The 72089-nt window shown below is 37.8% G+C and overlaps 2 non-coding genes across 2 annotated transcripts; one reads left to right on the top strand and one right to left on the bottom strand.

The window, feature by feature from the left end:
* The first annotated feature begins 31862 nt into the window (after positions 1–31862).
* On the top strand, positions 31863–31969 carry LOC141694082 (small nucleolar RNA R71). Its single transcript, XR_012563413.1, has one exon. It is a non-coding gene; the product is annotated as a small nucleolar RNA R71 (small nucleolar RNA).
* A 3592-nt stretch (positions 31970–35561) lies between these two features.
* Positions 35562–35668, bottom strand: LOC141694521 (small nucleolar RNA R71). Its single transcript, XR_012563816.1, has one exon. It is a non-coding gene; the product is annotated as a small nucleolar RNA R71 (small nucleolar RNA).
* Between the last annotated feature and the right edge of the window lie 36421 nt (positions 35669–72089).

The raw sequence follows: 72089 nt of genomic DNA, 5'->3' as shown, positions 1-72089 counted from the left end.
TACGTTACCTGTTATTATTTCAGCTGACCTTTCAGGTAGTGAGGAAGACAAGCTCTTAAGGATTTTGAGAGAATTCAAATCGGCTATAGGATGGACCATAGCAGACATCAAGGGGATAAGTCCTTCATATTGTATGCATAAAATTCTGTTAGAGGAAGGTAGTAAGCCAACTGTGGAACAACAGCGAAAACTGAACCCGATCATGAAGGAGGTGGTGAAGAAAGAAATTCTGAAATGGCTAGATGCAGGCATCATTTATCCTATTTCTGACAGCTCGTGGGTGAGCCCCATGCAATGTGTACCTAAGAAAGGAGGTATCACTGTGGTCGTAAATGAAAAGAATGAGCTCATCCCTACTCGAACAGTTACAGGATGGAGAGTATGCATGGATTATAGAAAATTGAACAAAGCCACAAGGAAGGATCACTTCCCTCTCCCATTCATTGATTAAATGCTTGACAGATTGGCGGGACATGAGTATTTTTGTCTTCTGGATGGTTATTCCGGGTATAATCAGATTTGTATTACACCAGAGGATCAGGAAAAGACTACCTTCACTTGTCCATTTGGCACATTTGCTTTTCGTAGAGTTTCGTTTGGGTTATGTGGCGCCCCGGCCACCTTTCAGAGATGTATGATGGCTATATTCTCTGACAGGATTGGAAATAACGTCGAAGTGTTCATGGATGACTTCTCCGTCTTTGGACACTCATATGATGAATGTTTGAATAATCTGCGCGCCGTACTCAAAAGATGCATGGAAACTAATTTGGTGCTTAATTGGGAGAAATGTCATTTTATGGTACGTGAAGGCATTATCCTTGGGCATAAGGTCTCTAGCAAAGGTCTGGAGGTCGACAAGGCCAAGGTGGGAGTCATTGAAAATCTTCCCCCACCTAATTCGGTGAAAGGAATCCGTAGTTTTCTCGGTCATGCGGGTTTTTATCGGCGATTCATCAAGGACTTTTCAAAGATATCTAAGCCGTTGTGCAATTTACTTGAGAAAGATGTGCCTTTCAAATTTGATGATGAATGTTTGGCAGCATTCGAGACTCTCAAGGAGAGTTTGATCACGGCACCAGTTATTACAGCACCAGATTGGACAGAACCGTTTGAGATGATGTGTGATGCGAGTGACTATGCGGTAGGTGCAGTTCTGGGACAGCGCAAGAAAAATCTCTTCCATGTGGTCTACTATACGAGTAAGACTTTAAATGGGGCCCAATTGAACTACACCACTACTGAGAAGGAGCTTTTGGCTATAGTCTTTGGCTTTGAGAAATTTCGATCTTATCTGCTTGGTACGAAAGTAACAGTATTCACTGATCATGCAGCTATTCGCTATCTGGTTTCTAAGAAGGATTCGAAGCCGAGACTCATTCGTTGGGTGCTTTTACTTCAGGAATTTGAGTTAGAGATCAAAGATAGAAAAGGTACCGAGAATCAAGTAGCTGACCATCTCTCTAGGTTGGAGAATCCCGATTCTACTTCACAAGATAGGACGTTAATCAATGAATCTTTTCCGGATGAGCAGTTGTTTGCAATTCAGGAGAAAGAACCATGGTTTGCAGATATTGTAAACTATCTTGTCAGCAATATAATGCCGCTTAATTTGACATCCGCTCAAAAGAAGAAGTTTCTGCATGAGGTGAAGTGGTATATGTGGGATGAACTATATTTGTTTAGACAGGGAGCATATCAGATCATCAGGAGATGTATCCCGTTCTGTGAGATCGAGGGGATATTACGAGACTGCCATTCCACGGTTTATGGTGGACACTATGGAGGTGAGAAGACGGCAGCTCGTATTCTGCAAGCAGGTTTTTTCTGGCCTACTTTGTTCAAGGATGCTCATCAGTTTGTTTTAAGGTGTGATCGTTGCCAAAGATTGGGAAATTTGTCAAGGAAGGATGAGATGCCATTAAATGTGATGCTTGAAGTCGAGGTCTTTGATGTATGGGGAATCGATTTCATGGGGCCTTTTATCTCGTCTTGCAATAATCAGTACATCTTGCTGGCAGTCGATTATGTCTCAAATTGGGTCGAAGTTAAAGCTTTACCGACAAATGATGCAAAGGCAGTGCTAAATTTTCTTCATAAGCAAATTTTCACAAGGTTTGGAACGCCTCGGGTAATCATAAGTGATGAAGGATCACATTTTTGCAACCGTAAGTTCACTTCTATGATGCAGCGTTATAATGTGAATCATCGAGTAGCTACTGCCTATCATCCGCAAACAAATGGTCAAGCGGAAGTGTCTAACAGAGAGATAAAGTGCATTCTAGAGAAGGTTATTTGTCCGTCAAGGAAAGATTGGTCTTTAAAGCTCGATGAAGTTGTTTGGGCTTACAGAACATCATACAAAACTCCACTTGGGATGTCACCGTTTCAGTTGGTGTACGGTAAGGGATGTCATCTACCGGCGGAGCTTGAGCATAAGGCCTACTGGGCATTGAAGAAATTGAACCTGGATTTAGATGCAGCTGGTAAGAAAAGAATGCTTCAGCTTAATGAACTTGATGAATTTCGACTTCAAGCGTACGAGAATAACAAAATGTATAAGGAAAAGGTGAAGAGGTGGCACGATAGGAAGCTACATCCTAAGTTATTTGTGCCAGGGCAACAAGTTCTGTTATTCAACTCTCGGCTCCGACTTTTTCCTGGGAAGTTGAAATCAAGGTGGTCTGGACCTTTTATTGTCAAAACTGTGTTTCCACATGGAGCGGTGGAAATTTTTGAGAATGATTTGGACCAAGCATTCAAGGTTAACGGTCAGCGGTTGAAGCACTACTATGGAGACATGGCAAACCGAGAGGTGGTTAGTGCCATTTTGTTGACTACTTGAGAAAGGTACGGAACGTCAAGCTAATGACGAAAAAGAAAGCGCTGCGTGGGAGGCAACCCATGAATTGTTGTTACAGGAACCCTTAGAAGTTAATAACCTATCCAAAAACACAAAAAAATCAGAAAACAGGTGCTGAAAAAAAAAATTCCAGAGACCCTCTGCGCGCCCGCGCAGCTTGCTGCGCGCCCGCGCAGAAATGCTGAGCGGCCGCGCAGGGGTCGAGTTCCAGAAAATTTTTTGCAGTTCAGAAAAAAAAACAAAAAAAAAACAAAAACATAAAAAAACCCATCACAGAACATAAACCCACGAATTCTTTTCCCATTACCCCATGATTTTATCCCTCAACCCCACTCCTAATCTAATTTAACCTACTCCACACACTATATATACATACACCTATCCTACATATCTCACACAAACTTCCTACACTTAAACCCTCTCATAAACATCAAAAATCAGTTCTTACACACTTTTATTCACAAATCAATGGCACCTAAGAGAGCACGCACTATTGACAGCAGCAGCACAGTTCCTACTGCTGATTCATCAAGGGGTACTGCTGCAAGGCCTCGGTTAACTGACAGAGCTGCGGAGGAGGAGTACACTAGGCTGTTGGGGAAGCCGATTCTGAAGGAGAGGGGGTTTTTACCATCAGGGAGGGATGGTGAGTTGTTGCCCATGATTGCAGAGAAGGGGTGGATAGCTTTTTGTGAGTCACCCGAAGTAGTACCGATGAGTGTTGTTCGCGAGTTCTACGCGAACGCGAAGGCTGAAAAGAATGGGTTTTTTGTAGTTCGTGGGCTGACGGTTGATTATCATCCTGCGGCGATTCGCCATGTGATTGGACAGCGAGAGAGGAAGCCCGAGGAGGAGAACTGGATTGAAAAGACTGCTGAGGATTTTGACTTGGATTTGATTTGTGCGACTCTCTGTCGACCGGGCACAGTTTGGAACCGCAGTCCAGCCAATAATGAGTATCGTCACTTTCCGGCGATCGCCATGAACAGGTATGCCCGTGCATGGAATGCATTTATATGTGCTAATATTTTGCCTTCTTCACATGCACACGAGGTCACAGTTGAGAGAGCACAGTTGTTGTGGGGAATTCTGAATGAGAAATACTATGTGGACCTTGGTGAGTTTATCTACCAAGGAATTCTGAAGTTTTTGAGGGGAGCAAAGCATATGAACATCCCTTATGCATCCACGGTTACGAAGCTATGCCGAGCAGTAGGAGTGAACTGGCCGGCTCATGAGCAGTTGCAGTTGCCAGCAGCTCCGAGAGATTCTGGCACTCTGAATGGGATGCATGAGTGGACCGGTGGTGAGCCTGAGGAGCATGGGCTGGGTTATCGTCTTCCAGGAGGGCGTCCAGCACGAGGTGCTACTATGGCTAGGCCAGGGCGTGGTGAGGCTGGTTCTTCGAGAGCTCAGGAGGGTGCTGGGATGGGTGATGCCCAGTATAGGAGGCTTTCACGGCGGATGGATGCCATGTATGAGACGCAGAGCAGGTTTGCTCAGGAGCTCACTCTTGCATTAGGGACTGCTTTTCGAGGCCTTGGAGCTGATATCCAGTGGCCAGTTTTTGGTGAGGACTCTGCATACCCGCCGCCTGATACTCCACCCACTGAGGGTGATGATGATGATGACTCCGAGTAGGTATACCCTGTGTTCCTTTCTACTACCTTCACTAGGGACAGTGAAGATTTTAAGTTTGGGGGTGGTAGTTAAGGAATATTTTGTGTGTGTCATATAGCTGCATATTCATGATAGTTAGTTCATATAGTTGAATAATTTTTGCCATATAGTTTTTTTATATAGCTTTATTTGTTTGTCATATCATATAGCTCATGCATATACCATGATCCCTTTTGCAATGATTTATCGACTGAATTGTGATATTGATGCGAGTGTAGTGATAGCATTAAAGTAATATTAAGTTGTGTAGGTTGATATGCATGCTAGAAGCACTTGCATTTTCACTAAGTCTTAGAGAATGCTTAAGGGCTAAATTGTTGTTATGATCTGATTATTTTCGAGGATAATCTATTTATTATGCTTAGAATTTGATAATAGGTTCTTAGTGGTAAAGGCATGAAAAAGAAAAAAAATGGAGTAAAAATGGAATTTGTTGCTAGTTGTGGCTAGGCGTCAAATGGCTAGTAGCCGGCTCGCATGTTATGCGAGTAGTCTAGGGTTGAGCAAGATGGAGCGAAACGCACTTGCTCAGAAAAGAAAAAAAAAATTGCATAATTGATCAAGAGTGGGCTCTTTGGTATTCGAGTTATTAAGTTCTTAGGGGACTTTGTGCCTAGTGACCTAAGGCTTTTAGAGTCTGGGATCCGCTAACCTAACGCTCGTTACATGGATACCATTGTATAAGTCTTTTGTGGACCTCACTCATTGCACGGTCAAATAAGCATTTGAGTTGTAAATAAAAAGCACAATTCCGTAGTAAGCTCTAGAGTTCTTGTAGTGTTGTATATCACTTTGTGCCTAGAATTTTTATTTTTTGTATAATCGTAGGATTGCCTTGAAGATAGTCTAGTCATAGTAATTGGTCTAGTTCCGAAGCATATCTGTTAAGCATTTGCACACACCACGTTTCTGGCTGTATGTCCGTTTGCATGAGTTTATTGATCTTTAGTTGTCTAACTGCATTCGTTGAGATGTGACAATTTGGTTGGTTAATTGTAGTAAGGGGGATCGTTGCATTTTCATATAGATTGCATTCATGCATATTTTTATTTATTTTGAGTCTGTGACGCTTGAGGACAAGCATCGATTTAAGTTTGGGGGTGTGATAAGTGGCATTTTATACCACTTAGAACGTCTTAAAATGGCTTAAATTGGTGTCTTGAAATCAAGTATTTTGTGTATTTGATGCGTTTTTCTAGTGTTTATGCATTTCAGGGTATTAGTTGCAATTTGGAGGAGGAATCATCAAGAATAAGCCTTGGCATGTGTTCATCATTGCGAGAGGAAAAGAACGGGCAGATTACGGCGAAGAAACGGAGCAAACCTGGATTTTTTCCAGTAGGGTCCTGCGCGCCCGCGCAGCAATGCTGAGCGGCCGCGCAGCAGCCTTGCGCGCCCGCGCAGAAATGCTGAGCGGCCGCGCAGGGTCGGGGAAAAGGATAAATTATTTTAGACTTCTACTTCTGTTTGGCTTCCAACTTCTATGTAATCTGAGTTTTATGGGACTATTATATAAGTAGATTTGAGACGTTTTCACAGAGAAAAAAAAAGGAGATTATGTTTTAGATTGTGTTTTGCGCAAGAAGCGAAGGAGATAAGGAAGAAGACCGATTTAGCACACCGCAACGAAGAGGAAGCATATATTCTTGTGATTCTTGTTTCGTTGTAACGTTGGATGCTAGTTTTCTTGCTTTGACTTATTTACTCTTGTGACGTACTCTGTTTTAATATAATTAGTTTAGTTATTATTTTCTTGTGTTGTTTATCATGATTTCATATGAACCCATGATGGCGATAAGTTCTATTATGGGCTAATCGTGATCATGGGGTTGCAACGGATTTATTATGAAATTCTTTAGTTAATTGTTTAATACTTTAGTGTGTGATGATTGCATGATATCTAGTATTGGTTGTGCGTATTCGTCTTATGTGCGTCGCGAACATATAAGATAGGGTGTTAATCTCTTGTGAAGCGACGGTGGATCTTGAGATTTAGAACTTGCCATGCTAGCATAGGTCCATGTACGTTGTGCATGATTAGTGGGTAACTCTAACAGTTTTATTTGCCCTATGTAATCAAAAGGAATAACTTGTACTTAAATCGTTATGTTGTCAATTTCTGTAGACATATAGGAACTCAACATAATTGATGACTATTCAACTTCTATCTTAATTGTGGATGTTTGGTAGAATGGTATTAGTACAATTAAAGTTGGCTTTTATCAGTTCCGTGTTATTCGATTAATATCATTACTGTCACATGCTAAAGGTAATAACAATGGCTATAGAAGGAAGTAATAATGAAGTTGTGATCTCATGAGTGTTTTATTATTGATAAATTGAAGTGTTAGTTAAGTGGTTAATTAAGTAGTTAATTATAATTAATATTTAATCAACAATTTTAAGTGTTATCTTAACATTGAGAAGTAATCATACATTGGTGAGTGAGTTTAATTAGACAATAACTTAGTCTGAGTCTCTGAGGGAACGAACTAGAAAGTATTCTATATTACTTGCGAACGCGTATACTTGCGTGAATATTAGTGCATGTTTTCGCCCTAACAATACTCACCTAACTTCCCTTACACAAGTTCTCACCAGAATCAATCACATTTTCTTCAAAATCACATGAAAAGTAGGGTATCATACCCAGTCTCCGTCAATCCGTCGATTCCTCATTATTGTAGGATCAATATACCTATAACGTTATGATATTTGCCTTACACTTCCCTTAACAATCCTGGTTTACCAATTCCATATCGGACCTAATAACCCTAATTCGCACTCAACTCAACTTAACATGAGTATGCATAGGGTCTTTCCTATCTTGTACGGCCTACCACTCCAATCTTACTCTCACCTATTCTTATTTTAGTGACCAATAACCTGTAGCTCTGATGCCAACTTGTAACAGTCCAAATCCGGGGTCAAGATTTGGTGTCACGAAACAATCTTTACATAAAATAAAAGAATATTCAATTAACCCCTTGAATCCGGATCGTTTACAGGTTATGGTATGAAACAAGAATCTAACCTTCTCCAACTCATAATATCTAGAATACAAGTGTAATACCTTTGTACTAATGCTCTTGTCATATTCTTCTAACATCTTCAACCTCTCGCAGCGGAGATTTCTCTAACTTCGACTGTCTATCAAAGCTATTCACTTTTATCCTCATCTGTTTCTGAAAGGAATAAGAATTTACAAAGTAAGAGTGAGCCAAAAATGCCCAGCAAGTATATAATTTGAGTTTCAAAAGTTAAGATCGAAGGAAATCTTCCGGACAAAAACTTTAAACAATTCTTTTTATTTGAGTGAGTTGACCGAGTAAACGTTGGCTTTCACCAGCCTTTGATTATAAATCCAAAAGTGACAAGCGATTCCCATATTCATCTCCTGAATCAGGGTTTTTTCCGGTTTTGGAATTATAAAACCTTTCGAGAGAGAATTCCGTTAATGGTGATAAACAATAAATTAGACTGGACACTAGTTCACACCTATGTCCTGCTGATCAGTCAGGATATAGTATAGATCTATACCTACCTGTATAGATCCAGTCGGGTTCCCAGGCTCTACGGCCCATCTCAAAGCACCGGTCATGTCCCGGTCCTTAGGATTAAGTAAAACTTAATCCCACACATCATCATTATCCAGCCCGTGGAGTATTTTGATGTCAAATCATTTTGAATTCAAAACATCTCAATTCAGGGTTCACAAATAACCCGAAAGAATGGGTATTTGCTCAAGAGAGCAATCAAATTATAGGAACAATAATGAAAAGAACATGCATAATCAGAGTAATTGCAGCGAAATTTAATATATTTAACTATTCTGAACTTAGAATAGGAATGAAGAAATAGTTGCAGTATTTTAAAAGAAAGTTCAGGAATACTTGCCTTGATAAGCTTTAACTACTATTATCGTTTGACTTTTGGATTTCCTTGAACGTTCGGCTTTATCGCCCAACCACTACTCTATCTTGGATATGATTCCAACACTCAGGCCTTTCGATTGGAACTTCGTTGATCTCGACGTCTAGTCACTAGATCGTTCCTAGTCCGATGTCAATACTCGGGTTTTCCGTCTAGGACCTAGAGGGTTAAAATATCCTGATTCAGATAATCGTTTCGCTTAACATAACACCACTATCCTATTCTACCCATACGATTTTATAACCCAACTCATATTTATATGTATTATTAAAATACACATAGCAAATTTGGTTCACATCTTCGGAATTCAGTTCGGTATTTATTTTCGAAAAATATGTATACTCGTCGTTTTGAAAAACAGGGTAATCGATTATTTATAAATTATTTTATCTCAATCGCACTTAAGTTCATATAATATAATTATATATGGTTATTCGACGTCTCCGATAATTGCGGGTTACACTCCCATATTTTCGGAATCAATTACCCGAAAATCGGGCAGCGTCTCTTTTGTTTATCGGCCTACCCGTCGAAATCAAATCGACGTCAAAACACAACAACAATCGCGATACAATCCAGTCCACAATCCAATTCATCAATCCCAACCACCAATACGAATTCAATTTATTAATTGTTATTCGTTTTCGTTTCGTAATTAATATCATGAACTAATTTATTTAATTTATAAACGTAGGACTCAGATTAAAATCATCACCGTATACCGTCGACTCGCCGAAGCTCATCGTCGACGGCAGTCTAATCCACGGGTTCCCGTAATACATAAATTTCACCGATATATCAAAATAATCCCCGTATAAAATATTTTATTTTTCACGAATCGATTCAATTTAATATATTTTTATTTTCTGCAAGGATTAATAAAAGAGAAATTAGTCAAGAAATCAAATAAACAACAGGAGTAACAATACGCGACCCAACTCAGGCCTCCTTGCCGGAAAGTAATCCGGCGGCGGCCGGAAAATAGAAGAAACAGTTGCAATAACCATGGCAACGTAACACACACACACAGACCAACACACACAGGGACACACACGTCAAACACACACATATACACAACACACGCAAACAGCCATAAGCAGCCGGAAGACCGGCTTCAACAACTATCGGAAAAAGGGAGAACGAGCGGTGAACTCACCGGAGAGGAAAAGAAAACAGGGAACGAAACCAGAGATAGAGAATCGTGTGAGGGAGAGATTTCGTGAAAGAGAGACAGGAGAGAGTCAATTGAGAGAGAGAGTTTGAGAGAGAAAAGGTCGAGGAGAGAGATGGAGGAAAAAGGCGGTGGTGATACAGACTGGGGGTATATTTGAGGATGTTTTTTATTTTTTTTATTTTTTCGTTATTATCTCAATTCCTAATGCCATTTCTGATTTCAATAAATTAATTTACGGGTATCACGGCCCAAAAATTTGTTAGAACCAATTTAAAATTCCTGAGATAATTGAAACTAATTATCATAAAAAATTTAAAATTTTAAAAATCATTTTTTGGAATGCGCATTTAGACCCGCATTTTATAATTTAACGAACAAACGTGCGGGTGGATAAAATCCAAAAAATTCCCGGAATAATTTTAAAATACTTGAAATATCCAAAACTTAATAATATAAAATTTTCATGATTTTTGAGGCATTCTGGAATTAAATACTGATTTTACAATTTTATGAAGTCAGAAAATCATTTAAAATTAAATAATTAATAATATATTGATTTCTGAATTTTATAAACTCCTAAAAATAATAATTAAAATTATAAAACAATAAAAGTAATTTTAATTTTTTTTAGCATTTATAAGAATAAATATTCAATAAAAAAATTAAATTCATACAACTTGATAATTAATTGTAAAATTAATCTTCGCATCCAACAAATCATAAACAATTGATAATACAGCAACACATAGCTCACAAAACCATCACAATTTTTATTTACTCAATAATTCAATAATTAAATTTACATATCGGATCCGAAAATAGGTTACTTAGCCACTAAGTAACTATATAACGATACAGTTTTAATACCAAATTTGGATAACTATTAAAACAAAACTTCCTATAAAATACATTATACGAAAATAAGGTAATAATGTCTCGCCTTATGAGAATACAGATTTTTATCGATATATAAAATGATTTGCGTATCGAAAATTTCACGCCGGGACTCGTACGGATCAAACCGTACCGCGGATCGAGAAAGTCAAAACACGGAAAGTGTTTATAATTATCAGATTAGGTTAGAAAGGAGTTTTCGGAAGAGTTTTGGGTTGTAAAAATGCAAAAAAGGTTGAAGTGGGATGATTTATGATTCTAAAAAATAATTTTATAATTATGTAAAAATAATCATTATTAATTACCAGAAAAATACCAAAATTATCTATATTTTATTCTGGATAATTAAAGATTAAAATATCTAAATTTTTATCAGAAATAAACATCCAAATATTAATATCAATTACCAAAGAATTCACCAAAATTCACATAAAAATAACATAATAATTATTTATTGATAAAAATAATTACATAATATTTCTCGGACGTTACAGCCTGGGTACCTGAATGGATCTATACGGTCGGGTATAGATCTACACTATATCCTGAGTATGAGTGTGAACTAGTGTCCATTCTAATTTATTATTGATCGCCATTAACAACATTCTCTCTCGAAATGTTTTATGATTCCAACACCGGGAAAAACCCTGATTCAGAAGATGAATTTGGGAATTGCTCATTACTTTTGGATTTATAATTAAAGGCTGCTGATATCCAATTTTTATTCTCTCAACTCCCTCAACTAAATAGAACTGTTTAAAATTATTTAAAGATTTTGTCCGAAAATTTTCCTTTGATATTGATGTTTGGAACTCAATTATATACTTACCGGGCATTTTTGGCTTACTCTTGCTTTGTAAATTCTTATTTCTTTCAGAAACAGATATGGATAAAGTGACTAGCTTTTGATAGTCATCAGAAGTTAGAGAGATCTCCGTTGCGAGAGGACGAAGACGTTAGGAAAATAAGACAAGGGCATTAGTGTAAAGGTATTTAAACTTGTATTCTAGTTGTCGTGAATTATAGAAGGTTAGATTCTTGTTTTATACCATAACCTGTAAACGATCCGGATTTAAGGGGTTATTTATTTATTACTTTAATTTATGTAAAGATTGTTTAGTGACACCAAATCTTGACCCCGGGCTTGGGTTGTTACACTTGATTACATTGTTAAGCTTGCAACAACTTTATCGCTTCAGACACTGACTATGAATAAACAACTATACTTTCACTGGAATCATTTCTGGTACTTTAGACAACGTCTTCATTACTACTAGAATCTTGAACATATAAATGGACTCCTGTCAGTGAGTATAACTACAAGACTGTAGCTGTCTTCTTTAACCTATGTCTATACCATGTCTTCAATTCTTCAGATTGTTATGCTTCGAACACTGTCTATCTTTAATCAATGCCAATACACCGAAATCTTCTTGTAGCACTTATACACTGAATCTTCATCATTTCTGAAACCCTGAAAGTCTTTAACCTTTATTCTTCACTGAGGCATGAACATATTTCAGTGACCTGTAAACAGACTTCAAGCCTTCTTCTAATCTTCTGATTCTTTGTATTTTCCTTGTCTTCATTTCTTCTGATTTCTTGTGTAGACGTAGTATTATTAACCTGTCTTATTCTAGTGGTGTTCTCGTGTTGAGTTATCACGCAACTATTCAAACATCTACGCAGTCTCACCAACAATCTCCCCCTATTTTATTGTTAAACCTAACAAACAAATTAATTAGAGAGGATAACTCAACTAACAACTTGAAAAAGTAAAGTACCAGGACTTGTAATTAATGCTACTGGTTTTCTGGATCGAATACTGCATTTCCAGATTTCTTGAGTAATTGAAATGAAAGACGCTTGTTCCTCTAACATTGAACTGATCTTCAAGTAGTTTCATCTTCATTTCCTTAGTTCTTCAAATCTTTGCCAGATAACACTTTTCAGTCTTGAAAAAATCATCAGCAGCTTCTTATGTACAACCACATTTCTTGTTGAGAAGCACAAATCTCTCTATTTCTCCCCCTATGAGAGTCAACTACTTAAATAAGATCACCTTTGTTTACCACCTCTCCCATACAGTAGGATCCGCAGATAAAAACCAATAGTACTCCCCTTTTGGAAAACAGCTTCTCCCACTATGAAGAATAGGGATAAACCAAACCACTTCTTCTAATAACTAGGAAATCACCTTATGGTGTACATATGCTTTACCTTTTTCCTCCTGCCTGCTATTTCTCCCCCTTAGTTGAGGAATCCTCCAAACTATTATTTAAGCTTTTATCTCCCCCTTAGAGAAGGAATGTATGCTGTTGTCTGAAGGAGTTCTCATATTTTACTTGGTTGGAAAAGAAATAACAAGTCATAGACTGATCAACTATATCCCATTAAATGCTGTAAGAATGAATTCACTGTTGATCATCATGTTCACCAATCTTCCCAAATCCTTATACCTCCCAAATGTGAGATCACCAACTGTTACCAATTGTTGTTCCCCGAACTTGTTAGGTCCCGAAGTATTCTAATCCAATCTGTAAATGTTAGGTCCCTAAGAGTTAGGTTCCAATCATACACAGATTCGAGACCCAAGTATCAAGAACCATGTTTAGGGATATGGAATGGGATATGGTGTTTCTCTTTCTTCCTCTCATTGAGTGTGTGATTCTGTTTCGTGTACCTCATAAGTGTTTCACTCTTCTCTCCACTCGTGTTTACACTCATTCTCACAAGTGGATCACTCCTCTCAGAGCTCCAAAATCCAGTTGTACCTGCAAGGAAAATCACCTTAGCCATTCTTAAGGAGGTCACGGGTGCTGCAATGGGAGTTCGTAAATCTCCATCCTCGTTAGACTCGTCAGATGAATCCGAGTAATAATCTACAAGTTACTAGTTTCCCTTTGAGGGCTCCAGATTTGAACTCTGGGAAGGTAAACAATGATCAAAAGAATTTAGCATAAAGATCAAAGTTCCCTTCTAATGTTTGTGAAGACATTTCCTTGTGACTCATCAGGTAATATTTAAATCATTGTCAACACGTTTCCGATCTAGACCTATGTTAGATCCACTATCTACAGATGCATCTAGGGGGCTTAAGCCTGAGGAGGTAGACACTGACCACTGACATATGGCTATTGGATTAATATCCTCTCCTAACACCTATAAAGGAAATTGGTCCTTTAAAGAACCTTTAACAATCGAATCTGACCGTAAAATGGTCGAAACTCTTATTTCTGTCAACTCTTCCATTGTGTGTGTAACATATCCTTGTGCATCAAGAATTGTTTATGTTTGAGGTGGTGACACTACATAGGATACCCTCGACGATAGGCGAATTTTAATAGACGCACCTTGTTGAGGGGATGAATCTAGTAACTATTTTTGTGCCTTTTTAGCCATTACATCTTTTTGAGAAGATGTATGAGAGCTAACAGTTGTCTCAGTTTTGATATAACTCAACTTTGTAGGAGTCAGAGCTGCTGGGTTGACTTCAGAACCTTTCTTATGTGGTGCTCTAAGGCACTTTCTCCCTCACGCTCATTCATACTTCATTTTATCGGTAAGAGAGTGTTGGTTGGTTCTGTTTCTATGTTTGTCTTTACAGTCTAGAAAAGAAGTTGTGGGTTTTCAACCTCATGACTATCAAATGAAAGAAGGCCATTGGAGGCTGAACCTGCATCACAGAAGATATGGCAATATAGAGATAAAATTCATTTAAGATCTATAATGAATGAAAATCATGCATTTAATCTTTGAGAGAAATGATGTACAATAGTGATTTTAAAAGATTTTAATGAAATAAGCAATCACCACTGTAAAAAGAAGTTTGATTTTTCTCTTAAAACTGTTTGAGTGCACAAGTCTGTTTTTATGCTTAAAAAGATAAATACTCATGTCTTTTAATGTGAAAAAGACACAGACTCTTGACCTAGCAGTATTAAAAAGATAAAGAAAGATTTTGTCTTTCAATATGAATGAGTTTTTGTAAAAGTATTGATCACTTAGGGTAAATTCTAAGCAATTCTCATTCATGTCAAAAGCTCCATAATCTATCTTTATATAATTATTATCAACAACATTGTTTATTGATAAATAATCTTAATAAGAATGACTATGCTGCTAATTTTAAATTATAGTGAATCTTTCAGATATAAAAACTCATATAAATTTACTAGAACTTAAAATCCCATAATTATCTGCAACAAAATATTAATAATATATCATTGACTGATACTTGTCAAGTACTTTAGATACCAATAATTATGTTGCACCTTATTTTAATATAATTTGAATCATGAAACTGATTTGACATGGAATTGTCTAATATCATAATTCAAACATATTAGAATAAGATATCAATGAATTAAATACCAATTATCTATCAAATAGACATTAGCATTCAATTTCATATATCATACAATTGTTAACTGCTAACAACTGTAATATCTCAAACAATATTGATTCGATAAATAAAGCAACATCAACCAATATTATCTTGTTTTCAATCTTAGAAAAACATTCTAAGTTCCATATACTTTGATCCATTGAGTATTGCAACTATTATCAAAGTGTTTAGGAATTTGCAAATAAGTATAAAAATTATTCTAAGAGGACAACATATGGTTACTTTTACCATGGTTGTACTTAAGAAAGATTTTTACACCTTTTGTAATAGTATAAGTGACTGAGGATAAGCATTGATTACTTAGAGGAGTTCTAGGTAATGTCACAAATACTAATACTTCATAATTTGTTCATAGTTAAACTCTTACCTAAGTATCATTAACTGATATAAGTGAACATACAACTAATCATGTCATAATCATGATTCTGATCTCAGTGAATTCTTGAGATGTAACATAGCTAAATTCACTAAAACCAAAATCTCATAATTAACTTATAATACATAAGTTACAATCAATATACTAGATATCAATTATTGACGGATTTAGTTCTAATCAATCATGCGGCTTATTTATTTTAAGTTAGTTTGAATTATGGAGAAAATAAAATCATTGACTTGCTTAAATTTCCATAGTCCAAACTACCCAAAATAAAAATTAAATAAATAATTACTAAGGGGTTGTTTACTTACAGAAAAAACTTTCAGTTTTCTGTTCTCCAATTTTCTAAAATTTTCTCACTTTTCTATTTCTAAGAAAATTATTGAAAAATGAGAAAACATGTTCCAAATTAACTTAAAAAAAGTAGAAAATATATATAAAACTTCTCAATTTGAAATATATAATTCTTTTATGTAATCAATGAACAATTATAAATAATGTTATTGTCAACAAAATTATATTATGAAAACTTGTTTTTAAATTATTTAATTATATTTATAGAGTTTTCAATATTTGTATTATATATCAACTTTTATGTATTATTATGTTAACAATTTATTTATGATTACTTTATTAATATAAAACTTTTAAATCTTATGTGAGTTTTTTGTCTTTATTTTAAAACAAATGTATTAATATTAATAATATTAATTGTATTACTATTAATAATATTCATATATTTCCATAAAAAAAGCAATATTATAATATATTATGCATATATTAGATAAAAAGGTAGTGAATGTATGTATATTATGGTTAGAACGTGGATATTAGATTAGAACGTGGGTGTTTTCTGTTTTCTTGCATTAGAAAACAATAAAAAGCTGTTTTCCAGAGTTTTCTCATTCCTAGTTATAAATCAGAAAACCGTGTTTTCCATTTTTCTAGTTTTTATTTTAGAAAATATGCAAATTGAACACATATTCCAATTTTTATATTTTCCAAGAAAAGTTTTCTAGAAAACTAATGAAGTAAACAGCCCCTAAATATCTATGAATTAGATACTAGCACTTAAATATTTATAATTTTAGAAATACTTTCTAAGCATATAAAATATTGAGAGTTTTATACACATAACTTAGAAAATACTTCAACTTTCAATATTAGTGATTTTAGATATAGGCATTGATTACTTAGAACAAAAATTTCTAAGTAATATCACTAATACTAAAAGTATCACAATTATTAATAAAATATACAAATAACTATACTGCATATTATTTTAATATAATTTAAATTATGAGACTGATATGGAATGGAATTGTCTATAGTCATAATTTAAATCATTAAGATAAAATTCAAACTTAATGCTATAATACTTAACTACCACAAATGTATATGATATTGTAATCATGATAATCAAGATATTAGTACTAAATACGAGGTACTGGATTACTGATAAATTCACAAGTCCTTTAAATATTGAAGATATAATACTTGTGAACTTATATTAAGAATTCCTTACAGATGGGATTTCCAGCTAATATGCAATAAATGATATCCCACACTTACAAACCAGTCTTGAAAAATTAACTTTAATAAGTGATTTAATAAGTGTTTCTGCAAGTAACTATTTGACTAAAAGACATGCTCTCGAAATAAATGATACCTGGTGTGAAGGTGCCTTGTCATAGAGTGTTCCATAGAGTTGTTGGATATGAAGTTGTTTCTTATCATAACAAGAAATCAATCTTCTTCCATGAAGTTTACAGCTTACCGAGATGCTTCTCATGTCACTTAAGTTGACAGCTTCAGAGATGCTTCTCCTGCCTTTCTTACTACCTGCGTAATTTATATCTATATAGCCAAACATGTTAAGCACAATATCTTTAGGGTACTTTACTCCAAGAGTTGATAATCCCTTAAGATATCTAATAATCTTATTAATAGCTATAAGATTTGATTGTCTAGGATCCACTTGGAACCTTGCACTTTGGAATCTTGAGAACATTATATCACTACACATATATAACACTATGTTTGTTCCTAGTGATAAGTGAGTTATTAATATGACGACTCTACTAGTTCATATTTAACTGTAACTTCAGTTAGAGTGCCATACCATGTCCTTGACGATTTCTTGATTAGTATACTAGTTCATACCAACCTAAGGTAAGCTTGTGAAGAAGAGATAGACAGAGTCCAATAGACCTGCAACTGCAAAGTCCATGAACTATTATGCATTGACTACTTCCTTTGACTCGCCAACCAGGAGTACACTTGTTCACATTTACCAGAGTCCAATTTCAGGTAGAATGTGCAACAGGTGGCTGATATGTTATAATATCTTCAAGTCTCTTCACTGGTGCTTTCTGGTAGATACTACTTCGAGATAATAACCTAGCATCCAGTTTGGTCGTGTCCCTCATAATAATGCCATTATCATCCAGTTTTGACTTCTGGTTATCCTTGCACCAATTACAAGATTGTTATTTGGGTGGATACCAGCTTCCCTATAATCTTTATGCTGACTGATTGAGTTCATCTTGCTTTGTAGTCACCCAATCAATCCGGATCTATCAAAGCTTCTGTAACTTTCTCAGTTTCTTGTTCAGATAGAAAACTAAAAAAATAATCGTTCACATTCAGTAGCCCTTCTAATCGTTATTCCACCATCTGGATCACTTAAGAACTAGACTCTGGGAATAATGTTGACATCAAGCCCTTTGTCTCAGCAGATATGTTCATTAGTGTCCTCTGATTTTTAATTTGGTGTTTTATCTAACTAGTTGATCCTTTTATTTCTCCCCCTAAGCTGTTGCTGGGATTTCCTAAAAATCCTTATCCTTGTTGACTGGCTTCATTGAAGTAATGAGATGTGTATTACACTGTCAGTCCACTGTTTGGATATGAATCATCAATACCATTAATTTCACTTTAACAGCTTGTATCATAGAGTTGTTGAACTATACACTTAGACTGTCTATCACCTTCTGTTGATCAACCATAAATGCCCTGTAGGTTGTATACTCCACTGAGTAGCCATGAAGAATATCCTTATAAGTCTTATCTGCAAATGCCAAGATCTTCAAACAACTAAAAATATTTCATTGTTTGCTTCTGTAGAACATTCTCTCCAAAAACTTTCAGGTTATCCAGTGTTTGCTTCTGTTTGCCATTAAGTCATTAGTTGTCTTCATGTATACGTCCTGATCGAGGCTTGATCTTACTTGTTGCAAACTGTATTGACTTCTCCAGCCCTTTGGTATTTAGAAAGTCTTAATTAATATGATGCAGGTGGTTCTACTTTGTCGGATATTTAGTCTAGTATCCGGTCATCGGTTCAAATCCAATAAGGGGCTTTGAATTTTTCGTTCTTCCTTTATACCACTCCATTATGACACGGAGCTCCCAGTGCTGAATTTGTCTCAAAATGTTCTTGATGTTATAGATATTAATCAGAACTGCTTCTTGAATTCAGTCCCATTATCTGACCACAAGATCATTTCTTTTACAGTTTCTTCCATCTTGATCTTCTGATACGATCAATCACCATCAGTGATGACTTGTATTGAGAATGCACAAACAACAACTTTGTATTAGGAGTAGCCATCACTCATCACTAAGATATATCTTTGCTTTGATGTGATGTTATCTTTGACTTCTCTTCCTGACATGCCTCACACTTACCATCTTCTAAATTCTAGATGAGGCAGTCCTCTCACTAACCCCTTCTTACAAAATAGTTCCTTGAGTTGATGTCAAGGGTGAGAGCTTCTAATGCCATAGCTAAACTTTTGTTAGATGAAGCTTTACAGTAGAAACCATTGACTTCACCTTTATTGAGATTCCAGTCTAGCCATGAGCATTTCCTTTCCTTACTCTAAGAAGAGCAAGCTTCTCAACCTTCCTGTTTCAGATGTGATACTAATCCTTCTTTGAATTGATTTTTTTTCCTTTGATGCGGAACCGTCTGATTAGAGAATTTGTACCTTGATTCTTCAGCAAGAAAGATGCTTCAATTATTATCAGTGAATCCAATGATTAGTTGTTATCAGTGATAGCAATTGTTAAATCCATGATGACATTGCTTCTTCCGTATAGCTTGTCCCGTGATGAAAATCTTTGTTGTCATCTCCAAAGATTATTGACGGAATAGCTTTTGTTGATCACATTTGATTGTGGGGGTCTTTCTTTGATCATATGCCTTGAGTATGAATTACCGAGAATTCATATGAATCAATTAACTTGTTATGTCCAGCACTCATAAATGGATTAACATTTCTTGGTACCCAACTTATCAGTTTGGGTCCAGGTGGATTAGAGATTTTACTATAAATAGAGATAACAACAACTACAACCTTATCATCCTAATTCTTATATTTGACTACCATTTTCTCCATTTTAATTCCTTTGACAAATTTGTCTCTAGGCTAGGCAAAAATGGTTCCAACCTTACATAACGGGGACTAGCAGTCTTTGCCCTATTGTAATTCTAAACATGCTTTTTCTATAATTAATGCAAGTACTAAGAGATGCATTCATGGTATTGAAATAAGCAAGCATTGTATTAAGAATACATGGCATTCATTCAGAAATATTACACATGAGAATTAAGCAAGACATGCATGATATGGAACAAGAAAAATTAATAAATAAATCACTAATTCTAATTATTCCAATCCTGTTGATGAATCTCATCTAGCTATCTCAATGCAATTATAAACTAATACATCTTAACAAACAATTCAGATTAAATGAATAAATCACAATATAATATGATACAGAGAGTAAGCATAAACAAAGATCTTATATGCTGGAGAACATATATCTCACTAAAGAAATTAATCATGTTCAACAAATATTCAAACACATATTTAAGATCATCTAAAGTAACATGCACAAGTTAAACATCAATCCTAGTTAACAGAAAAATAATCCAGTGAACTAGTTCAGCATTATATATGTGTGATGCAATCATGCTTGTGCGAGTGTAAAACATTTAAACACTAAGATCTTATCATGCATTGAACATTAAGAACAAAATATTGCAGTGGTTCAAGAAATTGAAACCTAAGATATGTGAGTTGGACCATCTTTAGAGATTGCTATGAAAGCACGATTTACATGATCTTCCTTCTCAACATCTGATCCATCAAAACTCTTTCCCGATGCACTATAAGTTTTGACTAGCTGTTTCCCTAAGAAAACAGTCCACCTTTGTCACATCTCTTCAACTGAATCCCTACTCATCCTTGTTTGTGAAGCTTCTTGTTCTATTGTAGCAAAACCCCTGATAGTTATTTGACACATTTATCTTTTCAGAACTGTACCTATCAAATTTTCGTTTTTGTCCCAATCTTAGTCTTGTAACCACCTCTTGAACTAAATCTGTAAAAGTCTCTGCTTCAGAATAGATAGGCTTGATCCTTGGATATAGCTTATGTACTCCTTATGAATCTGATGCGACTAGACTTCCCTGACGTGTGAAACACTACCCTGACATCCAGTCCCCAAGTACTTCTACCTGAGCTTCCTCTGATTCAGCTAACAGAAACTCCCACATTCTGTCCCGAGGTTCTAACTTTACTTCATGTAACTAAGATGTTTGTATGTCCCCACTATTCTCTATGACCTTCTCAATTCCTGCCTTTCTGATCTCTGTCATTCCTGGATAAGTGTAGCATTGGTACAAACCACTGTTTGACTATATAATCTCGAATCATAAAGTTATCTTTAAAATCTTCAAGAAAAATTATATCTGTAGAAATTTCATTCCTTTCCTGTGTCTGAAAATCCAGTGGTATTTTCTGGAGTGTGCCTTTGAGGAAGTTCCATAATTTTTGTTTGTAGGTCTTGAAATCAGTTTCATTGGAATAAGAAAACCATTATCTTCACAATCCGTGTTCGGGAATTTTCTGTCTGAATAACACAAGGTCTTCGTTTTCTTCGAAAGATTAAAATCACATTTAAAGCCCAGAGGAATCTCGAGTCTACCAATACTTTCAGTACCCTTAAATTTAATATTTAAGAGAAATTTAAATTTCTAATTTTTTTAATTTTCTTAGAAAATAAATTAATCAAAAATAAGTATTTACGTAAAATCTAATTTTGAAGAATTTCAAATTTTCTTAAAAATTAAATAAAACATAAATTATTATCTAAGAAAAATTTAAATTTAAGAATTTTAAATTTTGTGAAAAAATAAATAAATTAGAAATAAAAATTTGGGGCCTCCTGAAATTGTACAAGGGCTAACGTGCGACTACTGTTTTTCAGAGAAGCCTAACCTACGACTAAGTATTTTCCAATACTAACTGGCGACTAGGAATTGCTAAATTGCGACTCGTTTTCTTAACCTGCGACTAATCCAAAACCTGTGCATGTGCATGCAATTTGCAAATCTATTTGATTTGTCACCAAGTAGAAAGAGCAGCACTCGGTGAACCACAACACTTGACAGGAGAGTGTGAGGCACGCCCACTCATTTCCTTTACATATCAGACACGTGTACTGTGACGGCCTCAACCCAGGGGTCAGGAGTTAACGTCACCAAACACAATTACCAGAAATATAAACAACAAGATTATTATTAATATTAAACTATTACGACCCGGAACCAAGATCTGATCCAGGTTCAAGTATGATCTAAGCTAAACATTATTATAAACCATTTATTCAAAAGTCTGACACACATTAACTTATTCAGCAACTCATCAGACCGTATGTGGTCTGATACTAACTACCTCTGAGGAGCCGGTTCCTGAAGGGCTGAAACACGGTTCTGCCATGGTCTGATTGGTCTTTTAGGCATCTGTGATATATAACATATTGCAAGGGTGAGCATAATCGCTCAGCAGTACCAATATATGAATAACAAGATAAAAACAGTAATGTAAACAATGATAGGAACAGAATTGTAATCATTTGAACAATATTATATAACGAAAAGCTGAGATAACTGGATATCCCCGACTAGCATGCTTCTAATAAAACAAAAGTGGTAGTGTGTTGTGTAAGTACCAGAGTCCAATTTTAGCATGTTATTCACATTTATAAAACCTCTGTATTAATTACTTATACCCTTACGGGAATCATAAAGCCAAATCAGATACGTAACGGATATGTGAAGACAGCTGATCAGGCTATCAACACCAAACGGCTCTAACTTCCATCACATTTACCTATTCCGGAACTATGAGACTAGCTAGGTCACTGACCTGCTGAACTAATTGGTTATATAATGCGCGCAACCGAATTAGCCTCTTACGCCATGTTGAGTGGCATTTATGAGACTTATTTATGCTCTAATAAGCTTTGGATTGATGCATTTGTACTCAAGTTGTTAAGTTTTTTAATGTGTTTTCTAGTGTTTTTGCATTTCAGGCATTATTCAGGTAATCAGGTGAATTAGCATTGTTTTGGTGCTAATTTGGTGTCCAGGAGGTGTTGGAATAAAAGCTCGTGGAAACCCGGCTCGAAGCAGCAAGATTTAAGAAGATATCTGAGTTTTTCCCAAAAGGATGGCTGTTAGGGCGAAATCACGCACTAATATTCACGCAAGTATACGCGTTCGCAAGTAATATAGAATACTTTCTAGTTCGTTCCCTCAGAGACTCAGACTAAGTTATTGTCTAATTAAACTCACTCACCAATGTATGATTACTTCTCAATGTTAAGATAACACTTAAAATTGTTGATTAAATATTAACTATAATTAACTACTTAATTAACCACTTAACTAACACTTCAATTTATCAATAATAAAACACTCATGAGATCACAACTTCATTATTACTTCCTTCTATAGCCATTGTTATTACCTTTAACATGTGACAGTGATGATATTAATCGAATAACACGAAACTGATAAAAGCCAACTTTCATTGTACTAATACCATTCTACCAAACATCCACAATTAAGATAGAAGTTGAATAGTCATCAATTATGTTGAGTTCCTATATATCTACAGAAATTGACAACACAATGATTTAAGCACAAGTTATTCCTTTTTGATTACATAGGGCAAATAAAACTGTTAGAGTTACCCACTAATCATGCACAACGTACATGAACCTATGCTAGCATGGCAAGTTCTAAATCTCAAGATCCACCGCCGCTTCACAAGAGATTAACACCCTATCTTATATGTTCGCGACGCACATAAGACGAATACGCACAACCAATACTAGATATCATGCAATCATCACATACTAAAGTATTAAACAATTAACTAAAGAATTCCATAATAAATCCGTTGCAACCCCATGATCACGATTAGCCCATAATAGAACTTATCGCCATCATGGGTTCATATGAAATCATGATAAACAAACACAAGAAAATAACAACTAAACTGATTATATTAAAACAGAGTACGTCACAAGAGTAAATAAGTCAAAGCAAGAAAACTAGCATCCAACGTTACAACAAAACAAGAATCACAAGAATATATGCTTCCTCTTCGCTGCTGTGTGCTAAATCGGTCTTCTTCCTTATCTCCTTCGCTTCTTGCAAAACACAATCTAAAACATAATCTCTTCTTAATTCTCTATGAAAAACGTCTCAAATCTACTTATATAATAGTCCCATAAAACTCAGATTACATAGAAGTTGGAAGCCAAACAGAAGTAGAAGTCTAAAATAATATATCTTTTTCCCCCGACCCTGCGCGGCCGCTCAGCATTTCTGCGCGGGCGCGCAAGGCTGCTGCGCGGCCGCTCAGCATTGCTGCGCGGGCGCGCAGGACCCTACTAGAAAATTTCCAGGTTTGCTCGGTTTCTTCGCCGTAATCTGCCCGTTCTTTTCCTCTCGCAATGGTGAACACATGCCAAGGCTTATTCTTGATGATTCCTCCTCCGAAATGCAACTAATACCCTGAAATGCATAAACACTAGAAAAACGCATCAAATACACAAAATACTTGATTTCAAGACACCAATTTAAGCCATTTTAAGACGTTCTAAGTGGTATAAAATGCCACTTATCACACCCCCAAACTTAAATCTATGCTTGTCCTCAAGCGTCACAGACTCAAAAATATGCATGAATGCAATCTATATGAAAATGCAACGATCCCCCTTACTACAATTAACCAACCAAATTACCACGTCTCAACGAATGCAGTTAGACACTAAAGATCAATAAACTCATGCAAACGGACATACCGCCAGAAACGTGGTGTGTGCAAATGCTTAACAGATATGCTTTGGAACTAGACCAATTACTATGACTAGACTATCCTCAAGACAATCCTACGATTATACAAAGAATAAAAATTCTAGGCACAAAGTGATATACAACACTATAAGAACTCTGGAGCTTACTACGGAATCGTGCTTTTTATTTACAACTCAAATGCTTATTTGACCGTGCAATGAGTGAGGTCCACAAAAGACTTATACAATGGTATCCATGTAACGAGCGTTAGGTTAGCGGATCCCAGACTCTAAAAGCCTTAGGTCACTAGGCACAAAGTCCCCTAAGAACTTAATAACTCGAATACCAAAGAGCCCACTCTTGATCAATTATGCAAATTTTTTTTTTCTCTCTGAGCAAGTGCGTTTCGCTCCATCTTGCTCAACCCTAGACTACTCGCATAACATGCGAGCCGGCTACTAGCCATTTGACGCCTAGCCACAACTAGCAACAAATTCCATTTTTACTCCACTTTTTTTTCTTTTTCATGCCTTTACCACTAAGAACCTATTATCAAATTCTAAGCATAATAAATAGATTATCCTCGAAAATAATCAGATCATAACAACAATCTAGTCCTTAAGCATTCTCTAAGACTTAGTGACAATACAAGTGCTTCTAGCATGCATATCAACCTACACAACTTAATAACACTTTAATGCTATCACTACACTCGCATCAATATCACAATTCAGTCGATAAATCATTGCAAAAGGGATCATGGTATATGCATGAGCTATATGATATGACAAACAAATAAAGCTATATAAAAAAACTATATGGCAAAAATTATGCAACTATATGAACTAACTATCATGAATATGCAGCTATATGACACACACAAAATATTCCTTAACTACCACCCCCAAACTTAAAATCTTCACTGTCCCCAGTGAAGGTAGTAGAAAGGAACACAGGGTATACCTACTCGGAGTCATCATCATCATCACCCTCAGTGGGTGGAGTATCAGGCGGCGGGTATGCAGAGTCCTCACCAAAAACGGGCCACTGGATATCAGCTCCAAGGCCTCGAAAAGCAGTCCCTAACGCAAGAGTGAGCTCCTGAGCAAACCTGCTCTGCGTCTCATACATGGCATCCATCCGCCGTGAAAGCCTCCTATACTGGGCATCACCCATCCCAGCACCCTCCTGAGCTCTCGAAGAACTAGCCTCACCATGCCTTGGCCTGGCCATAGTAGCACCTCGTGCTGGACGCCCTCCTGGAAGACGATAACCCAGCCCATGCTCCTCAGGCTCACCACCGGTCCACTCCTGCATCCCATTCAGAGTGCCAGAATCTATCGGAGCTGCTGGCAACTGCAACTGCTCATGAGCCGGCCAGTTCACTCCTACTACTCGGCATAGCTTCGTAACCGTGGATGCATAAGGGATGTTCATATGCTTTGCTCCCCTCAAAAACTTCAGAATTCCTTGGTAGATAAACTCACCAAGGTCCACATAGTATTCCTCATTCAGAATTCCCCACAACAACTGTGCTCTCTCAACTGTGACCTCGTGTGCATGTGAAGAAGGCAAAATATTAGCACATATAAATGCATTCCATGCACGGGCATACCTATTCATGGCGATCGCCGGAAAGTGACGATACTCATTATTGGCTGGACTGCGGTTCCAAACTGTGCCCGGTCGACAGAGAGTCGCACAAATCAAATCCAAGTCAAAGTCCTCAGCAATCTTTTCATTCCAGTTCTCCTCCTCGGGCTTCCTCTCTCGCTGTCCAATCACACGGTGAATCGCCGCAGGATGATAATCAACCGTCAGCCCACGAACTACAGAAAACCCAATCTTTTCAGCCTTCGCGTTCGCGTAGAACTCGCGAACAACACTCATCGGTACTGCTTCGGGTGACTCACAAAAAGCTATCCACCCCTTCTCTGCAATCATGGGCAACAACTCACCATCCCTCCCTGATGGTAAAAACCCCCTCTCCTTCAGAATCGGCTTCCCCAACAGCCTAGTGTACTCCTCCTCCGCGGCTCTGTCAGTTAACCGAGGCCTTGCAGCAGTACCCCTTGATGAATCAGCAGTAGGAACTGTGCTGCTGCTGTCAATAGTGCGTGCTCTCTTGGGTGCCATTGATTTGTGAATTAAAGTGTGTAAGAACTGATTTTTTTTTGATGTTTATGAGAGGGTTTAAGTGTAGGAAGTTGTGGGAGATATGTAGGATAGGTGTATGTATATATAGGGTGTGGAGTAGGTTAAATTAGATTAGGAGTGGGGTTGAGGGATAAAATCATGGGATAATGGGAAAAGAATTCGTGGGTTTATGGGCTGTAATGGGTTTTTGTGTTTTTGTTTTTTTTTTTTTGAACTGTAAAAAAAATTTCTGGAACTCGACCCCTGCGCGGCCGCTCAGCATTTCTGCGCGGGCGCGCAGAAAGCTGTGCGGCCGCTCAGCATAGCTGCGCGGGCGCGCAGAGGGTCTCTGGAATTTTTTTTTTTCAGCCCCTGTTTTCTGATTTTTTTGTGTTTTTGGATAGGTTATTAACTTCTAAGGGTTCCTGTAACAACAATTCATGGGTTGCCTCCCACGCAGCGCTTCTTTTTCGTCATTAGCTTGACGTTCCGTACCTTTCTCACGTAGTCAACAACATGGCACTAACCACCTCTCGGTTTGCCATGTCCCCATAGTAGTGCTTCAACCGCTGACCGTTAACCTTGAATGCTTGGTCCGAATCATTCTAAAAAATTTCCACCGCTCCATGTGGAAACACAGTTTTGACAATAAAAGGTCCAGACCACCTTGATTTCAACTTCCCAGGAAAAAGTCGGAGCCGAGAGATGAATAACAGAACTTGTTGCCCTGGCACAAATAACTTAGGATGTAGCTTCCTATCGTGCCACCTCTTCACCTTTTCCTTATACACTTTGTTATTCTCGTACGCTTGAAGTCGAAATTCATCAAGTTCATTAAGCTGAAGCATTCTTTTCTTACCAGCTGCATCTAAATCCAGGTTCAATTTCTTCAGTGCCCAGTAGGCCTTATGCTCAAGCTCCGCCGGTAGATGACATCCTTTACCGTACACCAACTGAAACGGTGACATCCCAAGTGGAGTTTTGTATGCTGTTCTGTAAGCCCAAACAGCTTCATCGAGCTTTAAAGACCAATCCTTCCTTGACGGACAAACAACCTTTTCTAGAATACGCTTTATCTCTCTGTTAGACACTTCCGCTTGACCATTTGTTTGCGGATGATAGGCAGTAGCTACTCGATGATTCACATTATAACGCTGCATCATAGAAGTGAACTTACGGTTGCAAAAATGCGATCCTTCATCACTTATGATTACCCGAGGTGTTCCAAACCTTGTGAAAATTTGCTTATGAAGAAAATTTAGCACTGCCTTTGCATCATTTGTCGGTAAAGCTTTAACTTCGACCCATTTTGAGACATAATCGACTGCCAGCAAGATGTACTGATTATTGCAAGACGAGATAAAAGGGCCCATAAAATCGATTCCCCATACATCAAAGACCTCGACTTCAAGCATCACATTTAATGGCATCTCATCCTTCCTTGACAAATTTCCCACTCTTTGGCAACAATCACACCTTAAAACAAACTGATGAGCATCCTTGAACAAGGTAGGCCAGAAAAAACCTGCTTGCAGAATACGAGCTGCCGTCTTCTCACCTCCATAGTGTCCACCATAAACCGTGGAATGGCAGTCTCGTAATATCCCCTCCGTCTCACAGAACGGGATACATCTCCTGATGATCTGGTCAGCTCCCTGTCTAAACAAATATGGTTCATCCCACATATACCACTTCACCTCATGCAGAAACTTCTTCTTTTGCGCGGATGTCAAATTAGGAGGCATTATATTACTGACAAGATAGTTTACAATATCTGCAAACCATGGTTCTTCCTCCTGAATTGCAAACAACTGCTCATCCGGAAAAGATTCATTGATTAACGTTCTATCTTGTGAAGTAGAATCGGGATTCTCCAACCTAGAGAGATGGTCAGCTACTTGATTCTCAGTACCTTTTCTATCTTTGATCTATAACTCAAATTCTTGAAGTAAAAGCACCCAACGAATGAGTCTCGGCTTCGAATCCTTCTTAGAAACCAGATAGCGAATAGCTGCATGATCAGTGAATACTGTCACTTTCGTACCAAGCAGATAAGATCGAAATTTCTCAAAGCCAAAGACTATAGCCAAAAGCTCCTTCTCAGTAGTGGTGTAGTTCAATTGGGCCCCATTTAAAGTTTTACTCGCATAGTAGACCACATGGAAGAGATTTTTCTTGCGCTGTCCTAGAACTGCACCTACCGCATAATCACTCGCATCACACATCATCTCAAACGGTTCTATCCAATCTGGTGCTGTAATAACTGGTGCCGTGATCAAACTCTCCTTGAGAGTTTCGAATGCTGCCAAACATTCATCATCAAATTTGAAAGGCACATCTTTCTCAAGTAAATTGCACAACGGCTTAGATATCTTTGAAAAGTCCTTGATGAATCGCCGATAAAAACCCGCATGACCGAGAAAACTACGGATTCCTTTCACCGAATTAGGTGGGGGAAGATTTTCAATGACTCCCACCTTGGCCTTGTCCACCTCCAGACCTTTGCTAGAGACCTTATGCCCAAGGATAATGCCTTCACGCACCATAAAATGACATTTCTCCCAATTAAGCACCAAATTAGTTTCCACGCATCTTTTGAGTACGGCGCGCAGATTATTCAAACATTCATCATATGAGTGTCCAAAGACGGAGAAGTCATCCATGAACACTTCGACGTTATTTCCAATCATGTCAGAGAATATAGCCATCATACATCTCTGAAAGGTGGCCGGGGCGCCACATAACCCAAATGAAACTCTTCGAAAAGCAAATGTGCCAAATGGACAAGTGAAGGTAGTCTTTTCCTGATCCTCTGGTGCAATACAAATCTGATTATACCCGGAATAACCATCCAGAAGACAAAAATACTCATGTCCCGCCAATCTGTCAAGCATTTGATCAATGAATGGGAGAGGGAAGTGATCCTTCCTTGTGGCTTTGTTCAATTTTCTATAATCCATGCATACTCTCCATCCTGTAACTGTTCGAGTAGGGATGAGCTCATTCTTTTCATTTGCGACCACAGTGATACCTCCTTTCTTAGGAACACATTGTACAGGGCTCACCCACGAGCTGTCAGAAATAGGATAAATGATGCCTGCATCTAGCCATTTCAGAATTTCTTTCTTCACCACCTCCTTCATGATGGGATTCAGTCTTCGTTGATGTTCCACAGTTGGCTTACTTCCTTCCTCTAGCAGAATTTTATGCATACAATATGAAGGACTTATCCCCTTGATGTCTGCTATGGTCCATCCTATAGCCGATTTGAATTCTCTCAAAATCCTTAAGAGCTTGTCTTCCTCACTACCTGAAAGGTCAGCTGAAATAATAACAGGTAGCGTAGATGAATCACCTAAAAAAGCATACCTCAAGTGTTCAGGTAATGGTTTAAGCTCCAAGGTAGGTGCTTCCTCTAGTGATGGTTTGAGCTTCCCTTCAGCATTCTTAAGGTCAGAAGTACCAAGAGATTCAAATGGTATGTCGAGCTTTCGCTTCCATGGAGAAGCGTTCAGATATTGTAATTGCTCGTTGCTATCTTCATCATCGCTGTCAAAATCCCCCACTAAGGCCTTTTTCAATGCATCAGACATTAGCATGTGATCGAGTTCTGACGTAACCGCAGAATCAATCACATCCACTTTTAAGCACTCCTCATCTTCTGTAGGGAATTTCATTGCCTTGAATAGGTTGAAGGTCACATCCTGATCTTGGACCCGCATAGTAAGTTCCCCTTTTTGCACATCTATCAAGGTACGGCCAGTAGCCAAGAAAGGCCTCCCCAAGATTATGGGAATCTTCTTATCTTCCTCAAAATCCAGAATAACAAAATCAACAGGAAAGAAGAGCTTATCCACCTTGACGAACACATCCTCAACTATGCCCCTTGGGTAAGTAATGGAACGGTCCGCCAATTGTAGCGACATGTATGTGGGTTTTGGATCAGGCAGATCCAGCTTTTTAAAGATCGACAAAGGCATCAGATTAATGCTTGCTCCCAAATCACAAAGGCACTTGTCAAAAGTTAGATTGCCAATGGTGCAAGGAATGGTGAAGCTTCCTGGATCTTTCAGTTTTGGTGGTAACTTTTGTTGCAGAACCGCGCTGCATTCTTCCGTAAGAGCAACGGTTTCAAGGTCATCCAGTTTCACCTTCCTTGAAAGAATAGTCTTCATAAACTTCGCATAACTAGGCATTTGTTCCAGAGCCTCAGCGAAAGGTATATTGATGTGAAGTTTCTTGAACACCTCCAGAAACTTCCCGAACTGTCTATCCAGCTTTTGTTGCTGCAATCTCTTAGGAAAAGGTGGTGGAGGATAGAGCTGTTTCTCCCCTGTATTAGCCTCAGGCAGAGTGTGTTCAACAGTAGTCTTCCTTGGTTCCGCCGCTTTCTCCCTTTGCTTAGATTCTTCATCTCTAACTTCAGCTTCGACTTCTTTTGCCTTTTCAGCATGAGCTACTTTTCCAGACCTTAAGGTAATAGCCTTGACTTGCTCTTTAGCTTCCTTCCTGCCTGGTACTTCCGTGTCACTGGGAAGAGTGCCAGGTTGACGATTGAGCACTTCATTGGCTAATTGACCGATTTGATTTTCCAAGGTCTTGATAGAAACCGCCTGACTCTTGCACAACAGCTTAAGTTCCTCAAAATCAGCACTAGTAGGTGCAGCTGCACTTCCCTGTTGAGGATATGATTGTCTTGTAGCATACTGCTGTGGTTGCTGGAATCCAGGTGGATTAAACTGTTTACTCACTCCTTGCTGATATGGTGGCTGAATAGCATTCTGATTATTTCCCCAGCTGAAATTTGGATGATTTCTGTTGTTAGGATGATAGGTCACTGGCACAGGCTGCTGTTGTCGCTGATAATTATTCACATACTGAACAGATTCGTTGATAAGAGAACACTGATCCGTAGCATGAGAACCTGCACAAAGCTCACAAACCATAGCTATTTGATTAACTCCATACGTAGCCAAAGAATCAACCTTCATTGATAGCGCTTGGAGCTGGGCTGCAATAGCGGTGGCTGCATCAACTTCCAGAATACCTGCTACCTTGCCTGACGTCATCCTCTGAGTTGGGTTTTGATGCTCATTTGCAGCCATCGTCTCAATAAGATTATACGCCTCAGTATAGCTTTTAGCCCATAAGGCGCCTCCAGCTGCTGCATCGAGCATGGGCCGAGATTGGGCCCCCAAACCATTATAAAAACCAGTGATTACCATCCAATCCGGCATTCCATGATGTGGACATTTTCTCAACATTTCCTTGTAGCGTTCCCAAGCCTCGCACATAGATTCTGTAGGTTGCTGCGCAAATTGAGTAAGAGCACTCCTCATAGCAGCAATCTTTGCCATTGGATAAAACTTCACCAGAAACTTTTGCGCAAGATCTTGCCACGTAGTGATGGACCCAGCTGGTTCAGAATATAACCAGTCTTTAGCCTTATCCCTCAGTGAGAATGGGAAAAGCCTCAACTTGATAGCCTCATCAGTCACGCCATTATACTTAAAAGTGCTGCAGATCTCGACAAAATTCCTTATGTGCATGTTGGGGTCTTCAGTTGCCGCTCCTCAAAAAGAAACAGAATTCTGCACCATCTGAATAGTGCCCGGCTTGATCTCAAAGGTGTTAGCTTGAATAGCCGGATGAAGGATGCTTGACTGAATGTCATCAATTTTAGGCCGAGAAAAATCCATAAGAGCTGGATCAGCTTGAACAATACGATCTCCCATGTTTACTGGTTCTTTCTGCTCAGTTCCTGAATCCGAATCCTCAAAATCTAACTTCTCCGGTGTATCAAGAACTTCGTCTTTCTCCTCAGTTGTATCTAAGGTCCTCTTGCGAGCACGAGAACGAGTTTGCATAAACGTTTGCTAAAGTACCTGAAACACAACCGAAAAGAGTAATTAACTACTACGTCCTAATCACTGAGTCCTAATGACCAATGATGGTAAGAACATAAACTAAACAAATACGCCGAGTCCCCGGCAGCGGCGCCAAAAACTTGTTAGGGCGAAATCACGCACTAATATTCACGCAAGTATACGCGTTCGCAAGTAATATAGAATACTTTCTAGTTCGTTCCCTCAGAGACTCAAACTAAGTTATTGTCTAATTAAACTCACTCACCAATGTATGATTACTTCTCAATGTTAAGATAACACTTAAAATTGTTGATTAAATATTAACTATAATTAACTACTTAATTAACCACTTAACTAACACTTCAATTTATCAATAATAAAACACTCATGAGATCACAACTTCATTATTACTTCCTTCTATAGCCATTGTTATTACCTTTAGCATGTGACAGTGATGATATTAATCGAATAACACGAAACTGATAAAAGCCAACTTTCATTGTACTAATACCATACTACCAAACATCCACAATTAAGATAGAAGTTGAATAGTCATCAATTATGTTGAGTTCCTATATGTCTACAGAAATTGACAACACAATGATTTAAGCACAAGTTATTCCTTTTTGATTACATAGGGCAAATAAAACTGTTAGAGTTACCCACTAATCATGCACAACGTACATGAACCTATGCTAGCATGGCAAGTTCTAAATCTCAAGATCCACCGTCGCTTCACAAGAGATTAACACCCTATCTTATATGTTCGCGACGCACATAAGACGAATACGCACAACCAATACTAGATATCATGCAATCATCACATACTAAAGTATTAAACAATTAACTAAAGAATTCCATAATAAATCCGTTGCAACCCCATGATCACGATTAGCCCATAATAGAACTTATCGCCATCATGGGTTCATATGAAATCATGATAAACAAACACAAGAAAATAACAACTAAACTGATTATATTAAAATAGAGTACGTCACAAGAGTAAATAAGTCAAAGCAAGAAAACTAGCATCCAACGTTACAACAAAACAAGAATCACAAGAATATATGCTTCCTCTTCGCTGCTGTGTGCTAAATCGGTCTTCTTCCTTATCTCCTTCGCTTCTTGCAAAACACAATCTAAAACATAATCTCTTCTTAATTCTCTATGAAAAACGTCTCAAATCTACTTATATAATAGTCCCATAAAACTCAGATTACATAGAAGTTGGAAGCCAAACAGAAGTAGAAGTCTAAAATAATATATCTTTTTCCCCCGACCCTGCGCGGCCGCTCAGCATTTCTGCGCGGGCGCGCAAGGCTGCTGCGCGGCCGCTCAGCATTGTTGCGCGGGCGCGCAGGACCCTACTGGAAAATTTCCAGGTTTGCTCCGTTTCTTCGCCGTAATCTGCCCGTTCTTTTCCTCTCGCAATGGTGAACACATGCCAAGGCTTATTCTTGATGATTCCTCCTCCGAAATGCAACTAATACCCTGAAATGCATAAACACTAGAAAAACGCATCAAATACACAAAATACTTGATTTCAAGACACCAATTTAAGCCATTTTAAGACGTTCTAAGTGGTATAAAATGCCACTTATCAATGGCGTGCCCACCCCGTGATAGCACGCGGCCGCGCCGGGGTTTCAGAAATACAGCGCGCACGCGCTGTGATAGCGCGCGGCCGCGCTGATGCCGAATTCAAGAATCCTGTTTCTAATACAATTCTAAAAGGGAAGGCTTCTAGATTGTTGAGGGATGCTATATATATCCATATTAGGTCGTTTTAATAAAGAGACTTACCAGAGCGCAAGAAGAAGATGACAAGAGACCTTTACCACAATTTAACGAAGGTGAAGTCGATCTAGTTTATTCTTGTGAATCTTTGTTTTGAGTTGTAATTTGGATGCTTGTTTCTTGTTTTGCTGAACCTATACTCTTGTTTGTACTTGGTTTAATTATTCGTATAAAGACTACGTTTTATATATCATGATTTCATCAGAACCCACGTTGATGATGAGTCCGATTATGGGCTAATTGTTATCGTGGGGTTCTAGCGGATTTATTTATGGATTTCTTTAGTGAAATTATTTTGATACTTTAGTATGTGGTGATTGTATGATATCCTAGTAATGGTTGTGCGTATTCATCTTATGAGCGTCGCGAACTTATAAGATAGTGTGTTAATTCCTAATGAAGCGAAAGTGAATTTAAGGATTTAGAACTTGCCATACTAGCATAGGTTCATGTATGTATCATGCATGATTCGTAGGTAATTTTAACCATCTTAGTTTCCCTATGTAATCAAGATAGATAACTTGTGCTTAAACCGTTATGTTGTCAAATTCTATAGACAAATAGGGTCTCAATATAATTGATGCCTATTCAACTTCTATCTCTTTTGTGGATATCTGGTAGAATAGTACTCGTGCAACGAAAGTTGGTGTTTATCAGTTTCATGTTATCTGATTAGTATCATCACCATTGCATGCTAAAGTTAAGAATAATAAGTCTATTGAATGAAGTATTTAATGAAGTTAGAATCCAATGTTTGTCATATATATTAATTCAGTCAATCTTATTCTCGTAGTTATAATTATTAGTTAATTCTTAGTTATAAACAATCTTAATTTGTTATCATCTTAGCATTGGATAATAACCATACATCATTGCTTAGGTGCATAAATTAAACAGTTAACCAATACAGTCTTTGTGGGAACGAACTAGAAAAGATTCTATACTACTTGCGAACTCGTATACTTGCGTGTATTATTAGCACGTGTTTTGTGACTAATAGGTTTTTGGCGCTGCTATCGGGGACTGCAGTGTTAATTTATAGTTTATGTGCTTTCCATCAGTGGTCGTTAAAGTTCATTGACTCAGACATTGTTACTTATTTTTTCCTTTTCTGGTTCCAGGTACTCTAGCGAGGGTGTATGCATACGCGTTCTCCCTAAGGGACAAGGCTAAGTGCTGGTTGCATTCTCTACCAGCAGGGTCTATCACCACTTGGGAAGATCTTACTTAAAAGTTTCTCACTAAATTATTCCACATGGCGAAGACTGCTGCAATCAGGAATGCTCTTACCCAGTTTGCTCAGCAAACTGGAGAATCTCTGTGTGAGGCTTGGGATCGATATAAGGAGATGCTAAGGAAGTGCCCACATCATGGCATGCCTGATTGGATGATTATCAACTGTTTCTATAATGGATTGGGTGCTACTTCTAGACCCATGTTTGTTGCAGCATCAGGAAGAGCCTTGTGGGCTAAGAGCTATGATGAAGCTTATGAACTTATTGAACTGATGGCTGCTAATAAGTACCAGAATCCTTCCCAGAGACTGACTGAGGGAAAAGTAGCTGAAATTATGGGAGTTGGATGCAACAACTGCTATCGCTTCCCAACTTAAGGTTTTGACGATGAAGATGGACACCTTGGCGAATTATGGAGTTAATCAAATCACTAGTGTATGTGAGCTTTGTTCTGGTGCCCATGAGACTGATCACTGTGCAATTTCTAGTGAATCAGCTCAGTTCGTGAGCGACTTCCAGCGATCGCAACAACCTGTGCCAGCCACCTATCATCCTAATAACCGTAATCATCCTAATTTCAGCTGGAACAACGCTCAGAATGCAGTTCAATAGCCTTTTCAGCAGTATCCAGCTAAGCAATATAACCCCCCTGGTTTTTAGCAACCACAGTATGCACCAAGACAACAACTCCAGCTGCAACAAGCTAATGAAAAATATCAATTAGAGGAGTTGAAGCTTATGTGCAAGAGTCAAGCTGTTTCTATCAAGTCCTTGGAAAATCAAATTGGGCAAATTGTCAATGCCTTGTTAAATCGTCAACCTGGTACATTGCCTAGTGACATTGAAGTGCCAGGAAAGAGGGAAGCTAAGGAGCAGGTAAAGGGAATCACTTTGAGGTCTGGGAAGGTTGCAAATCCCGAACAAACTCAAGAGTTACCTGAAGAAGCTGAGGCTGAGAAAGAAGCAAAACAGCATAATGAAGAGTGGAACCAAGGAAGACTACTGTTCAGCACACTCCGCCTGAGGGTAATACAGGGGAGAAACAGATATATCCTCCACCGCCTTTTCCTAAGAGGCTATAGAAGAAAAAGCTGGACAAGTAATTTGAGAAGTTTTTGGAGGTGTTCATGAAACTTCATATCAACATACCTTTCGCCGAGGCTCTCGAGCTGATTTCTAGTTATGCAAGGTTTATAAAAGGTATTCTCTCTCGGAAGGTGAAGCTAAATGATTTAGAGACTGTCGCTCTCACAGAGGAATGCAGTGCTGTGCTGCAGCAGAAGTTACCTCCGAAGCTTAAAGATCCAGGAAGCTTCACTATTCCATGTACTATTGGAAAAGTGACTTTTGACAAATGCTTATGTGACTTGGGAGCTAGCATCAATCTGATGCCTTTGTCAATCTTCAAGCAGTTGGACTTACCTGATCCCAAACCAACTTATATGACCTTGCAGTTGGCCAACCGTTCTTTACATATCCGCGAGGTATTGTGGAAGATGTCTTGGTCAAGGTTGATAAACTCATCTTTCCTGCTAATTTTGTAATTCTTGATTTCGAGGAGGATAAAAAGATTCTCATAATCTTGGGAAGACCTTTCTTGGCCACTGGCTGGACCTTGATAGATGTGCAGAAGGATGAGCTTACAATGCGAGAGTTGGATCAAGATGTGACTTTTAATATGTTCCATGCTATGAAATTTCCTACTGATTATGAGAAGTGCTTAAAAGTGGAGTTGGTCGATTCGGTGGTCACATCGGAACTTGATCAATTGCTAAGGTCTGATGCCTTAGAAAAAGCATTATTGGGGAATTCAGATAGTGAAGATGATGTAGGTGAAGAGCCATTATAGTATTTGAATGCTTCTCCCTGGAAGAGGAAGATTGATATGCCTTTTGAATCTCTTGGAATGGAGGAATTGAACAAAGCTCCTAAACGCCTCAAGCCTTCTATTGAGAAAGCCCCCTCTCTTGAGCTAAAGCCTTTACCTGAGCATTTCAGGTATGCACTTTTAGGTGATGCATCTACTCTGCCTGTTATTATTGCATCTGACCTTTCAGGTAGTGATGAGAAAAAGCTTTTGAGGATTTCGAGAGAGTTCAAATCGGTAATTGGATGGACTATAGCGGATATCAAGGGGATCAGCCCTTCTTATTGTATGCATAATATTCTGCTAGAGGAAGGTAGCAAGCCTAAAGTCGAGCAGCAAAGAAGACTTAATCCTATCATGAAGGAAGTAGTGAAGAAGGAAATTCTGAATTGTCTAGATGTAGGGATCATCTATCATATCTCTGACAGTTCATGGGTTAGCCCGGTTCAATGTATACCAAAGAAAGGTGGAACTACTGTGGTAGCAAATGAGAATAATGAGCTTATTCCGACAAGGACAGTCATGGGGTGGAGAGTCTACATGGACAATCGGAAGCTGAACAAAGCCACTAAGAAGGACCACTTCACATTGCCCTTCATTGATCAGATGCTTGACAGGTTGGCCGGTCATGAGTATTACTGTCTTCTGGATGGCTATTCAGATTATAATCAGATTTGTATCGCTCCAGAAGATCATGAGAAGACTACCTTCACTTGTCCATTTGGTACTTTCTCCTTCAGACGAGTTTCTTTGGTCTGTGTGGTGCACCAGCCATATTTCAGAGATGTATGATGGCCATCTTTTCTGACATGATTGGCCAGAATATGGAGGTGTTCATGGACGACTTCTAAGTCTTTGGCGATTCTTTTGATAAATGCTTGCAGAATCTGGGACACGTTCTCAAGAGGTGTGTTGAGACTAATTTGGTTCTCAATTGGGAGAAATATCATTTTATGGTGCGTCCGGGCATTATTCTCGGGCACAAGGTTTCTAATAATGGCCAAGGCCATGGTGGGGGTCATTGAGAATCTTTCTACATCAATTTCTATTATGGGACTTCGCAGTTTTCTTGGTCATGCGGGTTTCTACAAGCGTTTCATCAAAGATTTCTCTAAAATTTCAAAGCCTTTCTGCAGTTTGTTAGAGAAAGATGTTCCTTTTAAATTTGATGACGGGTGCCTTACAGCTTTTAAGACAATGAAGAAGAGTTTAATCACAGCACCTGTCATAATGGCACCTGATTGGAATGAGCCTTTTGAGATGACGTGTGATGCAAGTGACTACACAGTTAGAGCAGTTCTTGGGAAGAGTAAGAACAACATATTTCATGTGGTCTACTACGCTAGTAAGACTCTAAATGGTGCTCAACTGAATTACACTACTATGGAAAAAGAACTTTTGGCTATTGTTTATGGTTTTAAGAAATTTCGATCTTATCTACTTGGGACTAAGGTGATAGTTTTCACTAATCACGTCGCCATTCGATATCTCATCTCAAAGAAGGACTCGAAGCCTAGATTAATTTGATGTGTTCTTTTGCTCCAAGAAATTGAACTAGAGATCAAGGACAGAAAAGGAACTCAAAATCAAGTTATTGATCATCTCTCGTGTTTAGAGAATCCTAATGCTACTTCATTGGATAAGACATTGATAAATGACTCTTTTCCCGATGAGCAGCAGTTTGGAGTGCGAGAAGAAGAGCCGTGGTTTGCAGACATTGTGAACTACCTTGTGAGTAATATCATGCCTCCCGACTTATCTTATGCTCAAAGGAAGAAGTTTCTTCATGAAGTGAAGTGGTATATATAGCATGAGCCATTTCTTTTTCACCAAGGAGCTGACCAAATCATCAGGAGATGTATTCCTTACAGCGAAACGGGGGGAATCTTGCTAGATTGCCACTCAACGGCTTATGGAGGACATTATGGTGGAGAAAAGACAGCAGCTCGTGTTCTTCAAGCAGGGTTCTTTTGCTCAACATTATTTTAAGATACTCATCAGTTCGTTATGAAATGTGATCGATGTCAACGTGTGGGTAATATGTCTAAGAGGGATGAGATGCCTCTTAACATGCTTCTCGAGGTTGAGGTATTCGATATTTACGGAATTGACTTCATGGGGCCATTTGTCTCATCTTGTAACAATCAGTATATCTTGTTGGCGGTTGATTATGTGTCGAAATGGGTTGAAGTTAAGGAATTTCAACAAACGATGCAAAAGTGTGCTTAATTTTCTTCACAAACAAATATTCACAAGGTTTGGAACTCCAAGGGTCATAATCAGTGATGAGGGGTCGCATTTTTGCAATCACAAGTTCACTGCCATGATGAAAAGGTATAATGTGAATCATCGCATTGCTACGGCTTATCATCCTCTGACAAATTGTCAAGCTGAGGTATCTAACAGAGAGATCAAGCGTATTTTGGAGAAAGTGGTATGTCCATCAAGGAAGGATTGGTCTTTAAAGCTTGATGAAGCTGTTTGGGCGTATAGAACAGCATATAAGACTCCATTGGAAATGTCGCCGCTTCAGTTGGTGTATGGTAAAGGGTGTCATTTGCCTGTGGAGCGCGAGAATAAAGCATATTGGGCTTTGAAGAAATTGAATCTGGACTTGGATGCAGCTGGAAAGAAGAGGATGCTTAGTTGAATGAACATGACAAGTTTCGACTTCAAGCTTATGAGAACAACAAGATGTATAAGAAGAAAGTCAAGAGGTGGCACAATCGGGGTCTAGTGCTCAAGAAATTTGTGCCAGGGCATCAAATTCTTTTATTCAACTCTCGTCTTCATCTTTTTCCTGGAAAGTTGAAGTCAAGATGGTCGGGGCCCTTCATAATCAAAACTGTGTTTCCACATGGAGCGGTGGAAATTTTTGAGAATGATCCGGGCCAAGAATTCAAGGTAAATGGTCAACGGTTGAAGCATTATTATGGTGACACAGCAACCCGTGAGGTGGTTAGTGTCATTTTATTGTCCACTTGATCTCAAGATTCTACATCGAGCTAGCGACGTAAAAGAAGTGCTTCTTGGGAGGCAACCCAAGTTTGTGGTACATTAGTAAGTAGAGGAAGCAAGAAGAAAAGATAAAATCACAAAAAAATCAAAAAATGGAAAAAAATCTGGTCTGACTATGGAAGACTTGCGCGCCCGCACTGTCCCAGCGCGCGGCCGCGCCATTTACACAGAAACACAGCGCGCCCATGCTGTTACAGCGCGCGGCCACGCCGGTTTGGCAGAAGTAGTGCGCTGTCGCGCCGTCCCAGTGCACGGCTGTGCCGTGTCTCGACTCTGGAAAAAAAGGCAGTTTAAGGGGGGTAAATGGGAATTTTATCCCAAAATCAATTCCCAATCGGATTTTACTCCGCCACATCCCATAATTCCCTCTCCAAATCAAACCCATTACTCCCATTATTCCCATTATCAAATCCCACTTCTATTCCATATCTAAATCTCTTTTCACCACCTATATATACATACACCCCATATATAAACTTCTTCACCAATTCACAAACTCTCAAACACAAATTCTCTCTCAAACCCAAGAGATAAAGAACACAAGTTGGAAGCAGCACCATCGATTCTTCAACTACGAGTGGTGTGAGGCCTGGGTTTTCTACTCCTGAAGCTGAGGAGGAGTACACGAGGCTTCTTTCGAAGCCAATCGTCAAGGAGCGAGATTTTCTGCCATCAGGGAATGATGGTAAGCGTTTGGAGATGATTCTTGAGATGGGTTGGGTTTCTTTTTGCGAGGCACCAGCTCCTGTGCCTATGAGTGTGGTTCGCGAGTTCTATGCGAATGCCAAGGCCGAACAGAATGGCTTTACTGAGGTGCGAAGGAGGACGGTGGAGTATAGTGTAGAGGCTATCAAGACTGTGATTATGGAGTTAATCAAATCACTAGTGTCTGTGAGCTTTGTTGTGGTGCCCATGAGACTGATTACTGCGCAATTTCTGGTGAATCAGCTCAATTAGTGAGCAACTTCCAGCGATCGCAGCAACCTGTGCCAGCCACCTATCATCCTAATAACCGTAATCATCCTAATTTCAGCTGGAGCAACGCTCAAAATGCGGTTCAACAGCCTTTTCAGCAGTATCCAGCTAAGCAGTACAACCCCCTGGTTTTCAGCAACCACAGTATGCACCAAGACAACAACTCCAGCTGCAACAAGCTAAAGAAAAATCTCAATTAGAGGAGTTGAATCTTATGTGCAAGAGTCAAGCTGTTTCTATCAAGACCTTGGAAATTCAAATTGGGCAAATTGCCAATGCCTTGTTAAATCGTCAACCTGATACATTGCCCAGTGACACTAAAGTGCCAGGAAAGAGGAAAGCTAAGGAGCAGGTAAAGGCAATCACTTTGAGGTCTAGGAAGGTTGCGAATCCCGAACAAACTTAAGAGTTAACTGAAGAAGCCGGGGCTGAGAAAGAAGCAAAGCAGCAGGATGAAGAAGTGGAACCAAGGAAGACTACTGTTCAACACACTCCGCCTGAGGGTAATACAGGGGAGAAACAGATATATCCTCTACCGCCTTTTCCTAAGCCGCTGTAGAAGAAAAAGATGGAAAAGCAATTTGAGAAGGTTTTGGAGGAGTTCAAGAAACTTCATATCAACATACCTTTCGCCGAGGCTCTCGAGCAGATGCCTAGTTATGCAAGGTTTATGAAAGGTATTCTCTCTCGGAAGGTGAAGCTAGATGATTTAGAGACTGTCGCTCTCACGGAGGAATGCAGTGTTGTGCTGCAGCAGAAGTTACCTCCGAAGCTTAAAGATCCAGGAAGCTTCACTATTCCATGTACTATTGGAAAAGTGTCTTTTGACATATGCTTATGTGACTTGGGAGCTAGCATCAATCTGATGCCTTTGTCAATCTTCAAGTAATTGGACTTACCTGATCCCAAACCAACTTATATGACCTTGCAGTTGGCCAACCGTTCTATTACATATCCGCGAGGTATTGTGGAAGATGTCTTGGTCAAGGTTGATAAACTCATCTTTCCTGCTGATTTTGTAATTCTTGATTTCGAGGAGGATAAAAAGATTCTCATAATCTTGGGAAGACCTTTCTTGGCCACTGGCTGGACCTTGATAGATGTGTAGAAGGGTGAGCTTACAATGCGAGTGCTGGATTAGGATGTGACTTTTAATTTGTTCAATGCTATGAAATTTCCTACTGATAATGAGGAGTGCTTAAAAGTAGAGTTGGTCGATTCGGTGGTCACATCGGAACTTGATCAATTGCTAAGGTCTGATGCCTTAGAAAAAGCCTTATTGGGGAATTCAGATAGTGAAGATGATGAAGGTGAAGAGCCATTGTAGTATTTGAATGCTTCTCCCTGGAAGAGGAAGATTGGTATGCCTTTTGAATCTCTTCGAATGGAGGAATTGAACAAAGCTCCTAAACACCTCAAGCCTTCAATTGAGGAAGCCCCCTCTCTTGAGCTTAAGCCTTTACCTGAGCATTTGAGGTATGCATTTTTAGGTGATGCATCTACTCTGCCTGTTATTATTGCATCTGACCTTTCAGGTAGTGATGAGGAAAAGCTTTTGAGGATTTCGAGAGAGTTCAAATCGGTAATTGGATGGACTATAGCGGATATCAAGAGGATCAACCCTTCTTATTGTATGCATAAAATTCTGCTAGAGGAAGGTAGCAAGCCTACATTCAAGCAGCAAAGAAGACTTAATCCTATCATGAAGGAAGTAGTGAAGAAGGAAATTCTGAAGTGGCTAGATGTAGAGATCATCTATCCTATCTATGACAGTTCATGGGTTAGCTCGGTTCAATGTATACCAAAGAAATGTGGAATTACTGTGGTAGCAAATGAGAAGAATGTGCTTATTCCAACAAGGACAGTCACGGGGTGGAGAGTCTACATGGACAATCGGAAGCTGAACAAAGCCACTAAGAAGGACCACTTCACATTGCCTTTCATTGATCAGATGCTTGATAAGTTGGCCGGTCATGAGTATTACTGTCTTCTGGATGGCTATTCGGATTATAATCAGATTTGTATCGCTCCAGAAGATCATGAGAAGACTACCTTCACTTGTCCATTTGGTACTTTCTCCTTCAGACGAGTTTCTTTGGTCTATGTGGTGCACCAGCCATATTTCAGAGATGTATGATGGCCATCTTTTCTGACGTGATTGGCCAGAATATGGAGGTGTTCATGGACGACTTCTCAGTCTTTGGCGATTCTTTTTATAAATGCTTACAGAATCTGGGACACGTTCTCAAGAGGTGTGTTGAGACTAATCTGGTTCTCAATTGGGAGAAATGTCATTTTATGGTGCGTCAGGGCATTATTCTCGGGCACAAGGTTTCTAATAACGGCCAAGGTCAAGGTGGGGGTCATTGAGAGTCTTCCTCCATCAATTTCTATTAAGGGACTTCCCAGTTTTCTTGGTCATGCGGGTTTCTACAAGCATTTCATCAACGATTTCTTGAAAATTTCAAAGCCTTTGTGGAGTCTGTTAGAGAAAGATGTTCCTTTTAAATTTGGTGACGAGTGCCTTACAGCTTTTAAGATATTGAAAAAGAGTTTAATCACGGCACCTTTCATAATGGCACCTGATTGGAATGAGCCTTTTGAGATGATGTGTGATGCAAGTGACTACGCAGTTGGAGCAGTTCTTTGGAAGAGAAAGAACAACATATTTTATGTGGTCTACTACACTAGTAGAACTCTAAATAGTGCTCAACTGAATTACACTACTATGGAAAAAGAACTTTTGGCTATTGTCTATGGTTTTGAGAAATTTCGATCTTATCTACTTGGGACTAAGGTGATAGTTTTCACTGATCACGCCGCCATTTGATATCTCATCTCAAAGAAGGACTCGAAGCCTAGATTGATTCGATGGGTTCTTTTGCTCCAAGAAATTGAACTAGAGATCAAGGATAGAAAAGGAGCTGAAAATCAAGTTATTGGTCATCTCTCGCGTTTAGATAATCCTAATGCTACTTCATTGGATAAGACATTGATAAATGACTCTTTTCCCGACGAGCAGCAGTTTGGAGTGCGAGAAGAAGAGCCGTGGTTTGCAGACATTGTGAACTTCCTTGTGAGTAATATCATGCCTCCCGACTTATCTTATGCTCAAAGGAAGAAGTTTCTACATGAAGTGAAGTAGTATATATGGCATGAGCCATTTCTTTTTCACCAAGAAGCTGACCAAATCATCAGGAGATGTATTCCTTACAGCGAAACGGGGGGAATCTTACAAGATTGCCACTCAACGGTTTATAGAGGACATTATGGTGGAGAAAAGACAGCAGCTCGTGTTCTTCAAGCAGGGTTCTTTTGGCCAACATTGTTTAAAGATACTTAACAGTTCGTTTTGAAATGTGATCGATGTCAACATGTCAGTAATATGTCTAAGAGGGATAAATTGCCTCTTAATGTGCTTCTCGAGGTTGAGGTATTCGATGTTTGGGGAATTGACTTCATGGGGCCATTTGTCTCATCTTGTAACAATCAGTATATCTTGTTGGCGGTTGATTATATGTCAAAATGGGTTGAAGTTAAGGCATTGCCAATAAACGATGCAAAAGTGGTGCTTAATTTTCTTTACAAACAAATATTCACAAGGTTTGGAACTCCAAGGGTCATAATCAGTGATGAGGGGTCGCATTTTTGCAATCACAAGTTCACTGCCATGATGAAAAGGTATAATGTGAATCATCGCATTGCTATGGCTTATCATCCTCAAACAAATTGTCAAGCTGAGGTATCTAACAGAGAGATCAAGCGCATTTTGGAGAAAGTGGTATGTCCATAAAGGAAGGATTGGTCTTTGAAGTTTGATGAAGCTGTTTGGGCGTATAGAACAGCATATAAGACTCCATTGGAAATGTCATCGCTTCAGTTGGTGTATGGTAAGGGGTGTCATTTGCCTGTGGAGCTCGAGCATAAAGCATATTGGGCTTTGAAGAAATTGAATCTGGACTTGGATGCAGCTGGAAAAAAAAGGATGCTTCAGTTGAATGAACTTGACGAGTTTCGACTTCAAGCTTATGAGAACAACAAGATGTATAAGAAGAAAGTCAAGAGGTGGCACAATCGGGGTCTAGTGCTCAAGAAATTTATGCCAGGTCATCAAGTTCTTTTATTCAACTCTCGTCTCCATCTTTTTCCTGGAAAGTTGAAGTCAAGATGGTCAGGGCCCTTCATAATCAAAACTGTGTTTCCACATGGAGCGGTGGAAATCTTTGAGAATGATCTGGGCCAAGAATTCAAGGTAAATGGTCAACGGTTGAAGCATTATTATGGTGACACGGCAACCCGTGAGGTGGTTAGTGTCATTTTATTGTCCACTTGATCTCAAGATTCTACGTCGAGCTAGCGACGTAATAGAAGCGCTTCTTGGGAGGCAACCCAAGTTTGTGGTAGATTAGTAAGTAGAGGAAGAAAGAAGAAAAGATAAAATCACAAAAAAATCAAAAAATGGAAAAAAATCAGGTCTGACTACACAAGCCTTGCGCGCCCGCGCTGTCCCAGCGCGCCCGTGCTGTTACAACGTGCGGCCGCGCCGGTTGGTAGAAGTAGCGCGCGGCCGCGCCATCCCAGTGCACTGTTACGACCGGAATTTTCATGTAATATTATTTGTGGTTTAGGTATAATATTAAAGCCGAAAGTAAATATGATTCAATGATTGCACGTTTGTGTTAGTGAGAATTTCTGCATTATAAAATTTTTATGTGTAGTATATGATTTTTTTTCAAAGCAAAAGTTTATTTATTTCCTTTATTTTGATTTGTAAGGAATATTCTAAGCCTTGGAGAAATTTTCTTTTAAAAGATATTTTGTTCACAAATTTTGAAAGTGATTTTATAAAATCTCTAAAAATCTTAATTATTTTATGGTATAAATTTTATAATTTTTGAACTTTTATTTTATTATATAAAAATAAATCTTCAAAAATTAGTTGCTTATTAATTATCAAATTACATGGTTACCCTTGCATGCAAATTCTCTTCTATTCTACTTAAAGGGCTAAAAAGACAATTTCAACCCCACTAACTCTTATTTTACTAGCCAAATTACTTCTTTGTCCTTGCATGCAAAATGACCTAAGTATGTTGGAAGGTTATTCTTGACAATTCTCATTTCCACTCACTTATTTTAATCAATCAAAATCATAAAAATCAAAATGCAAAGTGTTGTGATCATTCACCCCACTCCACACTCCACCCTCACCTCACTCTCTCTCCCTCTCCTCTCGGCTCCTCCTCCCTCTCGGCAATCTCCATAGCCGAGGCCCCCCATCCCCTTCTTTTCTTCATTCTTTCACTCAAACATTCATCTTATATTCAAGTAATCTTACTCCCTACATGTTGTTCATATATATTTCAAAAAGTTTAGAGTGAAAAGTTTGAGTTTTAATCTTGCATGTCTTAGTTTAATTAGAACTCAAAATACAATCTTGATTCTCATGGATTTAAGGTTGTATTATTGAGGGAACTACAAGGAATGGTGAAATGCCAAGTCAAGAGAGTGAAGCTCTTGTTTTTAATGGCCATTTCCCTTCCATTTCATTCGGCCATGACCATAAGGGAGCCGAATGAATGGTTCTTAGTGGTGTCTTGTTGCCTTGTTCAATTCTTGTATATTTTGTGGTAATGGCATGAATTTTGTAGTGAAAACTTAATGAAACCCTTTGCATGCTAAGTGATCATCTAGATATAGCTTATGCTAGGCTTGCATGTCTATTTCATGGTAGAATATATTTAGAAAATATGTTGTTTTGGTTTGTAAAACCCGAAGTCATGCATGCATGTAGATTTCTCTTGGAATGTTGGAAGATTTTGATCATTTGGAAAGATTTTGTTAGTAAGCTTTAATTTCAGTAGGGATAAGGTATTAATCTTGATTAGTATTCCTTGATATGTGGTAATAATTTGTATATATATTTTATAAAAATACATAACTTGTTATTTTCAAAAACTCGATGACTTGTAAATTGTGTAATGTGATTTCCTTTGTTTTGCTATGTTGCACCTTAGGTAAGGATGATCTCCACTAAGATTATTTTGAGTGTAAGGGAGTTAGTTCAGTGGATCACCATAGTTAAGTCATGATTTCGGTATTTGGGTTGTTGGTGGTTGAGTTTGTCAATTAGAAACCTTGGAGAAAGGAGAGTCTTAGTTTCTGCAGAAAATCAGTTTAATACCCTGAGGTTTAGAGTGAGTTTTGACCATGTCATTGTTGTGTACTTTGAGGCCCAAGCCACCAGAAGCTAGTATTAGGAGTATATAAAAGGTTTTAGGTGTTGGTTGGAGGTTTATAAGTCTTTTGGTTAGGTGCACAAGTGAAATCACAAAATCTGTCCAGCAGGGGACAGTTTTCTTGCAACTTAGAAATAGGAAGTTTTGACCATGTCATGGGTAGGCCCTCATTAGGCCCTTTTGGGCTTTAGGTAGAGGGAGTGTCAGAGAAGTTTTTCCAGCCATAGTTCACAAAATATGAGTTAGAACCATGTGTCACGAGTTAATTCAAATCAGGGCGTTTTCTGCCCAGAAAAACAGGGGAACCATGGACTTTGAGCTTAGGCCCAAAGAGGCCCAAGCTAGACCCTTGAGCCACATCAAGTTTGGGAGATGCCTTATGGTTAGAAGAGTCTAGTGTAAAAGTTTTGGAGGTAAACTTTTAGTTTAAGGGTATCTAATGCACTCAAGAAACCATAGATGTCATTCTGAAATTTACTCCAGTGAGCACTTCCACTTATCACATAGTTTTAGAGCACTTAAGAGTAAGATATAGGTTGACCACTATAGTTGCAAGATATTATAAAGCCAGTAGAATAAAAGGCCCAAGTGTGGGTCGATAGTTTTTGGATAGTTTAGTAAAGGCACATCGAGTTAGAAAGCCGAAATTTGGAGACTTTGTCTAAGTATAGCGACTAAGTGACTTAAGTTGTGAGTCGAGATCATCCAAGCCTAGTGTTGCATTATGGTGTATGTGGTATTATTTGGTATTAAAATATGATATGTGAGTATATGTGACTATGTGTACAACTATATCTATAAGGTAAATATAAATTGCGTGCATATAGGCCTAAGTGCCATTTGTGTTGTAAATAGGTTGAGTTGGTGAGAATATAATATAATGAGGTTATTATTAATTGTGTAGGATCTCGAGACGAGGGTAAACTTGCGATAAAGGTCGAGTGAAGCTTTCAGTTGCTCCTACCAGCCAGACCAGACCAGCCTTTCTCAAGGCAAGTGATTCAACCTGTCTTTCGTATTCACTGCAAATAGATCATATATATTGATGCGATTATCCTGAGTCATTTTGATATACTTGAACCAAACGTTTCTTAAGTTTATCTTTGAATTATATAGAAATGCCATGAACCCTCAAGTACGTATTGCAAGTAGATCAAAAGTCTTATTATGATCGTATATCAAAGTAATTGGAATGCCATAAAGAGTTGTTATAATACTTGATTGATCCTCTTGATTAACATGCTAATGATTCCTAAAGTACTAATATCTCACCCTCTGATGCTTGAACCCCTATAGAACTTTACCTTGATACCTAAAAGCCAGATATTCATCAAAGTTATCCATAATTAATTGATACCCCTCTTTATTACCCTAAAAGTTTAACAATCCTGATGTACCTTGAGCTAAAGATCATTTCTTCATACCTTAACACCCTTAGTATTCATAAAGCTTATCTTCTTGATGTTCTAGCACTTGTACCTTGTCGGAAAACCATTGCTTTAAGCCTAGTTTGGCATTACCCCTTCATAATATCCAATAGCCTCGCTAAATTTCCTTGTCCAAGTTTTTGTATATGGAAACCTTTCAGTTACCCGAATAGAGTAAAGTCTAGTGGATCATGGCCCTGAGATTTAATATCGTATTTCCAGTGTTTCAAGTTGATCTATAATCCTTTGATAAAAATGATTACTATTTAAAGAGATTTTGTTACAAATCGGCATCAGTTTTTAAAATGATTAAAATGTGGATTTTCAGTTCCAAAGGGGGATAAATGTTTTCTTTGAATAGTGGATCTGGACTGAGACGCGAGTCCTTTCCACACTTATATTGTAGGCTTAAAAGTTGGCTAGGGATCCCATTAACGTTTTAGAACCCAGCGAGGTTCGGGATTACTCCGCGGCTGATCACCGACTATAATCCGTAGCGTCATAAAATGATTTTGATTAAGATATGATTTTGAAAATGTTTTGATACAAGTAAATGATGCCATCACCCAAAGTTTTATCTCTTGTTATTATTGGTTATGTCTTCACATTGTCATTCTTTAATATATATCTCGATTTATGTTTATATCATATTGTTTAGCACTTATTGAGGATTTGGCTTACTCCTTGCTTTACCCTGATATTACAGCTAGCAGCTATTGTTAGATTCAAGCAGACAACACGTAAGACTTGTGACGCTGATGCGTATGTTCGAACTCAGGTAGAATAAGAGATAGTTTTGTGTGAGGACTCGATATTAAAATCAATTGTAATAGATGGTAGTGTTGGGCTGTTCCAAACCCTAAACTGTAAGATCTTGGATTTGGTTATGTTTACTTTCTTTTAAATATTGTATTAGTTATATTTATTTTATTGGTTAAGTTGGGGGTGTGATAGGGTTTTTTGGTATCAAAGCTACGGTTTAGAGTCCCTGGACAGCCCAAATAGGTTATAGGACATGTGTATAGGTTATAGATAATATGCGAGAGAGTAGGTTAAGTAAATTTATTATTAATACTCCTCTTATTGGTTTGTCAGCAAAGGGCGCATTCCTCGACACCCTCTGGTTCGGACGACATCATTGCTTTTTCCGTGTATGCTCAGTTGAGGCGCAAGTTTGACATGCTTCAGGGCAAGTACGATCGATTGATAGATCGACTGAAGAACGTGTATCCGGACAGCCGAAACTATGAAGGGAAGCCTAAGGAGCAGATGACTGCGAGACTTGAGACCTTGGTTCAGTACGTCAATATTAAGCTTGAGGAGATGCCAGCGCATCGGGACCGCACCAGCCAGTATGTCATCCAGATGGTGGCAGATGAGCTCCAGAGCATTGTGAAGACGCTTCGAGATGAGAAGACTACCAAGCCCCATTCTGATGGAGTGGAGCCTTAGTTCTTTCCATTTTCCTTTTCATGTTGTTGTACTATCAGACTTCGTAGAATTCCCAGTTGTTGCCTTTAAATAAGCATGTTGTTCCTAGAATCAGACTTTGTCCTAATCCTGATGTATTGTGACCTTTAAATTTCAATAATCATGCACTATCGTTCCATTTGCTCTCAACTGTTATTTTACGCTTTTACGCATCGCCATATCTGTTTAATTTGAAACTTGACCTCATATGTAAATAAGAATGCCATGCGATACCCTCAAATTATTTTATCATTCATATCTGTTTTGACATAACTCTTATTTCAGGATCATGCCTCCCAAAAAGAAGAACCCAACAACCACATCTACCACAGACCCAAATATTCTTCGACTACTGGAAACTTTGCAACAACAAACCAATGCTATAGCTCAACAACAACTGACTCTTCAACAACGAATTGAAAACCAAGATAACCATGAACCACACCAACCACCCGAACCACCAGTACCACCTAGACAAGTTATCACTTTCAAGGCATTTCAGAATGTGAATCCACCTGCATTTCATGATACCACTGATCCAGTAATAGCTAACACATGGATTAAGGAAATGGAAAGGGCTTTTGAGTTGGTACAATCAGGAGACGATCAGAAGACACCATATGCTACTTACTTCTTGAAGGGCGAAGTCATCTATTGGTGGGAATCAGTAAAGGCTATGGAAGCAACTCAGCAGGTTTCTTGGGAGAGATTTAAGAAGTTATTTCTGGAAAAGTATTACCCTAAGTACATGCAGAATTAGATGGAGCTTAAATTTCTTGAGTTGAAGCAAGGGAACATGACTGTACTGGAGTATGAGAAGAAGTTCACTGAGTTGTCAAGGTTTGTGACAAAGTATACCAGCACTGAGGAAAAAAAAGCGAAGAAATTTCAGCAAGGATTGGAGCCTTGGATCAGAGATAGAGTGGCTATGTTTGAGCTTGAAACCTATGCAGGAGTAGTACAGAAAGCTGCTCTATTTGAGAATAATGGGATGCAGTAAAGGAAGGAAAGGGATAACAAGAAGAGAAAGGTTCCATTTTATGGAGAAAAGTCTGAAGCTGGAAATTCACAAGATCGGAATGTAAAAAGGATTGGATTCCATAAGGGGGAAATTTTCAAAAGAAAGGGAACTTGGGCAAAAGGAAAGAATCAAAGGAGAACAACCAGGCAAGCCAAGGACAAGTTGGAGAAAACAGGTTCCAGAAATCGGAATGCAAGCACTGTGGAAGAAGGCACCCCGGAGTGTGTAATAAACTGAGCATGACATGCTATAGGTGTAACCAGAAGGGACATTTGGAAAATGAGTGCAAGATACTGAAGCCAGGAGTTACATGTTACAAATATGGAAAGACTGGACACATAGCTAGGGAATGCAAGGCAACCGGACCAGTCAAAGCTCTAATGAATGTGGCAAGTACCAGTGCAAGCGTGCCAGCCGAAGTATTGGCATTACCTCCACCACCTACAACAACCCCGCAAGCAACAGCAAGGACATTCGATCTGAAGATGAAGGATGCTGTTCAGAATTCTGAGGTGATAACAGGGACACTTTTACTCAATAATGTCAAAGCTAAAGTATTGATTGATTCGGGAGCAACAAGATCTTTCATATCAGAAACTTTTGTTGATAAACTTCAATGTGATGAAATGGTTATGAGTGAGGTAGTAAATGTGGTAATTGCGAACCAAGAGAAGATTCCTGTGAATCAATTCTGTCCGAAGTGTGAGATTGATATTTCAGGGTATAAGTTTTCAGCCGACTTGATACTCTTCAAGTTGGGAGAGTTTGATATAATTTTAGGAATGGATTGGTTAGGAAAGAATAATTCCCGGATTAATTGTAAGACCAAGAAAGTGTATTTAAAGACGAAGAGTGGAGAGAATGTAGTATTTAAGGGGAAGAGGCAAGAGCAATTATTTCTTACAATCGTTCAGGATAAGAAGCTACTTATAAAAGGCTGTGAGTCGTTCCTAGCTTATTTAGTGGATTCAGAAAAAGGCAGTCCCATCATAGAAGATATTCCCGTAGTTAACGAGTTCCCCGATGTGTTTCCAGACGAACAACCAGGCTTACCACCAGATCGACAAATTGAGTTCGAGATCAACCTTGCTCCAGGCACGGAACCAGTTTCAAAGGCCCCATATAGGATGGTACCAGCAGAAATGAAAGAGTTGGCGAGCCAGCTACAAGAATTGTTGGATAAAGGAGTGATACGGACAAGTACGTCGCCATGGGGAGCACCTGTTCTGTTTGTAAAGAAGAAAGATGGAAGTATGCGGCTATGTATAGATTATCAGGAATTGAATAAGGTAACGATTTAGAACCCCTACCCGCTACCAAGAATAGATGACGTTTTTGACCAGCTGAAGGGAGCAAAGTGCTTTTCAAAAATTGACTTGAGATCGGGATACCATCAATTAAAGATCAAAGAAGAAGACATTCCCCAGACAGCATTCAGGACCAGATACGGACATTATAAATTCTTAGTAATGCCGTTTGGATTGACTAATGCCCCGGCCGCATTTATGGATCTGATGAATCGGGTATTTAAAAAGTATTTGGACAAGTTCGTAGTGGTATTCATTGATGACATCCTTATTTATTCTAAGTCAGAAGAAGAACATAAGCAGCACCTCTGGATAGCATTATAACACCCCCAAATCCGGGGTCGGGGATCCGGGTTGTCACGAGTTCCATTTCCCTTAATAACACCCAATTTTAATAAATAATCAACTACTCTGTACTGTGACCCCACAATATACACACACACACCACAAGTTATAGTCTCAGAGATGAATACTCAAAAATAACACAAGTCGTTTTATTCCACAACTATATGCCAATACACCTTAAAAGGGGTTTCTGAATAAATTTACATTTCTTTGCCATTATTACAATTCATAAATATACATAAATCTGGTACATCAAAAGTTGAAGCCTAGCCTATTGGTAGTTCCTACCTCAGCTACAGTGACATCAATGCCTATAGGAAGCTGCGGAACGTTTCCTATCCGCTCGCGAATTGGGAGCTTGGTCCTGTTCATCTTGTCTATCTGATGTTGTGTGATGAAAGAAGAAAGCAAGGGTGAGCAGCAAGCCCACCAAAATAATATGTATAATGATTAACAATATATGAGCCTTCTCATAGTACTCATGAAAGTCTTGGTCAAAAGAAATAAACCAAGTTTGATATCTTAATGCGATGAAGTCGCAAAATATTCAGTATATATACATATATACTTTTCAAAATCTTCGAAGTCCTCTTCCATGCATAATATACACAGAGTTCCAGTTTATAACTGTATAAAAATATCATTGCAAGGTGATCTCATATATCTAACCTTGTCTCAACGTTTTTTTGAAAATCTTTGTCATGCATAAGATAATCATTAACCAGATATAAGTTGAAAAGATGAAGTTACAAGATACTCCAATATACTTATATATTTTCCGAATACTACTTGAACTACCACCGTTCAAGTTATAATTAGTTTCAAAAGTTCATCACATAGATGAGACTACAAGACAAGATTTGAATAGATTCAATCTTTGAATATCATTATAAATAATGAAGTTACGAGATACTTCATTAAGTCCCGATATATATATACACCTATATATATAGATCTCATACACTCCTTGAAAGCCTCTGTTATGAAAATTATAAACAGAGTTGCAATATCTAATGAATTTGGAAAGGAGAAAACCTTGGCATAAACCTGATATCTTGCTGATCAGGCAAAGATACCAATAAGTAACCTTTTCTACTAGTAGATGGACGAATTCCCCACTGGTCATCACCCTGGTCGCAATAGGACCTTATGCTGGACTGCCACTCAGCCACTTACGCATTTGATGGACTCCCACTGAGCCACTTACACTTTCATGGACGGTCACTGAGCCCATGTTGCTTATGCCGACTCAATAGATGGACTTACTTCCCGAACCTTGGGTAAGTAATCAATTCATTTATCAAAACAGCAACCTCGTTGCGAATATAAAATACCCCACAGAGCCGGATCCCTCAGGTTTTGAGCGAGTATTTAAATCCCCTTTAAAAGGAAGATCTTAAATATAAAAATGAGTTTTGCGATCCGCTCTAACTTTTAAAAATCCTTTTGAAGACTCGAAAATACTTTAAAGAGTGTTTGGAGTAATGTTGATTTAATGAAATAAATCAGTCCCAATATATTAGAAAATATCTGAATATTATTATTTAAAAAATATTCCCATAAAGAATAATCTTTATAAAAATAATTGAAGTAGAAGTTTTAAAACTTATACTTGAAATGAGTATTAAATAACCAAAGATATACTTATACGAAAGTACTATCTTTATTTGAATAATCAAAGATAAGTTAGATTATCGACACCTTATTCTTTAATAAAATAAAGAACATATCTCAGCAAATAATCGGAGTCATAGATCCTCAAATGAATATTCAAATAATATTCATTAAATAATATAAACTGAGTCATAAGCCCTCGAATGAATATTCAAATAATATTCAATAAATAATATAAAAGAGTCATAAGCCCTCGAATGAATATTCAAATAATATTCAAATAATAAAATAAAAAGAATCATAAGTCCTCGAATGAATATTCAAAATAATATTCATTTAATAAAATAAAGAAGTCATAAGCCCTCGAATGAATATTCAAAATAATATTCATTTAATAAAATAAAGAAGTCATAAGTCCTCGAATGAATATTCGTAATAATATTCATTAAATAAAATAAAGGAGTCATAAGCCCTCAAATAAATATTCGTAATAATATTCATTAAATAAAATAAAGTTATCGAATACACCTTATTCGATTAATAGTTTTAAAAACTATATCAATATATATATATATAAATATATATTATACTCGGGAGCCTCGCCTCCCGGTTTTAGAAAAAGTTCACCTTTTGATCCCCTATACTAAGGGTATACGCAAATACCGCTTATCTCAAGCATAGGTATTATGCAACGAATAAGCATTTGAACCAACAGATATATAAATCAAGAATACGAAACAGACATGCATATATACCATATCACATGCTACAATATATCGCAAGAATTTGCTAATAACAAATATGCATTTATCACAAGATCATGCATATACACATATACATCACAACAACAGTATAACGGGTAGAAAACTTGCCTGAGCGACTGGGGGTTACGAATGGCTCGGGACGAGTCTGGTAACCTATAAACAACAAGTAAGTTGGAATTAAACCAAAGTCACTTGTAAATCTATACATTAACCAACTTAGACTCTAACGCTCGCTTTGCGCTTACTGATTCTCTTAAGTCACTCGAGTACCCTCGGCTCCACCATTTTTAATAATTTAACCATTATGGGTTTTAAGGCGATTCTTTCGCGAGTACCTTACCAACAGCCTAATACACTTAACATAATTGTTTCATACCCCAATTAGTCCTTTAAGGTCCTTAACCAAGGTTTCAAAGTAAGGCGAGGGGTAATGTTCCGTTCGCAAAACGTCGTTACTTAAAATGGTCGTTTCTCCTAAACCGTACATCGGAATCAAACGAACTACACATCAAAACGAAGCTCGTAACATGAACTATCTAATCATGGCAATGGTAGAAACCTAACAGTGAGTTCAAGGGTTCTGATCTTAAGAACAAAAACAGTCTACGGTAAATCGGGCATTACGACGACTATGTTTACGCAATTACCCAATTTTAAACAACTCCAAATCATCTCACAATCAACCCACAATCACAATCCAATCCAAAATCCATCCATACTTTATCATAACAGCCCCAACAACTCAACATTAACAATTTATACTATTCTTTATCATGAATTTAAACTACACTTAAGTTCATTAATCAACAACCAAGATTTACAACTCCAAAAACATCCCAAAACCAACTAATCTCTACATACACAACCATCAAGCCTCTCATGAACTATAATACTCATATTATGCTCTTAACATTCAATAACAAAGCTTGGTTAAGAGATTATACCTTCCTTGAAGCTTTTTAACACAACACAAGAGCTTTGAATGCCTAAAGAACCTTGATCCTTGCTTGTATAACCTTAATCTTTCATAAAAATTCAAGAAAACTAAAGTTATTTCTTGAAGGTTACTATTCACCATCTTCTTCCTTGATATATTGGAAGAGATTGTGAAGGAATTAGGAGCTTAAACTTATAGCATATCCATATCTATGTACAAGGAACCTTAGATTATTACCTTGTGATTTAACAATGCTTGGAACTTGATTTTTGGAAATTTCTTCTTTGAAAAAGAAGAAAAGCCGAGAGCAAGCTTGGAGAAAGAGAGATTTTTGTGTTTTTGCTTTGATTTGATTCTTTGGTTGGTTGTTTTTTGTTTTGTTTTTGGGTAATTACCTTTCTAACCTTGACTTTGTGTGGTTATAAACCAACCACATCTCCTTCCTCTCTATGTCATGCTTATGTCATCATGTGATGTCATCCTCCCCTCTTTGTCCTCTTCTCATTGGTTGGATGACATCATCCCCTCTAATCTCTTTGATTAGCTTCTAATTGTTTGCCTAATGACCGCTGATCTGTTATACGGTTCGCTTAACTTTCATTTTCGTTTATCATTTGAGGGATCATACCTGGGATCTTATTACTTAGGTTCCCTTAACCTTTCTCAATATATTGTATTTCTTTTATGATCCTCTCTTATAATCCTTTAATTTAAATCCTTTTTATCCTGTTAACTTATACTCAATTCTTTCCGTATCTAGTGGATTTCCGGGAAAAATCAAAGTGTTCGGAATTGGATTCTGACGATCTTTACATACACTTATATGTCATATAGAGTGCCAATAAAATCTCAGAATATCCATAAAAGAACCCCTACCTAGTATGGCATGAAAAGTTTTCTCATTCAGCAAAAACACTATTCATAAGGGTTTCAAAAATTTTCCAAAAATTGGGGTTATTACAGTCTCCCCTCCTTAAAAGGATTCCGTCCCGGAATCAGATAGAAAATGAATAGGGATACTTTCTTAACATTGCACTTTCTAACTCTCGAGTAAATTTTCCCACATTGTGGTTCTTCCATCAAACTCTGACTAGTTTGATAACCCTTCTCCTAAGCACTTGTTCGTTTTCACTCTATAACCCTTCCTAGTTGCTCCATATAGGTTATGTCGGGTTGCATGTCTATGCGCTCATATGCCCCTATTTGTCTGGCATCTGAATTACACTTCCTTAACATTGATACGTGAAACACGTTATGACTTGCTACATGTTCTGGGGTAAGGCTAGCTCATATGCTAACCTCCCAATACTTCTTAATATATCCAAGGGTCCAACAATTGGTGGACCTAGCTTTCCTTTCTTTCCGAGTCTCATTAACCCCTTCCAAGGGAATACCTATAACAACACTAGGTCCCCTACTTCCCATTCCTTGTCCTTTCATGTCAAATCAACATACTTTTTATGTCCATCTTGGGCTACTACCAGCCGTCCTCTGATTAGATCTATTATATCCTTGGTCCTTTGGACCACTACTGGTCTGAGCATTTTGCGCTCTACAACTTCATCCTAACATAAGGGAGATCGACATTATCTTCCCACAAGGATCTCATAAGGCGACATCTCGATAATGACATATGATCTATTGTCGTAAGAAACTCAATCCGTGTTAAGTGATCATTCCAATTTCTTTCAAGTCTATTACACAGACTCTCATTATAACTTTTAGCATTAGAGCTTTTGCTTCTCAATACCCATTCTTTTCCAGTTCGTAATCGCTACTACCTTCCGTTCCTAATATTATACTGGTTATACTTCTGCTCGTTAGCGTTCTATAACCTTTTAATAACCACGTCAACCTTAGTATCACGAATGTGTTTCCATTCCGAATACCACCATAACTTTACTACTCCTTTTTCAGCTGTTTCTATTTTCCAAAATTTGATCAATCATATAGAAGTAAAGGAATTTGTTGAGAGATCACTGTGATCATGAACACTTGTTATATCGCATAGTTAGTACAGAAGGTGGCCAGCCTTTAGTACTTGACAAGCAATTAAACAATAACTGGTATCCTACTCGGCTTCTATCACACAGATAGATAGTCATTCGGCAATACCTCCCCTTCTGGAAGGGTTGTTCTTCTCAGTTTATATGAAATGAAGAGAATAGAAAAGAACGAACTGAAGAGAATTGTATATACGTAAAAAAAATTTTATTGCCATAAAATATCTGGCTTGGAATCTACCTCTGAATTATAGAGGTTTGTCATAGGAGAACAAAACATATGTGTATATATATCAACTTCAAGTATTATCGCATCGCATTTTGCATGCTTAAATATTTTTGCTATTCCGTCCATCATTTTATGGACCCATGCTCTTCCTCGAGCTTATACACAATCACCTTTGAAACTCCCTCGATATCGAAAATCGAATCTGGGATCTCATTCTAGACATCATCGTTACTAGAATCCTATGCTTGCACCGCAACCTTCCTCATATAGTAATACGACTCTCTTTTCATAAGAGGGAATAAATATTCAATAGGTAGATACTCTACTTAATTAGTCTATCAATGATAACTTATACACTACCACGACCCGATTAGTGGTACTCAATCTCAACATCCATTCCAATACAACTCTCACGGTTGTAATCAGCTCATTACTCGCAGAATCATTGCTGCATTACTATGGTCCACCACTGACCTACTGTCGTCATTCATTTTCCGTGAAATCTTAATATCTAACCATATGGAGTCCATACATGTCGTATAGAATACTTCTAAAGAGTTAACATAACCACCAATCATAATTCATGAAGAACACTCCAGATCCTGACGTACTTTCATGATATGAAGCAGATAAAATTGCAGAAGAGTTTCAATCAAAGCAACGATAGCAGGTTAATACCATTCTTACTCGTATGCCTTAATTAGAAGACTTAACTCGAAGGTTCGTTTAGTCCTTTTTGAAACATGGTCCTGGATTATCCTCAGGATAGGACCTTCTAAGATAGATAGCCCGCTCATGGCGATTACACGAATTAAACCTTTACCAACTACTATTACGGTTGGGTATTGCACAGTCATCAGAAGGAATGTCAATCTTCCAAACCAGAATACAACCTTTAGCTTTAACCAGCATCACTGTATTCCTTTGGCACAAGCGCCTATAATTATCCTCTTACCTTTAAAGTGTTGGCCACCTCTTTGGCCCTTCCTGATAGTAAAATTTCCTTACAGTCAATGTCATTTTAACCACCTCCAAATAAATTTTCTACCTCATTTCAATCACAGCTTATGTGAAGATGTTTTCCTTAAAATCTGATGAGTAAAAAAAAATCACCATCTTTCCATAAGTTATTACCTCAGTCTTTAAAGGTTAATCACTGTCATGACTGACTCTCAATCATACTTAGAACATCTTTTATCTTAAGTCCTAATTGCCCTGAACAATTTCGACCATTACTGGTTCGATCCATACTTTCTCGTGGTTTAACACGTGCCCCACTTGGCATCATTATAATTACGTCATATTTCCTTTATCAACATTTTTATTTTTGAGAATTTTGAATATTACCTTTCTCCTTGTAAAACCTCTAAGGTTATCCTTGAATCATTCCTCCTGTATTCCCTAGATACAGGGCATATCAAGATACCATTTATTAATACCAGAATCATTGTCTATATACTTCTGAAAAATTTCTCCACTGATTCTTAAAGGTTGTTATTACCTTAATCCTTTCCAATTCATACTGTCAAAACTCATACTATCCCTATTAAGGGTGAAATGCCAACCTTTATGCATTCCCCTAGGATTCATTTTAAGTTACTGATGTTCTATCCTTAATTCCACCTTTAAAAAGGTACATGCATCCTTCCATGGATAAATCAAGTCATATATCCCTGATAAGGGGGTCTTATTCAATCATTCCCACCTCGATAGTATATTTCTAATTTCACAATAACATCTGTATTAAAAAGGGGATCAATCAATATGGCCTCCAAAAGATAACAACGGTTATCCGCTTGTCTTGCCTAGTTTGGTAACGATAACAAGGATGTTCTGGAAGATATCGGTCGTGTTCAACGTGAACCTCTTCTTAATAATTCCTTATTTACTTTTGTTGTTTATCTCAACAGTCACCTCAATGTTGGGATATCTTTCATACCTGGCGTCTCCCTTTCTGGGTATCAAGCCACCGGTCTTACACTTCACATCCTTGAAGGTCACTTCCTTCATCCAATTTTCCTAATTTCTTACTTCCTTGTCTCCTCAGTCTATCTGCGTCTCATTATTTATCCTTCGAATTATCTCAAGGTTTCCTCGAATCCTCCCAACTTACAGGGGATAAAATATATGTATCTCTTATGCCTTCAACCATCAATTTTAACTCATGGTGAATCACCCTCATCCTGACAAATGCATACTTTTCTATTTCTATTGCTACGAGTCTTTAGGGTTTCCTTATACCCAACTCCCTTATCATACCTCAAACTCTATTGCCTTTATATTCCTTTCCACTTCAGTTTCTTTTTATTTTCCTTTCTCTTATCATTATTTCACAAACCAATCACAACATAAGCATTGATTTCAAACATCCTGTCATTCTGGATTCGTGTCCTCAGAACGAATCTTGACAACTTTTACAACTTAGATTCATAATTCATCATACTCGTCCGCCTTTGTTCTGGCTCTAAAGCTTTTACACTATCTTCATAACCTTGGGAAGTACTTTCCTGTAAACAATTGACTGAACTTAAATCAGTTTATTATAATCTCTTGCTCCGTTCCTTCCTTGGCCTTTCACCAGCGCGTGGCCTCTCTCTTAGGAGGGTAAGTGACAAAACAGTCTTTTGTGATTCGTCAATCATTTAGAATCTCAAATGATTCCTGTATTTCCTTTAGCCAGGCTCTTGCCTCGACTGGGTCAGCTTGTTCCTTGGAACTCTGAGAGCTTAACGACTTAAAGAACCTGAAAGAATTTCTCACCGCATTGTTTCCTCAGGGTGGTGGTTGGGGATAATAGTCTAAGTCCTTTTTAGACAGGTCCATGAATTGCCGTATAGGAGTATCGTCTCAGGTCTCCTTTCCTTATTCGACTTTCTGTTTCCTTAGTATAAAATGTTTCAACCTTCTCCCATAATCGGGGTTATCTTATACATTAAAAACCTTGTTTTCCACTTCCTTATGTTATGGGTTCCTTCTATCTTGATGGCGTCCTCCCTGACTATCACATTCAGGGTTTGCCCTAAATCTTATTCCTTGAACTATGACTTTCATCTAAGATCTCATCTTTAAGCTCTTAAACATTTGGAACCCAAATTCTATAGGAATACCTCATTATTCCCTTATCATCTCTCTCGGTATTAATCTCATATCTATTTGTTGGCTCTCTGCCTTCATTCATCACTTTTACTGGCACAATATGTTCTTTTCCAATAATTCAGGCTGTATTGCAATCTCAAACAACTTTTCGGTACCGGCTCCGGTTACCTTCACTTCTATTTCCATTTTCTCAAAATCTCTTATAAACTCCCCAAAAGACATTATCATCTTGAGTCTCTCCTTTTTACTAAGGGCATCAGCCCCCACATTGGCTTTCCCCCGAATGATAAAGAATCTCATAATCGTAATCCTTGATTAGCTCTAACCACCTTCTCTGGCGCATGTTGAGCTCTTTCTACGCGAAAATGCACTAGAGCACTTATGGCTTGTGTAAATCTCGCACTTCTCTCAATACAAGTAGTGCCTCTAATCTTTAGGGCAAAACTATTGCCACGAGCTTAAGCTCATGGATGGGGACATCGAATTTTATACTTCCTTAATTATCTTGACGCGTACGCGATTACCTTGCTGTGCTGTATAAGAAGCACCCTAATTCCTTATGCGAAGCGTCACTACATTTCACAAAATCTCATTTTCCATCCGGCAACGCCAACATAGGGAACGTCACCAACCTTTGCTTCGGTTCTTAAAAGTTGTTCTTGCATTTCTCTGTCCATTCGAACTTCTCAGTCTTATGAGTAAGCCGCGTTAAAGGGGTTACTATCTTTACAAACTTGAACGAACCTCCGGTAGTGACCGACCAATCCTACCTCTGGTAGTCGACCTAACCAATCCTACCTCTGGGAGTTGCCCTAACCATGGTCATCAATTCCTCAGTGGTCCTTTATTCATTCTTGTCAGGATCTTTCACGGGATCCTCCTCAGCAACAATCCCTTCTAGGACAACATCCTCAACCGTTACATCCTCAATATCAACATCATTCGGTCCTGCGTTAAGACGCTCTATCGGATCCACAATCCGATCTCCAATTAGTAATAAAACATTATCGCGTTGTTACTCCTCAACCTCAGGGTTCGGAGTCCCGCTACCATATACGATAACGAACTACGCTTCTATCACGATATTTATAAGGGTTCCCATAAGGGTTTTAAATGTCAGTACTACATTAGGTAGTCCGACTATGAACTTGGCAAGAGTTCTTATTTATCTTAGTGAACTTATTATCTTAACGTCACTTCATCTCTGAGGTTTATAACGCTTAGCTCTGATACAACTTCTGTAACACCCCCAAATCCGGGGTCGGGGATCCGGGTTGTCACAAGTTCCATTTTCCTTAATAACACCCAATCTTAATAAATAATCAACTACTCTGTACTGTGACCCCATAATATACACACACACACCACAAGTTATAGTCTCAGAGATGAATACTCAAAAATAACACAAGTCGTTTTATTCCACAACTATATGCCAATACACCTTAAAAGGGGTTTCTGAATAAATTTACATTTCTTTGCCATTATTACAATTCATAAATATACATAAATCTGGTACATCAAAAGTTGAAGCCTAGCCTATTGGTAGTTCCTACCTCAGCTACAGCGACATCAGTGCCTATAGGAAGCTGCGGAACGTTTCCTATCTGCTCGCGAATTGGGAGCTTGGTCCTCTTCAACTTGTCTATCTGATGTTGTGTGATGAAAGAAGAAAGCAAGGGTGAGCAGCAAGCCCACCAAAATAATATGTATAATGATTAACAATATATGAGCCTTCTCATAGTACTCATGAAAGTCTTGGTCAAAAGAAATGAACCAAGTTTGATATCTTAATGCGATGAAGTCGCAAAATATTCAGTATATATACATATATACTTTTCAAAATCTTGGAAGTCCTCTTCCATGCATAATATACACAGAGTTCCAGTTTATAACTGTATAAAAATATCGTTGCAAGGTGATCTCATATATCTAACCTTGTCTCAACGTTTTTGTGAAAATCTTTGTCATGCATAAGATAATCATTAACGAGATATAAGTTGAAAAGATGAAGTTACAAGATACTCCAATATACTTATATCTTTTCTGAATACTACTTGAACTACCACCGTTCAAGTTATAATTAGTTTCAAAAGTTCATCACATAGATGAGACTACAAGACAATATTTGAATAGATTCAATCTTTGAATATCATTATAAATAATGAAGTTACGAGATACTTCATTAAGTCCCGATATATATATACACCTATATATATATACATTTCATACACTCCTTGAAAGCCTCTGTTATGAAAATTATAAACAGAGTTGCAATATCCAATGAATTTGGAAAGGAGAAAACCTTGGCATAAACCTGATATCTTGCTGATTAGGCAAAGATACCAATAAGTAACATTTTCTACTAGTAGATGGACGAATTCCCCACTGGTCATCACCCTGGTCGCAATAGGACCTTATGCTGGACTGCCACTCAGCCACTTACGCATTTGATGGACTCCCACTGAGCCACTTACACTTTCATGGACGCCCACTGAGCCCATGTTACTTATGCCGACTCAATAGATGGACTTACTTCCCGAACCTTGGGTAAGTAATCAATTCATTTATCAAAACAGCAACCTCGTTGCGAATATAAAATACCCCACAGAGCCGGATCCCTCAGGTTTTGAGCGAGTATTTAAATCCCCTTTAAAAGGAAGATCTTAAATATAAAAATGAGTTTTGGGCTCCGCTCTAACTTTTAAAAATCCTTTTGAAGACTCGAAAAGACTTTAAAGAGTGTTTGGAGTAATGCTGATTTAATGAAATAAATCAGTCCCAATATATTAGAAAATATCTGAATATTATTATTTAAATAATATTCCCATAAAGAATAATCTTTATAAAAATAATTGAAGTAGAAGTTTTAAAACTTATACTTGAAATGTGTATTAAATAACCAAAGATATACTTTTACGAAAGTACTATCTTTATTTGAATAATCAAAGATAAGTTTGATTATCGACACCTTATTCTTTAATAAAATAAAGAACATATCTCAGCAAATAATCGGAGTCATAGATCCTCAAATGAATATTCAAATAATATTCATTAAATAATATAAACTGAGTCATAAGCCCTCGAATGAATATTCAAATAATATTCAATAAATAATATAAAAGAGTCATAAGCCCTCGAATGAATATTCAAATAATATTCAAATAATAAAATAAAATGAGTCATAAGTCCTCGAATGAATATTCAAAATAATATTCATTTAATAAAATAAAGAAGTCATAAGCCCTCGAATGAATATTCAAAATAATATTCATTTAATAAAATAAAGAAGTCATAAGCCCTCGAATGAATATTCGTAATAATATTCATTAAATAAAATAAAGGAGTCATAAGCCCTCGAATGAATATTCGTAATAATATTCATTAAATAAAATAAAGTTATCGAATAAACCTTATTCGATTAATAGTTTTAAAAACTATATCAATATATATATATATAAATATATATTATACTCGGGAGCCTCGCCTCCCGGTTTTAGAAAAAGTTCACCTTTTGATCCCCTATACTAAGGGTATACGCAAATACCGCTTATCTCTAGCATAGGTATTATGCAACGAATAAGCATTTGAACCAGATATATAAATCAAGAATACGAAACAGGCATGCATATATACCATATCACATGCTACAATATATCGCAAGAATTTGCTAATAACAAATATGCATTTATCACAAGATCATGCATATACACATATACATCACAACAACAGTATAACGGGTAGAAAACTTGCCTGAGCGACTGGGGGTTACGAATGGCTCGGGACGAGTCTGGTAACCTATAAACAACAAGTAAGTTGGAATTAAACCAAAGTCACTTGTAAATCTATACATTAACCAACTTAGACTCTAACGCTCGCTTTGCGCTTACTGATTCTCTTAAGTCACTCGAGTACCCTCGGCTCCACCATTTTTAATAATTTAACCATTATGGGTTTTAAGGCGATTCTTTCGCGAGTACCTTACCAACTGAATAATCCACTTAACATAATTGTTTCATACCCCAATTAGTCCTTTAAGGTCCTTAAGCAAGGTTTCAAAGTAAGGCGAGGGGTAATGTTTCGTTCGCGAAACGTCGTTACTTAAAATGGTCGTTTCTCCTAAACCGTACATCGGAATCAAACGAACTACACATCAAAACGAAGCCCGTAACATGAACTATCTAATCATGACAATAGTCAAAACCTAACAGTGAGTTCAAGGGTTCTGATATTAAGAACAAAAACAGTCTACGGTAAATCGGGCATTATGACGGCTATGTTTACGCGATTACCCAATTTTAAACAACTCCAAATCATCTCACAATCAACCCACAATCACAACCCAATCCAAACTCCATCCATACTTTATCATAACAGCCCCAACAACTCAACATTAACAATTTATACTATTCTTTATCATGAATTTAAACTACACTTAAGTTCATTAATCAACAACCAAGATTTACAACTCCAAAAACATCCCAAAACCAACTAATCTCTACATACACAACCATCAAGCCTCTCATGAACTATAATACTCATATTATGCTCTTAACATTCAATAAAAAAGCTTGGTTAAGAGATTATACCTTCCTTGAAGCTTTTTAACACAACACAAGAGCTTTGAATGCCTAAAGAACCTTGGTCCTTGCTTGTATAACCTTAATCTTTCATAAAAATTCAAGAAAACTAAAGTTATTTCTTGAAGGTTACTATTCACCATCTTCTTCCTTGATTTATTGGAAGAGATTGTGAAGGAATTAGGAGCTTAAACTTATAGCATATCCATATCTATGTACAAGGAACCTTAGATAATTACCTTGTGATTTAACAATGCTTGGAACTTGATTTTTGGAAATTTCTTCTTTGAAAAAGAAGAAAAGCCGAGAGCAAGCTTGGAGAAAGAGAGATATTTATGTTTTTGCTTTGATTTGATTCTTTGGTTGGTTGTTTTTTGTTTTGTTTTTGGGTAATTACCTTTCTAACCTTGACTTTGTGTGGTTATAAACCAACCACATCTCCTTCCTCCCTATGTCATGCTTATGTCATCATGTGATGTCATCCTCCCCTCTTTGTCCTCTTATCATTGGTTGGATGACATCAACCCCTCTAATCTCTTTGATTAGCTTCTAATTGTTTGCCTAATGACCGCTGATCTGTTATACGGTTCGCTTAACTTTCGTTTTCGTTTATCGTTTGAGAGATCATACCCGGGATCTTATTACTTAGGTTCCCTTAACCTTTCTCAATATATTGTATTCCTTTTATGATCCTCTCTTATAATCCTTTAATTTAAATCCTTTTTATCCTGTTACCTTATACTCAATTCTTTCCGTATCTAGTGGATTTCCGGGAAAAATCAAAGTGTTCGGAATTGGATTCTGACGATCTTTACATACACTTATATGTCATATAGAGTGCCAATAAAATCTCAGAATATCCATAAAAGAACCCCTACCTAGTATGGCATGAAAAGTTTTCTCATTCAGCAAAAACACTATTCATAAGGGTTTCAAAAATTTTCCAAAAATTGGGGTTATTACAGCATTGGAGATACTTCGGCAAGAGAAGTTGTATGCCAAGTTTTCCAAATGTGAGTTTTGGTTAAAGGAAGTTCAAATCTTGGGGCACGTCATTGGAGATGAAGGAGTTAAAGTAGATCCGGCAAAGATTGAGGCGGTTATGAGTTGGGAGAGGCCAAAGACACCTACGGAAGTGTGAAGTTTTCTAGGTTTGGCAGGGTACTATAGAAGGTTTGTCAGGGATTTTTCGAAAATCGCCACGCCATTGACCAAGTTAACCAGAAAGAATCAGAAGTTCAAATTGAGTGCAGAATGTGAGGATAGCTTTCAAGAGTTGAAAAAGAGATTGGTAACCGCTCCCGTGTTAGTACTACCAGATGACCAAGGGAACTTTGTGATATTCAGCGACGCTTCACATAAGGGATTGGGCTGTGTGTTAATGCAACACAGTAAGGTGATCGCGTATGCGTCAAGACAGTTGAAACCGAATGAGTTGTAGTACCCGACGCATGATTTGGAACTAGCCGCCATAGTGTTCGCACTTAAGATTTGGAGATATTACCTTTACGGAGAGAAGTGTGAGATCTACACAGATCATAAGAGTTTAAAGTACATTTTCACTCAGAAGGAGCTCAATATGAGGCAAAGGAGATGGTTGGAATTGATCAAGGACTGATTGCTCGATAAATTACCATCCGGGAAAGGCGAATGTTGTGGCCGATGCATTAAGTAGAAAGGAAAGATTAAATATGATGGCAACACCAAAGGAATTGTCTGAAGAGATTAATAAATTTGGTTTAGAACTTTGTGATTGTGGAATAGTTGAAGAAGTTTGTCGTGCAATGACTTTTCAGCCAACACTAGTGGAAAAGATAAAGAAATTACAGGAAGAGGTAATGGAGAAAAGGAAGAATCAGCTAACTGGAGAAGAGATTAGTACTCAAAAGGATGAGCAAGGGATACTAAGGTTTTCCTCAAGAATTTGGATTCCTCATGTACCTGAATTGAAGAATGAAATCCTACAAGAAGCCCATAATTAAAATTTTCAATCCACCCGGGAAGCACTAAGATGTATCGGGACTTAAAGCAGAATTTTTGGTGGCCAAATATGAAGCGAGACGTGGCGAAATGGGTTGCGAAGTTTTATACTTGTCAGAAAGTGAAGGCAGATCATCAATGACCAAGCAGATTAATTCAGCCCCTAAAGATTCCAGAATGGAAATGGGAAAATATTGCTATGGACTTTATAGTGGGACTACCGCGAACGAAATCCGGACATGACGCTATATGGGTGATAGTTGATCGTCTTACGAAGTCGGCGCATTTTCTTCCAATTAATGAGAAGTCATCATTGGACAAATTGGTTCATATGTACGTGCGCGAAATCGTACTAAGGCATGGAGTACCCGTATTGATAGTTTCAGAGAGATCCCCAATTTAACTTGAGATTCTGGAAGCAATTTCAAGAAAGTCTTGGCACGAAATTGAACATGAGCACGGCGTACCACCCGCAGACCGATGGTCAAAGCGAAAGGACAATTCAAACAATCGAAAACATGTTACGCAGTTGTGCAATCGATTTTACAGGAAGTTGGGATGACCACTTGCCATTGATTGAATTCTCTTACAACAATAACTATCACTCCAGTATTGGCATGCCACCATACGAAGCTTTGTACGGACGAAAATGTAGATCACCGACAAGTTGGGATGAAGTAGGAGAAGGAAAGATTCTAGGCTCGGAATTGGTGCAACAGTTGCATGACACAGTCAAGTTAATTCAGAGAAGGTTGTTTGCTGCTCAAGATAGGCAGAGGAAGTATGCGGACCCAGCGCGTAAGGATGTTCAATTCCAAGTAGGCGAAGCCGTTTTGTTGAAGGTGTCACCAAGAAAAGGGTTGTCTAGATTTGGAAAGAAAGGGAAGTTAGCACCTAGATATATATGTCCTTTTGAAATTTTGAGTCAAGTGGGGAAGGTAGCCTACGAGTTAGTCTTACCACCTCAGTATCAGCATGTGCATAATGTGTTCCATGTGTCGTTGCTTAAGAAGTACAATCCTGACGCCAGCCATGTGATAGAATATGAACCTGTAGAAATTCAGGAAGACATGTCATTTGTGGAGCAACCTGTCAAAATACTCGACTGGCAAGAGAAGAGTCTTAGAAACAAGTCAGTAAAGTTAGTAAAAATACTTTGGAGGAACCCTAGGGTCGAAGAATCGACTTGGGAGTTAGAGTCTGATATGCGTTCCCGGTATCCTCATTTGTTCTCTTAGATTCTGGGGACAGAATCCCTTAAGGGGGAGAGGATGTTATGACCGGCATTTTCGTGTAATATTATTTATGGTTTATGTATAATATTAAAGCTGAAAGTAAATATGATTCAACGATTGCACGTTTGTGTTAGTGAGAATTTCTGCATTATAAAATTTTTATGTGTAGTATATGATTTTTTTCAAAGCAAAAGTTTATTTATTTCCTTTATTTTGATTTGTAAGGAATATTCTAAGCCTTGGAGAAATTTTCTTTTAAAAGATATTTTGTTCACAAATTTTGAAAGTGATTTTATAAAATCTCTAAAAATCTAAATTATTTTATGGTATAAATTTTATAATTTTTGAACTTTTATTTTATTATATAAAAATAAATCTTCGAAAATTAGTTGCTTATTAATTATCAAATTACATGGTTACCTTTGCATGCAAATTCTCTTCTATTCAACTTAAAGGGCTAAAAAGACAATTCCAACCCCACTAACTCTTATTTTACTAGCCAAATTACTTCTTTGTCCTTGCATAGAAAATGACCTAAGTATGTTGGAAGGTTATTCTTGATAATCCTCATTTCCACTCACTTATTTTAATCAATCAAAATAATAAAAACCAAAATGCAAAGTGTTATGATCATTCACCCCACTCCACACTCCACCCTCACCTCACTCTCTCTCCCTCTCCTCTCGGCTCCTCCTCCCTCTCGGCAATCTCCATAGCCGAGGCCCCCCATCCCCTTCTTTTCTTCATTCTTTCACTCAAACATTCATCTTATATTCAAGTAATCTTACTCCCTACATGTTGTTCATATATATTTCAAAAAGTTTAGAGTGAAAAGTTTGAGTTTTAATCTTGCATGTCTTAGTTTAATTAGAACTCAAAATACAATCTTGATTCTCATGGATTTAAGGTTGTATTATTGAGGGAACTATAAGGAATGGTGAAATGTCAAGTTAAGAGAGTGAAGCTCTTGTTTTTAATGGCCATTTCCCTTCCATTTCATTCGGCCATGACCATAAGGGAGCCGAATGAATGGTTCTTAGTGGTGTCTTGTTGTCTTGTTCAATTCTTGTATGTTTTGTGGTAATGGCATGAATTTTGTATTGAAAACTTGATGAAACCCTTTGCATGCTAAGTGGTCATCTAGATATAGCTTATGTTAGGCTTGCATGTCGATTTCATGGTAGAATATATTTAGAAAATATGTTGTTTTGGTTTGTAAAACCCGAAGTCATGCATGCATGTAGATTTCTCTTGGAATGTTGGAAGATTTTGATCATTTGGAAAGATTTTGTTAGTAAGCTTTAATTTCAGTAGGGATAAGGTATTAATCTTGATTAGTGTTCCTTGATATGTGGTAATAATTCGTATATATATTTTATAAAAATACATAACTTGTTATTTTCAAAAACTCGATGACTTGTAAATTGTGTAATGTGATTTCCTTTGTTTTGCTATGTTGCACCTTAGGTAAGGATGATCTTCACTAAGATTATTTTGAGTGTAAGGGAGTTAGTTCAGTGGATCACCATAGTTAAGTCATGATTTGGGTATTTGGGTTGTTGGTGGTTGAGTTTGTCAAGTAGAAACCTTGGAGAAAGGAGAGTCTTAGTTTCTGCAGAAAATCAGTTTAGTACCCTGAGGTTTAGAGTGAGTTTTGACCATGTCATTGTTGTGCACTTTGAGGCCCAAACCACCAGAAGCTATTATTAGGAGTATATAAAAGGTTTTATGTGTTGGTTGGAGGTTTATAAGTCGTTTGGTTAGGTGCACAAGTGAAATCACAAAATCTGTCCAGCAGGGGACAGTTTTGTTGCAACTTAGAAATAGGAAGTTTTGACCATGTCATGGGTAGGCCCTCATTAGGCCCTGTTTGGCCTTAGTTATAGGGAGTGTCAGAGAAGTTTTTCCAGCCATATTTCACAAAATATGAGGTAGAACCATGTGTCACAAGTTAATTCAAATCAGGGCATTTTCTGCCCAGAAAAAAAGGGGAACCATGGACTTTGAGCTTAGGCCCAAGGAGGCCCAAGCTAGAACCTTGAGCCACATCAAGTTTGGGAGATGTCTTATGGTCAGAAGATTCTAGTGTAAAAGATTTGGAGGTAAAATTGTAGTTTAAGAGTATCTAATGCACTCAAGAAACCATAGATGTCATTCTGAAATTTACTCCAGTGAGCACTTCCACTTATCACATAGTTTTAGAGCACTTATGAGTAAGATCTAGGTTGACCACTATAGTTACAATATAGTATAAAGGCAGTAGAATAAAAGGAACAAGTGAGGGTCAATAGGTTTTGGATAGTTTAGTAAAGGCACATCGAGTTAGAAAGCCGAAATTTGGAGACTTTGTCTAAGTATCGCGGCTAAGTGACTTAAGTTGTGAGTCGAGATCATCCAAGCCTAGTGTTGCATTATGGTGTATGTGGTATTATTTGGTATTAAAATATGATATGTGAGTA

This window comes from Apium graveolens, chromosome 10, assembly GCF_009905375.1.
Source record: "Apium graveolens cultivar Ventura chromosome 10, ASM990537v1, whole genome shotgun sequence".
Taxonomy (NCBI): Eukaryota; Viridiplantae; Streptophyta; class Magnoliopsida; order Apiales; family Apiaceae; genus Apium; species Apium graveolens.
The sequence above is the reverse complement of the archived record's forward strand: the minus strand, read 5'-3'. Positions and strand labels throughout refer to the sequence as shown.